Source organism: Dicentrarchus labrax, unplaced genomic scaffold (assembly GCF_905237075.1).
Source record: "Dicentrarchus labrax unplaced genomic scaffold, dlabrax2021, whole genome shotgun sequence".
Lineage (NCBI taxonomy): Eukaryota > Metazoa > Chordata > Actinopteri > Moronidae > Dicentrarchus > Dicentrarchus labrax.
The window spans coordinates 14928110-14982135 of NW_026136719.1; the positions used below are offsets into that span (position 1 = coordinate 14928110).

Genomic DNA, 54026 nt, shown 5'->3' on the forward strand with positions numbered 1-54026 from the left:
TTCCCTAAACAGGACATAATCTGCTCCAAATGTAATCCAAATCCTCATTTTACACAAACTTCTTGCAGTTATTGCATTCACTTTTTGCGTTCATTGCACAGTTTTGAATATAATATGAAATATCCATTAAAATATGCCACTGAGTCGGTTTACTAAACCACAGAAAAGTAAAAAGACTGGGACCCACTGTCCTAAACTGACCTTGTAGTATAAACACTTTGGCTCTAGGATCCTTTCTGTATGTTAACTGTGTCTGAATGTGAACATTGTAGAACATTTGGTTGATTATCTGTATTTTGATTAAACACAACAGAGAATAAGCTCCAGTGTCTCCCCTGGAGGCTGCTCCTTGATGTGGAAAAAGTTACTTCCTGATACATTTTGGATGGGGCGGGATCCTCTCTGTTTATTTCTTCCCCCTCTTCCAGGATCCTGATACGTGGCTGTTTTGGGAAAGCCGTGGATGACCGACAGTTACTCCAGTGCTTCAGCAGCTGGGAGTCAGGAGAAACTCAGCGGCGCCGGCCTCCCTTCATCAAGTCGGCCTGGATGGCAGGGACACACTGGTGCAAAGACTGTCGAAACCACAAGGTATTTTTATTTATTTATTATTTTTTTTAAAACATAAAACGCCAAAATTCGTGTTGCGATTTCGTTGCTGGGATGTTGGCGAACGTTAGCACCAACTTACACTAACTGACGTTCTAGTTGTAACGGTGCGACCGTTGACCGTTGATTTGCAGTGATTGCGTGCGTTCGAGCTAATCCGTTAGCAACGGGTGTCTGTGTGTGTGTGTGTGTGTGTGTGTGTGTGTGTGTGTGTGTGTGTGTGTGTGGCTAACGTTAGCTTGCTAACTTTTTAGTCAGCTCACTGCGTTGTTTGTAAGTAAACACACGGTTTATTTGTGCTAACGTTAATTCGCCGCGTTGTTTCTCGGTTTAGCACTATGGTGGTTTTATTGTCTGTGTATTTTTATTGTATTTTATTTTTTATTTTTTTTTGTCGCAGTGCAACTGTTGTGAGTTCCTGCTAACTCAGACAGGAAAGCAACGAGCAGCATGTGCTACTTAACTCATTAGCTTTCAAATGTTAATAAAAAATGTTGCAACCTGTTAAAGATGAATTACTCCGTTGCATGAAGGTTAACGCTGCTCATAAATATCCAGAGGCAGCAGCTCAAAGGGAGGAAAACTCTGCAGACCCCCCCTGGCTCAACCTAACTTATAACACAACAGTAGCAACAGTTTGCACCTGGTTTCATCATCTAATGAACTATTTTGTTTTTATTTTATGGTTGTTGAGTAATGTGGTAAAACAGCTGTATCAGTGTATTGGCCTATGTCAGTGGTGCCCAACCTTTTTCCTTAAGGGACCCCTTTTCTATCATTTAATGACTAAATTATGTAAATTTATATAAAAAACTGTGCCATGAACCCAAATAGTGAACATAACTGCAAAAAGTTTGTGTAAAACAAGGGATTTGGATGAATTTTGAGCACATTATTTCCTGTTTAGGGAACAATTCTGTCTATATTCTGTTTTTTTAATAATTTTTAACAATTATACATACTTAATGGGCTACTTTTTTGACAAATTCAGAGTGTTCTTGTCTCTGGCGCTGACAGTTTCCTTACTAATTTACTTAAAATGTACTTTTCTTCATGGAAGTGAACCAAATGCTTTAAAAATAAACATATTTAAAGTTTTCTTCGTCTAAAAGTCTAAAAATAACAAAATAACAACAACAAGAAGGCCTCGCAAACCCCCATGAAAGTATGGAAATCCCTACTGGACAATACGATGGCAATTGCAAGGCAGCACAATATGGTACACATATCATGGTGTTGTGAAATTTTTGGGGGTCTGTACCAGACAATCATGATTTGTTAAATCTGGAGAACAAGATTTGTAGACCAGGGAATCTCTACAAGCACTACAACGCTTCAATATAATGCTGTTTTGTCAGTACACAATGTCAAGACAGTAACAATTCTCATCATTATCATGTGTTTATGTAAAATAATAAATAAATAAATATCAGCAAATTTTAACAAAACGTTAATTGTTTCCAACCTACAGTTGCAAGAATGTGCAGCTTTATTTTATCTTACGTGTTAGAAACTGAATATGTTCTGGTCTTGGACTGTCAGTCAGACAAGATCACTATGGGCTCACAGTTTCCTGACATTTAGTTTACCAAATAACAGACCAGATTCATCGATAATAAAAATACTCATTACCCGCAGAAATTGAAAAGGTACACGAAAGGCCTGTTTGTCTTAATGTGTGCTCTTCTTGCAGAATTATTGGTTGCAAGTGCATTTTGGACCGTGGGACGGATGAAAGGTGGAAGCTGTGTGAAGCCCAGCTGGGCTGTAGCTGCTCTATTTATCCCAGTTACCCTGCTGATGCTGACCTCCAGGGGGGCATCAAGCAGCCAGAAGATGTCACAAGCCTCTATGGCTCATGCAACAGCCACGGCTGCAGGAACAGGACCCAGCCTGACAGATGACCTCCCAGGCCTCCGGGCAGTAGCAGACTTCTTAGCCAGTGAACATGCTCATGTTTGGCTCTTGTCCCTGGTGAGCTCTGTTGCTGTGGGCCTCAGTGGGATTTTCCCCCTGCTTGTCATTCCCATCGAGGCTGGAGCAGCCCTCAAAACAGAAGGTAAAAGAGAAATGTAACCTAAACATGCTGGTGAATTACGAATGAACGATAATGATGACACATAGACAATTCTGTCATTTGCAATATTTTTCAAGAGAGTCATGAATGATACATCACGGTATCTGTGTACTTGAAGAGAAAAGATGACCTCTAAATGGTAATATATATTTTTTAGAAAAGTTCTGCATCTCTGTAATGCATTACAAAGAACTAGTCATCAAAGAAATATATTACTATACTATTTTTACTTCTGTATTTAAAAAAAAAAAAGGTCTACTTTTCCTAACACATACATGCCAGCATGAACACAAATGGCTCCATCTAAATGTGAGACAGCTATAAACTGACAGTAAGTGTTAAAAGCAGCCTCATTAACCCGACAGAATGTATCGTGTTCTTGGTTCATTCCTAATGCGTTGCATGAACTACAGACAGCCCATCAATCTGTCCTGGCATCCACAATTCTCGCACTTCTCACAACCATACACATACAATTCCATCTCTTTAGTGACTTGGTAATAAATCTCAGCTCTTCACACCCCATGACAAGAGAAAACAACCTCAGTGGGATCAGCAAGTAGTTCTGCTGACCCTTTGTCAGCTCGACTGGCTGAAAACAGCTAAACACAGCTGCAACTTCTTCATGGTTTTAAAATGTTAGATTACGGAAAACTTTTAACGATTCAATGAAATGGGCATTTGAACTTCCTGGAAAACTTCAGCTTGCAGGATAGCAGAACATCTTCAGGGGTGAGCTCATGAGCTCCATTGCAGGTTTTTCTGTTTTTAAAGTATAAATGAGACTGAAGAATTGGAAAGCAGGCTGCCCACTAAGTGATGTAATTTCACGTTCCACACCAAAATAAATTGAATGGAAGAATATACAGTGGGGGGAAAAAGGCTTATTGCTGTAAATTAAAGACACTACATGGATGTTGTATGCAACCATGCTAGCAGCTCTGTAAGGCTGTACAGAGGCACAGTGGTGCTTTGAGTGTAGGATAGAATGAAATCTTGACATGATAATGGTGGTAGATGAAAAGTTAAGTTATAACAATTCATCCTGATGGGAACATGAGTGTGTGAACCAGTTTGATGGAAGTCTGAGACACTTCCCTCAAAACTACAAAATGCTGCTAGGGAAGTGATCATTAGGAGCAATCATTGGGATAGGTTGTCTGTTAGGGAACCCTGAGTGTTTGTACAGATGTTTGTGCCAACCCATGTGGTAGATGTTGAAATACCACTGAATACGTGAAAATTTAAAAATGAGAGCTGGTCGATGAGAAGCCAGGCGGCCACATAAGTTGGTAGGATTCTTCCTTTTGGAAACCATGAATGTACAAGATTTCCTGGCTGTCTGTCCAATAGTTGATGTTATTATAGTCTGCACTAAAGTGGTGGTCAGACAGACCGTGCCATTCATAGAGCCACGCTGCTAGCTAATACTGTAGCAGACAGTAATGTGCACTTTCATAGCAGTTTCATTTGGTTGATGTTTGTTCCTTAACTTATGTTTGAACACATAAATTGCTTTTCAATCCACCTGTTTTTTATGTGCATTTTCAGTTTGCACATAAGAGAAAACCCTCGGAAACGCTTCAATAACCACGCCTGAGTTACTGTGGGTCAGCCTGAGGCCTCTTGAGTGACCCCACCCTCAGGAACGTGGCAATCCAGATGTATTTTAGGCCGTGGGTTTTCAAGTGCCGTCCTGACTGGAGCGTTAGTCATTACTGAGGGAACTCCTAAAGCATGACATTTTTTTTGTGGAACACAAGAGTAATCGCTGTGTATATTAGCAGCCTGAGCCAGAGACACTTCTGTGGATTTGTGGGTGTGTGTGTCATGTTTTACTTGTCATAAATATATGAATTAATCATTAGAAAAGGAGGAGGAGTGATCTTAAGTCAAAATGAAAGAAGATCACATAAATCAACAAACAGTTCTTTAGTAAACAAACTATACAGTAAATGCTACCTTGTTTTTCTTCACTCTTTCTCCGTCTTTTCTCAGCTGGATGCCAGAAGCTGAAGCAACTCTTGAGTTTTGCTATTGGTGGTCTCCTTGGCGACGTATTCCTGCATCTACTTCCTGAGGCGTGGGCTGTCTCTGACTCTCCAGGTGGGTTTCCTTTCCACCAAGACCTCCTTTGTATTTGAAATATTTATTTATTTCTTCGACCTATTCTTCCCTGTCAAGATAGTTCTACTAGAATTTAGCCAATGATGTTTACTACTATAATGTAAAACTATTTATTATTACTGGGCCATTGCCTTGCCGTACTAATAGTCTGCTTAATACCTGAAAGCAGGCCAGTGTAATGTCAGTAAACCTCATTTGGGAACAGTAAATCACATATATTTTCAAAATATATTAATTATGCTTTACATTGCTTTCAAAATGTAAATATTATTTTTCACAGATTTGTATTTATCTGTTATAGTTATTAGAAACATTGTTGACTGCACTACTACTACTACTCACCCATGTTTTAGCACAGTTGTCACTGCATATGCTCAGTGAATCTCTTTGCTTACACCTTAGCTGGTAGACATAACCACTACATGACCCAGGGCCTGTGGGTAATCGTTGGCCTGTTGGCCTTCCTCCTCCTGGAGAAGATGTTTCCAGACCCAGACAGTCAAGAGGAGCCCACTTCAGACTCAGACCTGAATTCTAACTCTGCTGTGAGTATTTCGGCCGAAATAGTATATTTTTAGAAGAATCTGCTCATTTGCTGCTCATCGGAGTCTCACTGCACTCAGACATGTCAATACAAGCCTTTACATATTTTCATGGGTATGCTTAGTACAGACTCCTGTTTGTGCTTCGTCTGCATATTTCTGTCAGTGGTATCAGTGTTTTTGTGACTGTAGCATCAGATGACCCACTGTACAACCGGTCTAACGGGGTCGAGTTTAAAAGAATAGTTTGACATTTTGGAAAATGCACGTATTTTCTATCTCGATGAAAGAAGATCAATACTACTCTAACATATTGTCATCACAGTGGGGACTCTGGGATGTTACTGCTCCTGGCCAATAAACAGTCCGGCACATTACCCTCCATTTAACCACAATGTGTCACTTATTATAGTTGGGTTTGTGGTATATCACGTTGTTTTTTCCATGATGGAGCATTTGTGTAGGTTTACAGTGGCTTATTCTACTGTCAGGAGTACATAGAATATACAAATATTTTAAATGCCATCATGTGTATATACTGAAGACTTTGGTAACTTTAAGATTTTTTTTTACCCCACAAAATGATAAAATGTATGAAGGAATCAGAATGCATGAAACAGCTGCAGGATGTCAACAATTTGTATTGTGCAAACTGCAACAAAGTAAAAACAAACCTTAAAAAAAGAAGATATGCCAACAACTTGAACATTGCTTCCTTTTCAAAGCAAAATATTTTTAAATAGTTGTATAAACACTATAAACTGACATAAAATACAAAGTATTCAAAGAGATATTTCTCAAATGTTTACAAGAAACAAACTGCAGTTGTTTCAGCTTTGCGCCGTTATGGTGGCATATGAGAAATTCATATTGTATGGGAAATTAAAACCGGTATACTGGTATCATCTTGTATATATTATCCAGCATTACATACAGATGAAGTAGTAATATCTTAGTCTTCTCATCTAACTGTCTGCATAAAGCAGATAAGTGTTTTCCTAAAATATCAAACTGTTAATTTAAGATCCTCTCGCTATAAATGATTATGAAATGGATGTTTATCAATTAGCAAACTAAACTATATGAGATATTGTGTCTACACTGTACTGGTTTGCAACAGCTGTTCATATTTATTATTTAATTAGTGTTAACAAGTGTTAAAATGAGATGCTTGCTGTATCAGCGTCAAAGTTGAAGTTTATTGTTTAGAAATTATATCATAAATAACACCGGGTGTTGACTGCAGGATAAACAGAGACAACTTTTTAACGCATCACTTCTTTGTAGACAACGAACGGCTGGTTCCAGTATGTTTGTAGAGGCCGTCTCATCCTCCCTCCTGTCTTTGTTGTGCCAGTGAGGGAGAAGATTGGAATCCACGGCTCAGCTCCTCCACTAGTGTCTATTTATAGTGCCGGGGTGAAGCAGCTGCTTTAGCCATTTTAGCGTCCACAGGAGAGCACTCAGCTTTTAGACAGAGGCAACAATAGACAGGGACAGAGTGTAACAGTGTGTTTTAGAAACCGAGAGAGAGGTTATTCGTATTATGTTCTTTTAAAATACTGTGAGTTTAGGCTAATCTTACCTGTAACAAGCTTCTTTTTACTTGAATTGGATAGTGTTTTTGATGGATACATCATATGTGATGAGAGATTTCACCACTTTTCCTATTTTAGGTCATTTTAAAATTCCTCATTAAACAATACTCATGAGGTGTTTTGCAAAGACGATTTAACTCCAATCTATTTTTACAGCAGGAGGAGATTGATAGCCATGAAAATTCATCACACTTTATTACTTCCTCATGCTTCAATCATAGACATGGAGCAAACATTTCTTTGCCGCGGCCTGAAGACAGCAGGCTATTTCCCTCTCACTTAATTTGACTATCAGTCTAAATGGCAACGTAAGTGGTTTCTGATTGAGGGAACAAGGAAGTTGACTATTCTCGGAAAACAGAGGCTATAGCCTCTCTTTCCTGAGATGAATCGGTCTCTTCTTTTATATTTAAAATATAAACATGCTGAAGAGTGTTGGAATTTATGGGTCATCTGTTATGTCTGGAAAATAAGCAGAAGTACAGATTTTTTTCAGCTTATTGCTGAATATGTAGGAAGTTGGAAAAATAATGAGGGACTTTTTTAACAGCTGTTCTGCTGGCGGTGGGTGAACCCTTTGACACACAGTGGGAGCAACAATAAAATGGCTGTTTATTGTACTGTGGAAATCAGGCTACCATTAACTCACTGTTTTTAGCAAGACTGGTGTTAGTGGGCAGGTGGTGTCCTTACGGGACACAAGTTAACTCAAAAACTCTTTCGTCCCCCTGGCCATTAGACTGTACAACAGCTCTCAGTAAAGGCAGAGAGGACAATAGATAATAGACAATGGACAGTTTCTACCTGTATTTGCACATCCATTTGCACTGTTTTACTTCCATTTGCACTCCACTCCATTTGCACTGTTTACTGTTTGCACTGTTTACTGTAGCTACTGTTAATTTGATATATTTTATATACATAATACTTTATATAACTCTTAACTATTCTTAAGGTTAGGGTTTTTAATTTTAGTTCAATGTATGTTTTGTATTTTGTATGCTACTGGATACTTGAATTTCCCTCAGGATAAATAAAGTATCTATCTATCTATGGGAACATAACAATTATTCATATAAAACATTTACAAAGTTTTAGAAAAGAAAAAGCATGGGGTTATGGTGCATGTGAGGACAGCATGTTCACTTGTGCCTTGTTTTTCTTCCTTTTTTTCTCCACAGACACAGTCTAATTCAGTTTTCAGTGGAAAAGCAGTGGTATCACTCAGAAATGGGCTCCATGCTGAGTCATGGAAATCCTCCAAGCAACAGAGTCTGCAGGAAAGATCAGAGAAAATTAAGGTAATGCTGACAACCAAAACATCTTCCAGTTAACAGAAAAGAAAATGATTTAAAAAAAGAGAGACAAACTCTTTGATATGGGATGCTTACATAAGAGGCATTTTTTGCTTCTTCAAATCCTCTCAACTCATTAATGTGGTTTGTTAAACTATCAATTTAGTTGGCTCAATGAAACCAGAAAGCTGAACTTGACACAGTTTATTGGTCATTTTAAATTATATTCATCTTGCTCCTAAACATTTAATACAACACAACATTGTTTTTATTACTGAAGGGTCTTACTGTTAGACTGTGACCCCCTGTGACCTTGTCCAGCACTGCCTTCTATACTGCATATTTACACTTATGGCATATGTACATTTCACCTTTTTACTTATATTTAGCCTTTTTATCACCATTTTTAACATTTTATTTTTTTTCTTTATTTATAATCTTATTTTTTTACACAACCTCAGGGAACAATCCTTTATACTGGATTTGTCTCAATAAACATACATGCCACTTGGGGATTCATTTATGAAAAAGAAACACCAGCCACCAACAGAAAAATGTGTGTGTTATAAGTGACATCACAGATTATTAGGACATTTAATTCTGAGTCTGATAAGCCATCCCACAGCTTAGTCTTCAGAGACATAAAACCCAGCCAGTAAGAGAGCAGAGAGGGAGAAGAATAATGTGAAGATAGACATCGCACTTAAGTCCACTCAAGTAGCACATCTCAGTGTGGTTTTAGTACTTTTACATAATAATGGACTCAAAATGGCCAGTCAGGAAAGAGGAACTGATGAAATAATATTACCACTTACAGATCCACTGGAAGGTTTTATTTATTTAAATAAAAACTTTCCAAAATCTAAAAGTAAAATAAGTGGTTAATAAGAAAAATAAAGGAACGTTTTAGTGGTGTGTGTGTGTATATATAACATGCAGTTAACACTAAATTTGACAGTCAAGTCTACCCAGGTAACAATCATGAATCAACTTCTAGATTACCAGACAAAAGGGAATAAATGCGTCATTTGAGATCAGCAGGATCAACTGCACACCATAATGCCAGACAGCCTACTAAAACTCCCCGCACAATTCAATGGTGTATTAAGGGGACTTCAACAACAAAATTCCAAGGAATTCATGGCACATCACCAGCAGCTGCTTTTTTTTTTTTTTTTTTTTTTTTACTGTTTTTCAGTTTCTTTGTGTTCTTACACTGGATTGAGGTTCCAGGTTTCCTCAGAGGAATGGATCATTTACAGTCTTATTTTAATGGGGTCAGACTACAAAACTGGTAGTAACTTTAGCTGGCATCACAAGACATATTTAGGAAATTCAATCTATAAAAGCTTACATACTGGATATTGAAGTGCAACTGATGCCATTTAACCAGAATTATATCTTTTTAAAAGAGATGATGTTGTGACTGATAGCTGATTACATTCCAGTTGACCATACTCCTTGTAGTTGATCAATTGTAATGTGAGTAACAGTGTGTTTCATTGTTTGATTTGTCACAGACAAGTGGATACCTAAACCTACTGGCCAACTGCATTGACAACTTCACTCATGGACTGGCCGTTGCAGGGAGTTTCCTGGTTAGCAAAAAGGTAAGAAGCTGTGATACAGTAACTTCAACAAAGTCTAAAAAGACTAAAAATATATGTACACATAACAGATATGAATGAGAATACCTACATTTCTTCACCCTGTGTTACTTTTTAGAGTAAAATGCAAGATATACGTGGATTATACACATTTACAGTCTAGAGTTTGAGATTTCTGGCCTATAGTAGGTCAAAATATACACCAGTCAGTGAATATTAAAATAACATTTTGACAATTTCTGAATGCAGGATAACTAATTCATGTTTTAGTTATTTCATGCATTCAGTCCTTGAAGCAGAAGTTCTAACAGTACATTTCACAGTGAAGAAAATGTCTTTAAAGTACTGCCTGCATTTAAAAACAAAACCACCAGTAAGGAAATTGTGTTTTGCACTTATGGATCTGGGGCTTCAATTATCAACTATGTGCTGAAAAGGTCTGTAACTCCACTGGTTTAGCAAATTGCTTGTGTGAGAATATGATTACTTAGTTAGTCCTCAGCATGCATATTTATACATGAACTCCGGGTTTTCATGAAGTATGATTTCAGGTGAAATGGCTGCAGACCAAATTAGCACACAATCATGAACTGACCATCATTTATAATAAATTCAGTGCATAAACTGACACTAGAGGCCTTTCTCATTTCCCAGTTTGTACTTCTTCGATTCCTCTCCTCGCACTAGAGATGCGAGCGGAGGAGGCGAGGCAAAGCAACAGGCATTTAACAGAATGAGATGTCGTTGCTTCAGAGTGAACAGCTGCCCGTTGTTTTCTTATAGAGCATCGCTATTTTATTATCTCTGTCAGATAAACACAGTTCAGAACAATTATTATATATTTTCTTTTAATTCAGTTGACAACAGATGTCACATATATATATATATATATATATATATATATATATAATTTCTTTTTTTATTATTATTTTTATTGTGACTAATAATGCTGCTCTTTCACTATAAATCTTCGTTTATTGCTCTATTGTATATAAAAATATTTGTTCTGTACTTTCAGGGAATATATTGGGCCAAACACCCTTTAAGATATATGACATTTTAACAATGCTTTATGTCTCCTTAACTCTAGAAACACAAGATAAAGTGTGCCATATGTCCACAGTCTTCTCGTCAATTCTGCATATATATAATCCATCCGTTGTAAGTGAGAGAAGAATGAGAGGCTTTAATAATTATTTTTTCTCACAAAAATAAGTGCTGACTGGTGGATTAAATATATGCCGAATTAAACACTGACTCATAACGCTGTTAATTCACCGTCTACAATTATGTGTGTGTCGGTAATTTAAGGAGTATATTTTGCTGTTACCATAGTAACTGCCTGTATGAAGGTGAAATGTCATTAAGGAATGTGGTTCACGAGGCGCTACACAAACAGCGAAGGTTAGAAAGTTTGATCATCTTCAGTAACTAATGCAACTTCTCAATACATCTGTAGAGTGCTCTCGCCATGGTTTGAATATTCCAGCTCTTCCTCGTTTCTTTTATACGTCACAGGTGCCAAAAACATTAAAAAGACTTCCATAAAGGATACATCTGTGAATCCTCACTCAGCTCCTCCACCGAGCATCCTCTCTCCTCCCTCCTTTCTTCTCCCATGTACAATTTAGGAATTGAAATGTCCTTCAAGATTCAACATGTAGAACAATTAAGACAGTTTAGATATACAACAAGTAGCCGTTACTGGCATAACCGATTGACTCCATAATTATTATGTCTTATTCACCACCACCAGACAAAAACTTCACTCAATTCACTTGAACATGTAGTTCAGATATGTGAACCCACAAGATACAAATAATTGATTTGGGGGAACTGAAATGCTGATCCCAAAGAGACTAATAAGAGGGCAGTGTCAGACTGGATAAAAGACTTGTTGTTAAATGTCCATTCAGTGTAAATGTTAGGTTACATCTGCTTTATTACTAGTTCAGATATAGTTGCTTCCATTTAAAAGGTCGAGTTTAGGCAGGAGAGCTACGAAATGACCAAAGAGGAGTGCTATAATACTTAATGAAGATAAAAGACTAAAATGTATCTGGGGAATTTGGACTTATACCGCCTTCCCTGTGAGTACAGTGTTTGGCACCGTATACAGGCTCACTGGCAGAGCAATAGACCTGTTGTAACATTCCCACAGTCTGAAAGTGGACCGCTCAGTTGACATTCATTACATGATACGGCAACCTTTTTCAGTTTGAAACTTATCGTGTTATCTTTCAGGCTTGTTGAAAAAGCTGCACTTTAAACTGCAGTAACATGTATTTGTGTCGCTTCAGTAGGTTACTGTATATTTGTGGCTGTGGGAAGGAGAGAGTCCAGCTGGAGAGACATAAGGCTAGCAGCATGAACTATGGATCAGTGTGCCAGAGAGGAAGTTCAATAGATGTCTCAAACATACACATACAAGAAATCTCACCGGTGTTTTCTGTTCTCTCTGATGCATATTTATCACGATGTGATTTTGCCACAAAAAAAACGCTGCATCAACACAACGTTGATTAAACATGAATAAGTTATGGTTCACAGTATTTCGTTCTGAATGGCTGATAAATATACTTAGGTCTTTTATTAGTGAATAGCACTTAAGGGATATCAGGGTATTGTAAAATTGTGAATTCAGTTTAATTAAGTCTTATCTTAAAGGGAGCTGGTCATTGTCAGTATGATATTATCCATATGTGGCTTAAACCACATCACCTCATTCAGTTACACTGTTTTTTTTACTGTTATGTTTTAAAAAAAATGTTTTTAGCTTTTTACATGCTTCTTGGACAGGTTGATTTTATCATTACTTCATTAGGCTACATTATGCACTTGGTCTTTTCAACTTAATTTGATTTTTAAATGCTTTTTTAGCTTTAAAGAAAATAACTTTCAAGAAAATTGTAAGGAAACTATTTGGAAAAAAACAATTAAGCTAAATTATGTCTCATATAAAACATATGAGAATGTATATAGCTCTAGCTATAATTGTTATTCATTAATATAATCACCTTAAATATAACCAGTTTGATCTTTGAGTTGGCTTTTGGCTTGTTAGACCTTCTCCTTTGATTCTGTTAACTTTATTCTGACAACACATGCCAATATCCAATAGCATTTGCATGTGCATAACTACACTCCTAAATTCATTATAATTTACATAAGTCTCATCATGTTCTGCATGTAGGAGGATAAAAACCTAAAGAATTAAAGTGTTACAGCTCTTTAAGCAGCTTTAAAGTTTCTACTTTGTCAAGCTGAACAACTGGAGCTTAGCAATCAACTTAGGTGCTCCAAAGTCCCTAATAAGGATGCATTTGTCATCCATTGTCCCTTGGATACTACACAGCACATTTCTTTACCAAGTAAGACGAAGCAGTGTTAATGAGACTTGTCTTCCAGGTTGGGTTCCTCACCACCTTCGCCATCCTGCTCCATGAAATCCCCCATGAGGTGAGATTACAGGATTCTTGGATAAATTGTACAGTATAATTTCTAAATTTATAAGCTTTACTGGAAGTTTTCATGTTTACATAGCCGAGAGTACATAGGAAGAATCCCACTGCTACAGCACTTGTAAACTTGCTGAATGTTTAGCCTTTTCTCTGCTGTGTCATCGTCTGCAGGTGGGAGACTTTGCCATTCTGCTGAGGGCTGGGTTTGACCGGTGGAGTGCTGCTCGCATGCAGCTGTCCACAGCACTGGTCGGGGTCCTGGGAGCTTGCTTCGCTCTGTGCGCTCAGTCACCACAAGGCACAGGTAAGATGGGACCGATTCTCAGTATACGTACAATCGTACATTATTGTTAACTGGAGATCATTTGGCAGGTGCCAGAATCAGTCTTTCCTACCATTTCTAGAAAATGCCACTGCCTGGATATTGCCTTTCACCTCTGGAGGCTTCCTCTACATAGCCTTGGTGAATGTGGTGCCTGACCTGCTGGAGGAGTCCAGTTTAAGGTATCTTGGATGTTTTTAAATGCTCATGCTCTTAATGGTGCCCTGTTAAGTGTTTTTATGTTTACATTTGGTGTCACAGTGCTCGTTAAAAGACATTATGTGTCAAAATAGTTCAAATATGTTAAACCCAACATTGTTTACATCCATGTTTACTAGCTTGTGATCTTCTTCTTCACTGCCTTTGTTGGTGCGTTACTAGTACGTGTTGTACCGCCACCAACTGGATCATTTGAATAGCGTGAAACGAACGGCAGGATTTGAATCACACCACCTACATTATTGCACATGTGCATACTTCTGCATGTTTGCTTTACAAACTAAACAGGGACCCAATTGTAAAAACATGGCTCCATAGCACTACTAGTGGGCAAAAAACTCCATAGGTTACCTTTAACCCGTTTTTTTTTTTTTTTTGGAGCTGAAGCACTGTGACAGTGTAAGAAGGCCATTTACTGTAAAACAAAACTTTGGCATATCTTGTGTGAAATGAGTTCCATGATAACAAAATGTCCTTGAATCTGTCTGTAACTGTAACCTTCTGGGTTTTTGTTTTATTTATTTATTTTCAGGCAGTCCCTACTGCAGATCCTGCTCATTTTCTGTGGTGTGGCCGTCATGGCTCTGCTCTCTGCCATTGTTGACTGAACATGGAGGAAACTCCCCTCGTCTCGCCTTACCAAAACACTAAAACGCAGCACTGGAGAGAAATCCTGTTCTCCACCCCCCCCATATCTGGTACCTCTCATTCATGGAAAGTTCATCTTGGTCTTGTTACACTAACAAATATCTGACAGAAGAACAGCACTTTATGGATGGATAACTGAAAGGAAGACCTTCTTGATCTGCTGACTGGACATTTGTGTGGACACTTATTATGTGCCAGGTTTAAAATATTGAGGGAATTCAGAGGGTTTATATAGATATCTGTCGCCAAATTGTCTTAAATTGTTGATCAGACAATCACGTTTTTTTTGCACATACATTTACACAGGTACACCTGATGCACCTGCTCAACAACAACAGGTATTATTGGACCTCTACAAGGACCTTCCTTCTTTAAAATGTATTCAACCATAAATAGTTTAGACATTGTATGTATTGTTACTGTTGTTGCATCTTCTTCTTTCTGATGTAGCTGCTTAATATTTATTGAAAATGAGACGAGCAACATACAGCTTTATTAGATGTGCGTCACCACGCCATCATTTTGTCTTGTTAAGAAATAAGTGCCAAGAAATCAGGATGGTCTGTTACAATAGTGTCTAGTCTAAACCAAATTTGTTCCTCTGTTTGTGTCTTCCTCAACACACTACGGTCTGCACCTTTTTTTTTTTTTGGCACGAGTTGGTGCTTACACAAAACTCTGCCTGAGTAAATAATTGTGAAATTTTCTTAAATGAATTGAAGAAAAAGATGTTTGTTAATGTTCAGTTATGACTTAAACTTCTGGCCAAGACTACAGGGATAAAACTCTGAGAACGTTAACCATGCAGGATTATTCTTATCACTATGTTGTTGATGCACCTCTTGGTGAAAGTTTCCACCCCTGAAGAAATAAATATATATCTATATAAAAAATAAAAAAAAAACACGACTGGCGTTTATTTTCAGCTTCATGACACATAGACCCCACATGCTAGCAGATAAAAAGAAGTTATACGGGCATTATAATGATCTCAGTGGGATTAGGATATCCTGATATTGATCAGTAGACGTGTGTTAAGGTGCTGAGGCGGCGCAGTGTGTTGTACTGACCTTGCCGCACAAAAACCTGTACAACACGAGCATATTTTTACTGCAAAGGGCCTATGCCTAAAATGTCATATGGGAGTGTAGGGAGGAGGGGTATTGATTGTATGTTCACACTTGTCCAATTTCAACACAGTCTGTTTGGCAAGCTTCTGTTGCCATAACGACTCCGCCGCGGGTTGCCTTCCTTAGTCATCAGCCTGTGAGCAGCCTATTGTCTGTGGGAGTCTTCCTCAGTCACAGCACAGAAGGACAACAAACAACCACTATGTACATTGTGGTGGAAGACATTCAGCGGAAAAAGCTGCAAACACACGAGTGACAAATCTTTCATTGATACTCAGAGTTACCATAACTTCATAGTATTTGATTCCTGGAGTCTGATTGATCTTGTGTAGGGCAAATACAACCGTTTGCTGAGGATCGGAATGTCCTCTCAGTTGTTTGTGAGACAACCTTCAATTAAAATGTAGTGAGAAGTTAACTTTTATCAGTGGCCATTCTTAGAGTGAACTTTACTGACTTACTACTCACAAAACCCTGACATTTTTTATCAGCTTTCTAATTTCATGCCTGTGCTGAAGTCGTAGCAAGATGTCATACATGCACCAAAAGTCAAAAGTTATCTCCAACATAAACTCAGACTTTACAATGAAAAAAAAAAAATCATTCATATCCGTGTGCTGATATATGCTGTATGCTGCAACGTGATCATGTGCTATGGAGGAATCGGTTCCAATAAGCTTGCTAACAGATGGTCTTATCATTTCCAGTGGCTGAGTCTCATAAGTGTGAATCCAGTAGAAATGAGGAATTAAAAGTGCACTTGCTTCTGTGCTTCATTAAAACATATTTAATTCTATTTAAATTTGCTTTATTGACATGATTATAAGGTTTACAATCTTGTTATAGCAACTCAGAATATAATAAGATAAAACATATACATAATTATATGTTACACAATATGAATATAGTGTATAGATAAAGCCTACTGTACACAACTATATATCGCCTACACGTTATAAGGCAAAAGAAACTTAGTTACTTTTACTGCCCCTTACTGTTGTATTCAAATGTATTTACTGTTTTATGTCCTTATTTTATTTTTACCATTCTCCTCCTTTAGCTATAGTTTTGTGTTTATAGTTTTATGTTTGTTTTTCACTCTCTATAGCACTTTTTCTTTTACTGACCCATAGGGTCCTCTTGCTAAAGAGGGTGAACTGCTCTCATTGGACCACCGTGTGTAAATTGTAGTGCTAAGAAAGGGTAAATATGTGAGTTTTAATAATCACATGTCATTTTTTCTTAATTCCTACAATAATATTTGATTTTCATTCAGTGAAATGAAATCTGACATTTTACAAATAGGTAATAAGCTGGTGCTCATCTCATATCCATTTGGTGAGCTGGCTAAGTCATCAAATCCACAATAAAAATCACCAGTAATATTAGAAGCACCCTTTTTTCGTTCTGCAGCTGTTCAATAACTCACCTCTCTAGGCAGAACAAATAAATGATTATTGATTTAAAAGATTAACACGAGCACATGATTCAATCCTCCCTCCTCTGCACCTGTGTTTTTACATGTTTACCAAATCCAAAAAGGTGACCATTCAAGCATTACAAATGACCACTCCCCCCCCGCCACCCACAAACACACACTCCTGTCCTCCCCATCCCGCTGCAAACCTGGAGGAGAGAGAGCGCAACTACATCACTGCCCCTGCCTCCCTCCTCACAGCGTTGGTCGCCATCCATCCCCTCTCCTCCTCCTGTACCATAACAGATGGTGGGAACAACATTGCATCCACCGGGTACCACAACAATAGACCGCAGCATCCAGTCCAGACGACGCTGGCCTTGCACCATCATGCTCCTTGTGCAGGACTGCGTGAGGCTTTGAGTGCCGTCGTGATTCATTTCACGCGGTACCGCCACCACCAACCACGGCCACGGAGGAACCTTCTTGCGACTGTTTGGGCTCTCCATCGAGCGGGGGAAGATGGCCGCTATGAAAATATTAACAGGCACGGGGCTCTTCTTGGCGTTTTGTGCGCTGGGGCTGCTCGCCATGGCGATTTGCACCGATTATTGGTACGAGACCGACGCGAGGAGACATCGAGAGAGGTGTAAAAACTATGCCAACAAGCGGAACGACCCGGGGTACATTTACATTTCAAACCACAACCTCCCCCTCCAGATGCCTCCAAAGAGCCTGGAGAGGAAAGGTAACAACGGCCCAGATGCTGCTGCTCTCATCAGGGGGAAGCGGCACTTTCTGGCCGCAGCGTCCGCCATGGAGTCTCATTGCAGTCGGCAGTTTAACTCCACCATCTCCGGGCTTTGGAGGAAGTGTCACCGGGAAGGCTTCGACCTGGAGACCGAGGACCTTATTTACAAAGGTAAACAGTCTGGAGGCTGCCTTTTTCCCGTGTGCACTAAGCCGTGAGGCTCAGCGATGAGCTCACACCTAGCCCCGACACAAACACAGGATGGTACCGAGGCCCACACTCCTCCTCATCCTCCTCCTCCTCATATTCATGTGTGTCTGCGTTTTGTTACATTTTAATGTTATAAAACTAGATATTTATTGGGTTGTTCGGTAGAAGCTCTCGTTTCTTTAATGGTGAATTTCGCTGTCCATGGTGCTGAGTGAACCCTCCTCTGGTTGAGTCCCTCTCTGAGAGATAATGGCCGGTCTCCTGCATCTATAAGAGATTAAATAACGTCTTGTAAAGGTTAATGTCATTTAAAAAAAGAAGAAGAAGGGTTTCATGCTGCAAAAGAAGCTGGATCATTGGTTAAATTGTTAGAATTTTGAGCCACAGCCGAGAAACACATTGTATAGATCTCCTCATTGAACAACAATGAGAAGCTGTATTTCAGGCCTCACTCATTTATGCATTAGCCTACCCAGTCCAGAACAAGGTCCTAAACCTGATCAGATCCACAAAGAGGGGAACCTCCCTGTGTAGAAAACATGGGGGGTCACAAGTTCTTGAGATTAAATCAGTGAAAGTAGATGAGCCTTCATACATCAGTATACCTAAAAACAGCCCAAATTATACAATATTGACCATTTTATCCTCCAAGCATTGACTCTGAAAAACTACAACATGATTTGAAATCCAACTATGTCAGACCTGCACCCCTTAATCTACTTAGAAATAATAAATAATGCTGCATTTTTGGTGAAATCTGCAATTTATGGTTCATTTAAAACATTAAATAAAATGAATAACATGAGATAGGGCTCCGGGTTAAAATCATCTACACTATAACACTTTAAGTTCTGCTTTTTAATGTGTATAAAATCAGATTATAACCACACACACAGTGTATGCAATGGCAACACAGTAATGTTTTTGTTTAACTGACTGTACCTCTCGGTCCTACAGGGTTAGATTTGGCATGGACACATTACTCTGATGCAATACCTCTGCAACACATACTACCTTTATGAAGGCTGTTATCTTTTTGTTGTGTTTGTTGACATTGTCTGGGAAGGGTGTTGATTTACTCATTTGGTCATTTTGAAGCTGTGATGTTATTTAACTGGATTGCATACAGACTAAAACATAAAAATATATTACAGGCTTCATGAGTGTCATATCTGTTGAGTAATACAGTATTTGATATTATGTCCACACCTTATACTCAATATGTTCATGTTGAACTACTCAAAAATAATTGTGGTCACATGACTACGATTTCTTAAACTTGCTACTACTAGTTCCTGCACCTCTGGTTTATTCAACATACTGAGCTCCAAGCAGCCAGAATGGAGGTACAGGTTAAGATCTGGCTCAAACTCAAGGAAATGGATCTATTTTCTGGTAGCCACTGAAGTAAAGACTGTATCTAATCTCCTGAACACATGATATTTATCAATTTAAGATCATATGTATTCCTTTTCAATAATTATGTTTAGGGATAATATTGGCGTTGATATGTTTACAATTTGATATCATATATTAACACTGTTATCACATATTATTTATAATCTGCCACAGGGGTTAAAGGGCACAACACATAACTAATAAATGTGTTGTAGAAGTTTAAGACAAACAAAAAAAAACAGCTTTCCTCTGTCATAGAAGATACATTTGCATAACACACGAACTGGTACACCTGTTAAAACACACATAAATTGAACAACATAATATTTTTTTCTGATAAAAATAGCTCCAGAACTATAATGATGCATCCTAGTTGTAATCATGCTCATCAGTTTGAAAGGTGAAGGGTGAAGTTTTAACACGTAAGAGAGATTTCAGATGTCAACAACCAGGCAGTTTTTGTGGGATTCGTTACTTTTCACAGGCAAAATAATAGTTAGTACACATCCTTACAAAACTGTGTTCAGAAAGTAACCTAATTACTGCTAATTGTGAACTTTGATAGTGCACAGATATAAAGGTTTCTGAAGCTCGATGATCACAGTGTTGTGACAGCAGCGATGTCAGGAAAATAATCGTTTCTGTGTTGAACAAATTTTGCTTGTGTATACTCAAGCTCATATATCGTGTTAAATTAACACTCTGAACTATACACAAATGTGTGTGAGTGTTGATCTTTGATTGTTCATAATGCTGGTGAAGTTTGGACTTTAATTCTAGCAGTCAGTTTAACACTTAAAGGCCTTTCACGCCCACACAGGTGTTTTCAATCATCTTGGCTAATAAGACTGCCACTCTGTATAAAGGTGAACGCTGGGAATTACATGAAGTCACCAAACTCAATGTACCAATAAGAATTATAAAGCTGTAGGAACAACACATCTGTGCTTGATTGACATCTCCCTGACTCTCCAGGCAGATGTCAATCAAGCACAGTTCTGAGAAGATATCTAATCAGGCAAAATAATCAAATTCTCCTGTGTGGATTCGGTGTGCAGGACATTTAAAGTTTTACTAGGTAGCCACAATTTTGTCAGTTAAAACACAGTTTCTTATGAAAGTGGAAGTTATGTTTTCCTTCACGTGAGATGTAAAGTTGTGCTTCTTTCTGCTTGCCTTGCATCTTGGTATCGGAAGCTAAAGTCTTAATAAAAACAGTGATGCTTTTTAGATGTGATATACTGATGCCGTGTTAACAGTAAAAGTTATGTTTCACACATCTGTGTAATGTGTGAGTTTTAGATGTACAACAAAATACTACAAATGCCTTAACCAGGTAGCAAGCTGTGATTTGGTTTATACATACCACATCTTTCCATCTGGAAAACATTAGATATTTGGACTAAAATGCCACTTTGATATAGGGACATCTTTCTTCAAAAGGTGCCTCTATAAAGAACATTCAAATCAAGAAGATCACTAACTCTGATTCTCAAAAGGAAAGAGTCAAAATCATTTTAACCAAGTTTGACAAAAGTTATGGGAATTGTGTATAATTGTATTGAACTCCCATTACGAAAAGAAGGCTGTGTTTCTAACCTGTGCAAAGTACGCATATGCAAAGTGCTGTAGAAATAACCTTGTTCTTCCATAAGATGTGACATTAAGGGATGATTTGTTGCTGTATGTCTTTACATATCAAGTAGGAGCTGGACTCCATTATTTGTTGTGTTTCAAACGTCTTAAAGTTCAGAATTCACCGGACTGTGAATGCTTATTTTGAATGCAATTTATTGCACTGACCATCAAGTCAATGTGAAGAGATTCACTTAAAATGGGAGCAATTAAGGTTCTTTATGCAGCCGTCAGTAGAATTATACCATATTCCATATTGTTTCCTATTCCCCCTTAATAACAATGTAGGAGTGGTTGGGAACACAAGGTTAATAAGACCATCTCAGTAAATTAAAACTCAGTGAGGGTATAAAATAAATATGAGGCTTTTCTATCATGTATATTATTTCATAATCCCACAAGTGGGGCAGTGGTTCAGAATGAGATTTTTACTTCATTTTCTTTTTTGTCACCTCTCTCTACTTGTGTTAAAGATATTTGTGCTCCAGTTTTAATTGTCTCCATCATTTTCTTTTTGCCAGGAATGATTCAAAGATGTACCCCGGTCAAGTATCACTACTCTTCGTCCATCCTACCACGAAATTTACCCATCAACATCACAAAGACCATACGACAGGATGAGTGGCATGCACTCCGTAAGTCTAAACGTGTTTGTCTGTCTTTGTGGAGTTGTTCGGACTTGATGGGCGTGCCTCAAAGCACAATTCTGGGCCCTGTCTTATTTTCATTGTACATGTTTCTCCTAGGTCACATTTCTTGCTCTACCACAGAGATTCTGAGATATTTTGGAAAGTTTAGGATAAGTCAAAGCAGTTTTTCTGTCTTGATTTGACCATTTCAAAGATATTTATAAAATGCAGTCTTCACAGCCCGGACTAGTGAAGTAAACTCATGTCATTATGTCCCTGCGCTGTCATTCTCTTTAAACCGTTACAAATCTGTCTTTCATCTACAGTTGCAGCAGTCACGTTTTAATCCTAATCTAGCACAAGAGTTAATTTTACCATAATGCTAACCGCTTACTTACTTGTTAAATTCTGAATTGTTATAAGATTTTACTCATCATTTTCAAGGCACAGCTGCCCCTCAGTCCTGAATATATTTCTGACCTTATAAGCCCTATAAGTCTCATGACCAGAGGTTATCAGGCCATCACTATTAGGGAGCCACTGGTTGTAGACTGGCTTATCTGAGGACATTAGGTCAGACAGATCTGTGTCTTCTTTTAAATCTCTCCTTAAAACAGTTGTATTTCTTACATGATATCCTTGTTCAAAGAGAGAGAGCGAGAAGGAGCTGTTTGACCTTTGATTGCATCAGTATTGCTTTGAACATGATATACCAAACCATTATCTAAACTATTAGATTATGTATTATTATATTAGATGTTCTTATTCTTATTTATACATACCTATACTTTATACTCTAGATATCTCTATACTTATTACTGGTCATATAATTAGCATCCATTAGTGTATCCTCTATTGTAGCTTGTCGAGGTGAAGCTTTTAATTACAGGGCTTTTATTTTATTTTATTTTTTTTCCTATGAACTGTTATTTGATACTAACTATAGGCTGAATAGAAACAACTAGTACACTTCTGATTAATTCATTTAATGGTTATCATAATATAGACAGTCTTTTAATAAGTGACCAGTAGGTCAGCTGAATATGCAAACATTTCAGCATTCTAATAAAAAAAAAAAAAGAGATTGAATATTAACTTGGGTTTAACTAGAGATTTTCTTTCAAAGTTGCTCCTATTTCCTCGTATTTTCACTTACCAGTTACAGTATGGACACGTCATGAAATTAGAATAATATTTATTACTTTTTGGTTATTTGTTGATTTGTTGGATCACACTTTTTCTGATTGACAATACAGTTAAAATAATAATACAATCATTTTCAAATTACCTAGTTGATCGAAAACATTGATTGTTGTCAATTGAATGATTGCCTTTATTTAAAGTAAAGTAAAGACAGTATTTTTTATTTTCCTCTAAGTGTTTTAAGCATACTGTGATCATTAATTACCAGTTTAAACAACAGTCTTCATTTTCACTGTTAACTTGGTGACGTTTTCACCTCTGTTTGCAGATTTAAGGAGAATGACGGCTGGCTTTGTGGGCATGGCCGTGTCCATCATCCTTTTTGGCTGGATCATCGGAGTGCTGGGATGCTGCCAGCAGCATGACCTCATGCAATATGTAGCTGGGCTACTCTTTCTCATGGGAGGTACTGTGAGAGCACATATGTCCCCATCCACACACTTACAACAAAATCCAATTTTATTCCATTTCCATATTTATTTGGTGACAGCTGAAAGCATATTTGGGTTAACATGTGATAGTAGATCAATGTCCTGCAGTAACACGATTCCTGTCCTGCAGTAAGATGCACAGCACATGTAGGAATTTCATGATCAAACTGGAACCATTTTAAATCACTGCTTGTCTCTTCTGCTCACACAGGAACATGCTGCATCATCTCTTTGTGCACATGTGTGGCAGGAATCAACTTTGAGTTATCCCGCTACCCCCGCTACATGTACGGCCTCCCTGAGGACATTAGCCATGGCTATGGCTGGTCCATGTTTTGTGCCTGGGGGGGCCTCGGTCTCACATTGCTGGCTGGTTTCCTCTGCACCTTGGCCCCCTCCCTGAGCACACCCGCTCGCACAACAACCCACAAGCCGAGGCAGGAGAATGGAACCGTGTGACAGAGGCGTCGTGAAGCGACTGACCCAGTGGATGCACAAACCACACCCTTCCTTGATGTTTAACTCTGAAAAAGTTTTTGTCTAATCACCATCACACACCACCCTCGACATCTCCATCCCCTTTCAGTGTTCAGTGTGCCTGAGAAGGAGCAAAGTAATGACAAACTTCACACACCTAATCTCGAAAATCCCTGAGGGACCTCCAGGAACACCAAGAGTAAACCCACAGTATGTCTGGGGCATGGCTCTCATAGCACAAATAAGACATTTTTTTTGGTTCAGATGTTTGACATGCTGACTTTATGGCGATTTTTGGTGACTGTTTTCTCTGAAGAGAATTTGTCTTAAAATGGTGCTCTCCTAAATACATAAAGCCACAAAACACTCCCACACAGCACAGACACACACACCAGCACATGCTTTCCCACACACGCTCGATTACTCCGGATGAATCATGGGAGAAATCCTCCAAAAGGAGCAAACATCAAGTCAGAGCATCACGTCAGCATTCCTCTTTCAGTCGAGTGATGTGTGCTGTGTTATTGTTCGTAATGAAAAAAAAAAAAATATCTGGCGTTGACTGCCCATTGCTTATCTTTAGTGTAGCACACTAACTGATATCAAACATGAGCCCCGGGGTAACGTCTGCAGCCTCTGCAGAGCACAAAATGCATCTAGCAGTGTGGTCAGTACGATAAAATACACAGAAGTAAATTTGCATCGAAAAAGCAAATTGTTTGATGCTTCTTTAAAGATTCTGTATGTACAAATGCGTCTCTATGTAGATCCAAATCATTGTTTGTGTAAAGTAGATTTTGAATAAGAATGTTTGTTTTCTGTTTGTTTAGAGGTAATGGTGGCTGACAGTATGGAGTGGATAAAGATTTACAGGATGGTGCTGGGAGCATAAATCCATTACTGGATTCAGCAACATATAAAGGTATTTTGTGGTACCAAACTGACAGACCCAACCCGGTTGTCATAACCTAACAAGAAACCAAACTGTGGAGGAAGTATTTGATTGCTTCATTGTTTACCCTCAATATCGGTCAGCCTTTTTGCGTAATTTTTGCGCAAGCAAATTAAGCAATTTAAGCAAAACAAATTTCAGTGAGCCTGCTGAACACAAAAGCACAAGCTGCCTTCCAAATCTTCACCTAATACAGTAACATAGTGACATTACACATTGTTAGAGGGCAATCATGTCTTGACTAAAATCTGGCTCCTTAACAGCTGAAACAATGAAATACGCAGAATATGGATGATAATTTACGTAAAGGACATCATAGTCCCACAATGCAGTTCACAATGGAAATGGAGGAGCTGTTCTCCCTGATAATTATTCCTAAAATATATGAACATGGGTGCAGTGGCAAAACAAAGCCAAAAATAAAAACTAAACAAATGTAGTAATAAATGCATAACACATGATTGATTTTAAAGTTTCAGATTGAAAGTTACATTGTGGAACACATCTTGTATCGATAAATAAAATACTAATTTGTTGTTTTCTGACTTACAAAATGGTACATCGTATATTATGTAGTATGCAATAGCAACGTGGGAATGATTCCATTTTTCATTAGTCACCTTTGTGATTTAATCATTGGATTAAAAAAAAACTCTGGTGTTGAAAAAAGCACAAATAGTAATTTATAAAGGCTCTAGACTGCAGAGATGTATGTTAAAAGCCGTATTCCAAATACACGCTGTACGCTCATATTGTGTTTTAATCTTGATGCATTCACACATGGAAAATTACAAAATGAAATATACTCCATACTACAGTACTTACATTAAAATGCATTGCATTAAAACAAAAAAAAAGAAAAAAAGAAAACTGAAGAAGAAATAAAGTAATAAATTATTTGAATAATGTTTTTGATTTAACATTGGCGTGATAGTTCAAATCAAGGAATGGGAATAGTTGGATTTATGTGACACCTTGAATTGTGTCATTAGTACAAATCAGTAAAATACCATTTCTTTGTACTAAAGTTGTACACATTATACATCAGTATGTAGTATGGGATGGTGCCACGTGAAAGGTTTTGAAAACAGTGTGTTGCAGGTAGGACTTAAGCTTGTTCAATGGAAAAGGAGAAACAATTTTCTTGGTGACACTGATAATAACACAGCAGCCAGTTTTCCGTTACACAAATATAATTGCTTTCCCCAGTCATTACAACTAATTTATTTTAAAATTTCAGCTTACTACAACGTCATGATACGAGAATATAACAGCCATGTGTGATGAAGTTTTTATAAATGTTGATTGGAGGAGATGAGTCATGAGATATTCAGCTATGTCAAATAACTTTCTTAGAAAAAAAAGGTGTTATAATGTGTATTGATAACACTGTGTGTGATGTTCAGTCCTTTCACCATCACCATTAACCTCCTCATGAGGCTACCACTTTTCAGAAGTTGAGGAAATTAACTGAGGCATGATTGAAAACTGTATCTTCAGTGTCTTGTTGAATCTTTGCACTTTGCTGGGTCTCATAAAAGTCTGTGAACCTGAAGTCTGAACAGGTGGAGTTATACATTATATGTTTGCAAGGCCACATATGGGAGCAAAAGATGATCAGAGCATGTAATAAGCACCCTGTTGTGTCTTACAAAGAGTTTGGGTTTATACCATGTTGTGTGTTTAGGGTCTGTCAGTCTAGGCTCTTATTGTGAAAATATTTATGCCAGAAACAAACAAGGACATGCCATAAATATAAAAACATTTATATCTATGGTCATTACACTGAAAATGAGTCAGTGTATTCTCTGATGTCCTGCGACTCACAGAATGCTGTTTGGTGTTTTGGTTTTATAAAGTTTTAATTTCACACCCAAACTGATACGCAGTAATGTAAGTATTACTGTAAGCAGTAATGTATAAGTACATGGTGCAAGTATAATGTGTTGTTAGGACTGAAGCACAATTGCACACGACTCTTACAAGTTTTTTGTGTATTATAGGTGGGAAAATCTGACTTTTCCAGTGCTGATGTGCCACCACTGCACATCTGCAGGACTGTCAAAACAGTATTACAAGCAAAAACTTTAAAGCACATATTTACCCCCCGACATCTCAAACAGTAAATTCCAAGCACGCCAACACATAACAACGTCTGTCTTTCAAAGCTAAGATTTTGTCATTGATTGGATTGAGTTTCAATACAGAAGAACAGTAGCACACAGTAGCAAGATTTACAAAACATTAAGAACAATGTACTTTACAGAACGAATGAGGTCAGCAGAGTGTAACAATGAATTTGAAATTGTTGTAAAAACCCTCTCAAGTGGCAACTTCCTGTGTTTCATGAGGAACTTAGAAATGTACTCTGTGCAATGAGGGATGCCCTGTGAAAACGCCACCGTTTAGAGTGGCACTTGTTTTAGTAGCACAGCTATTATTTTCTACAAGTCATTTTTACTGGTTCAATCCACTGCAGATGTTATGTGGGGACTAAAAAGACATTACAGTCTTGCATGATCTCATTACAGTTAGTTTCTTTCAATATATTAAAACTTGTGTCCATTTTTAATTAATTTATTTTACTGAAATAAAATATGTAATTACTAATGTCTGGTGACCTTCAGTGTTTGTGTTTGTGTCTGAATTCTACAGTTTTGCTCTCCAAAGTTGCTCAGTTGTCTGAGAATCTTTCCCATTAATGTTTTTTTGATTCGAAACATTGAATAAGTGACTATCCGGATCCTGCTGACGAGGCAGCAATGTGTTTTGCACTGTTGTATCTGTAGGCATGAGGTAGTTTATGGAATTGAGACTGAAAAACAGATTTCCAGTCCAACTAAGAGATGAATGTCCAAGAGAGGCGAGACACGATCTTAACAGCAGTGTTGACAGCACCCTCCTCCAACAAGCATGGAGGCGAGGCTTGGCCTTTTGTCACTTAGGACATGGTGCCATCTAGAGGGGGGACTTGATGTTTTGTGTCTTTGCCTTTTTAAGGCTGAGGTGATAAAATCACTGCCACAGGCAAATAATGTAAAAGTAAATGAGAAACAAGAAATAATCCTGTTTTGCATTCATTGTGTGATACAGAATACTAAATAAATGATCAATTATGATATATACTCTTAAAACAGGAGCTGTAATTTAGGCAGCATGTGCAAGATTTTCTCTTAATCCAAACAGCATTTTTGAAACAAGTTTATTCTAAACAGAAAAGTTTTGTCCAGTAAAATAAGAAAAATAACTCCATACATTAAAAGTCAGTATGCGTAAATCTTTAAAACTACTACTCAAACTGCTGCTAGAACATCCAAAATACAAAAGCTTAAACATACATATTTAAACTATAGTGCCGTGATATTATATATAAACACGTAGCTGTATGTTTACTAACTAAACTACAACAGTACACATGTATGACTATAATGACATTACTGCAAACAGTACTACAAAACCTAAGGATATTTGATGATCAAGATGATTATATGAAAGTTATGATATAACATTAGATAACAAGTAGTGCTGCAACTAACAATCATTGTCATTGTTTATTATTCTGCAGATTATTCAACAATCTAAAAGCCAAAGATATTCATTTGACTATCATGTATGACAAAGAAAAGCAGCAGATCCTCAAATTGAAGGAGCTGGAACCAGCGAATGTTTGGCATTTGTTCTTGGGAAGTGAGGATTAATTCATAATTAATTTTATGCTAATTTACTAATGATTGCAAACATACAGTCATGTGGCTTCACTGACAACATGTGACAGTTGGTTGATTCATACACAACAATCAGCTAACAAAACGGTTGGGAATAAAAAAAAAAGGTGAATTTCCTTTTAAACTTGAGGTAAAAGGGATTTGAGCTATATGTTATATCATTTACCTTGTACAGTTTGGTCTGATTAAGTGAAATGTTCAACGCTGCTGCCCAGAGTCAGAAGCAAAAGTGAGCAGTTTGAGAGTCTACTTCTTGCCACGGTAATGGGCACCGACCACCATGTAGCTGTCAGATGAGATGTTCAAACTGGGCGGCTTCGCTTTGTCCCTACAGACCCTGACCTCAGATCTGCTGACCGGTCCTCCTCCTCTGCAGGGGTCGTGTTTCTGCAGGTAACTTATAAAGGTCTCCCAACCTCCGCCTACGCGCACCATCACATGGCGCTCATTCAGCATCTGCAAAGGTGACACAAGACAGCACCAGTCAAGGAGGGAATGCTGGGAAATGAACAGTGCATATATTTTCCGGCTGATATATTGCCAGGATGTTTATGAATTCTCAATTATATGAAAAGCAGTCCCACCCTCTCCCCTCCACACACACACGCGCACACACACACACACCAATCTAATATTTACAAGCTTCTTATGCATGTGTAGCTCTGGCTATGAAAGGGAAATGATCTCTCGGATAGCTTTGTCAAAATCTCATTAAACCAAATGAAACAACACCTCGTGGCACCAGCTGAGCACACATGCAGGACTAATCCACATATGAACATGCATACACACGCACATGCAGTGACGCACAAAGGCACACCCACACAGATCTGCTACACAGAACCACCTAATAAACAGTATTTTACATAAAAAAGATGACTGTATAGCCAGTCTATCTGTTAGCAGTAGTTGCAGAGAGGTCAGCTGTATCTGAATCGACACATCCTTTACAGACAGCCGTCCTTACAGCTGAAAACCAACTGCTGCCATGGCAACGGCAGCCACAATATAAAGCCTGGGAATTAAAAAAAAATGAAAGGAGGAATTGAGATGAGTTGAGCGCAGACCCTCAACTCCCAGTAGACATTAACATTCCCAGGAGGCCTTGCAAAGCCATCCGTTGTCCTGTCAGCAACGGCCCACCCCCTCTTGCCTTATCGCCAATAAACCCTTCATTATGGAGCCATTAAGAATGTGATAATACAAGCAGATCCACTCTTCTTATGTGGGGAGGTGTGTGTGTGTCACGTGTATGGGATGGAAAAAAAATCAATGGTACAAGCACAGACACACGCGCACAGGCAGGCGACACAGACGGCGATAGAGGAAAGCCCAGACGTGGTCCGTCTCAGCTGTCAATCTGCAGATTAAAATGTTGAGGTTGACAGGGGTCAAGTCTGACATCCTGAATAAACCACTCTCCTGCCAGACATGGAGGGAATGTAATTCTGACTGATCTTCATTCTCAAAAAATCTGTCATCATCCAAAGTTGATTTTCAGTCAGTTTTTTATACAAGCTAGAACTTTGTACAAGCTTTTATATGATGTTTTCCTGTTGTTTTTTTTTATCAATCCTGTGTCACTTGATTGCTGGTTATATGGCTTTAAATGTGCTGTGTTTTGCATGCTCAGTTACTTGAATACATAGAGTTACAACATTAACTCATATATGTCTTTTAAATGCACATTTATACTTCCGAACTAACTAAAGCAAGGATGTGTTGTCATTAGCATACCAAACTAATCGTTCAATGAAAAACAGAGTCAGCATCTTTCTGTACTGTAATATTCAACACAAGCCCTCTTTGTCAGACAGACTCCTTTATTTCTGTCTCTACAACTACCCCCTCCCCCCTTCAGGTCTCCGTACAAAGTGTGCTACGTCTGCAGCCCATAACCCACCGGCTGGATTCCCCTGTGTCCTCCCTGGCAGCTACATTGATTCTCTCTCTCTTTCCGTTCCTGCTGAAAGATGCATGAGTGTACTCAGGGAAGAGGAGTCATTTAAACACCCGCCAGTAGGAGGCAGGCTTTAGCCACATCTGCTGCTTTTGATGCTGTTTTTGAGTACAGTCCTTGTAAAAATTTACAGTTAAGAGAAAACACTACAATATACGAGCTGATGGAGGCACATGTGTGTCTGTGTTGAAAAAAAAAGACGATTTTTGAGACTAAATACGACTCCCTGATTAAATTAAAGTAATGCATAACTTAGACTGCTTACACCAAACTAAGATGGTCAAAACGGGAGACATTATGCCTGCTTAGCATCAACATTTTAGCATCATCACTGCCTCCATTAGCATTTTGCTCAGAGCACCACTGTACAGCCTCACATATCTTAGTTTTGTTTATTAACATCACACAGTGTTTCATTTTGACGATTCAAATAACATAGCTTCCTCTATGTTCAACTTACTTACAAACTGATGACATTTGGGAATGATCTTTTCTACTTCTGTATGGTCAAAGGTCAGGGTCACCTAGAGAACAAAGACCCTGGAGCTTCTATGGAGTCAATGTCTCAAGGACACTTGAGAAAGGAGAAAGCTGAAAGGGCTGTCTGCCAAATGCTCTCTTTGGTCCTGATTTTGCTCAGGTAAAACTAGTGTTCAAAACAAAATGGTTTGTGTCTTATGTAGATAGCATGATAAGCAAAGAATTAATGTGGCATGATATTGTGTGGTGTTTGAATGTCTTTTCCTTCCATTGACACAGTCAGACAGTGTCCCTGCTACAAAGCTGAAGGAGAGCCTAATTGGGCACAGAGAAGAAAGAAAAGCCTTCCTCTTTTTTAACACCAAAGAATGGCGGAGCACTCCAGGGCCAGCATGACTGAATAGCCTCCAGAGGGAATAGAGAGGAGAGAGAGGAGAGAGAGGAGGGAGAGGGGGGGGTAGAAAGTTTACATGTGAGGAGGGGCGGTCATGCTCAGCCGCTCATTAACAAGCTGTCTGATTAAACCCCTCACTAATGACTGTGTCTCGGTAATCAATAGTATCTGCTCTTTAAAAAGGTCTGTACACATTGAATGGCACGCTCTCCTAGGAGCTGAACAGGGGTTATCATGGTATATGGTAATTGAGGATTATGGTGCGTTTCCCTGCACACATGTAGGCAGCTGTGAGCTTCAAGGTAATGGATGGAGTCAGGGTTGATGGGCTGCAGCGCTCTATTCACACAGCTGAGGTGTGTTTGCTTGTCAGCGCCAAGGAGAAAAGGAAAGGGAGCAGTGCAAGTAGCGTCTACAAACTAGCAATTATAGGTTGAAACTGACAGATGGACACGGAGTTATGGTGAAACGTTGTATCTGCAAAGCTGTATAGAGAAGGTGAGCACAAAAAGTCAACAGTCGAGATAGTGTAGAAAAACAGATCCTATATCCGATATTTCAATATAAAACAGATTAAAGGTGATTTTTCTCTTTACTTTACATTTAATTTTCTTTACAGAAACACATTCTGCTGACCTGGCCATAAACGAATAACATGCTTTAGTTATCACATCTTTATAGCCTCTCTTTGAAGTGCTGTTCAAACACATCCTCTTGTGTTATTGACAGGTCTGTTGTGAAGAAACAGGTGTTCTCTGTGACTTGAAAGGTAGCATTATTTTCTAAATGGGCAGTAAAAATATGTTGTCTGTCAACCAGTCAAAATGTAGCTGTAACTCTGTTTTAAGCAAACTGTCGCTGGCAGCATTGATTACCAGTTTTCAGAGTGTTGGGTCAATACAATTACCAGAGCCTTAAATGGGTTTCAACTAGTGACCAATTAGCCACCAAAGCTGTGATACACCTCTGTGTTTAATGTAGAAGATAACGCTGCAAGATCAGATCCTGTCTGTCTGTCTGTTTGAAGAACAATTTCAGGAAACCATTTTAGCTCTAATCCTTAAGATATTCCCAATGATATGGTGTTGGAAAATTGATTTTAAATTTACAGCATGTACAATTCATGGATTCATGAATAATGCATTCCTTAGACAATATACTTCAGGCAGTGGGCACTGAACATACACTGAAGCTGTTGTTCTATTTGTATGGATTCATGGCTGTATAGAGATAGTGAAGTGAAACCTTCATCTTATATTCAAAACCCTCTCCACATATGTGGACTTGAACTCCCCAGTGGGCTGCCATTTGAACCGCACACCACGGTCATATCTTTCTCAAAATCATCCTGAAAGAGACGTGTTTGTTTTTCCTTCGGGTTTGAACTCTTTGCTGAAGGTCTATGTGCTGAATAAAATCATTGTCAGCCTAGTCTTATCCTGACCATTGGTTGCCAAGCAACCCTGCCTCCCAGAAGGCCATTCCTCGAGCCTTTGTACAGGCGCATATGGGTGGTGCACGACTCCAGGAGGCTGAAAGGCACCTACGTCTCCATCCCAAATGATTGCAAATCAGTTGTTCTGACACGCTGCACTTGTTGCTGACTCAGCTGTTGATTAATAACCTGAAAGCCTTCGCACCTCACATCTTATTATGTGCTGTAGCATTTATGACTCATCTTTATTGGGTGAGCCATTAGATTTGGCTCATAATTTACACTTTATGGTATCAAAGTATCAAGTTATAATTAAACCGATAAGCTTTATTTTATAAAACCCACATATGAGAAATATTATCATCATACTAGTGGAGGAAAAATACATTTATACACTCATTTATTTTGCCTGACATGTTTTGTTGTGAAACATTGTTGCTGCCTGGATTATGTTCAGGGTATATTTATTATTTACATGGATTTACATATATTTTTGCATACAGGGTGGATGGTGGACATACAAAATGCAGGACTTTGACACAGGAGAATGTGGTTCACACCCTGAGTCTTGGTCAAATTTAGGAAAGGATTGTGGGGTTTTCTTTGTAAATTTCAATGAAATAAACACTTCCTGTCTCAGTTTCCCTTATTCTAAGGAAATGAAAACACAACAATTCATACATTCAGATGATTATACACTAATGAAAACATACCTATAAATATTATATTTTAGGTTACACACTGGACCTTTAAATATGTTGTCAGTGAACATTTTGCAGATACACCCCGAATTGAGATCTTGTGACTTGGGAGTTATGTTCATTAAGCTTTCCTTATTATGTTGATTAAAATGTACGCAATGGTCGGAACATGCTTACCCTTATATACAGAACTTTATCCCCAACGCGGTAGCAGCCTTTAGGTTGTTTCTCGACGAGGAACCTGGTGGGGCAGCTGCAGGGGGGATTTTCAATAATGTTTCTCACCTGGAACAAGTTAGACAGAGAGAGGGCAAAGTAAATACAAACAGTTTACACCTTTAACATGTGTAAGCTGAAATAAGATTCATTTAACTGGAAATAAAATACTCACAATATCATCCAAAATGTCGGTGGTGCCTCTGCTCCTCCGGCTTGTGGATTTGCTAGAGGAACGAGGAGTCGAGGCTACAGGTGGGGAGGTGATGGGAGGTGTAGCTGTGGGAGTGTGGTTGTTTATTGTGGTACATGAGACTCTGGCAGGGGATACCAGGGTTCGGCCTGGTGAGGGTGCCGACAGTGGAGTTGAGGCAGATGTGTTAGTGGTGCAGGATGAAGAGAACAAAGGTGTTTGTGTTGAGGCTGTGGTTGTACAAGGGTTAGAGGCTGAGAGGGACGACTGAGGAGGGGATAAACATGTAGGTACTGGGTTTGTTGTGGCTGATGGAAGATCAGAGGCGAGGGAGGCGGCAAGGGTTTCAGACAGACAGGTTGTGCTTGGAGTGAGGGGCACGGGTGGAGGAGGAGGAGAAGGAGGAGGAGAGGGGGCTGGGGGCAGGGAAGATTGTGATGGCGAATACAATGATGTAGGAGGAAAAAAGGAGAGACAGGATGATGGAGATAAGCACCCTGCCTCCTCCCTCTCTATCTCTCTCTCTAACTTCACCAGCCCTGGAGGCTCCACTCCATACCTGAAAGAGAGGTTCAACAAAATATATCAGCAACCGTACAGGATGAATCAACACTAAATCACACAGTAAAGGATAGTGATTCACAAGCAGGGGTATTTGAACCTCAGGGGATACTTCTGCAGTTACCAGGGGACAAGATTTTGAAATAGCTCAACTAATTTGAAAAATCAACAATTAGGGCCTTCTATTTATACTATTATTTTATTACTGTTTACATGTTGAGTCATTTATAACGTGACACCAAGTATAGTTCATATAGTTAATTAAAAGTAGCCTAATAAATACATGATTGAAGTAGATAGATAAACAGTTGAAATAGATAGCTAGATAGATAATGCATAGACTGAAATAGCTGAAAGTAACTGATACATTTAAAATAGTAAGCTAATGGTAATTGCTAAATGCTTGAAACATTCAGAAGCAACATGACCAAATAACGTAAACATTGACTGTTCATTGTATAAAAAAATACTGTAACAAAAAACTTTTATGTAATTAACAGTGAGTGGTGTCAATGAAAGGTTGCTTTTCCACTGCTCTTAAGAAAATCATCAAGAGTTTTCAGCTCAGTGTGATTCAATTGTGATTATCGTTTCAGGAGCTGTACCAGGGGTGGGGCAGTTGTATTTGTTTCTAGTTACCTGGCTGCAATCCGTCCCAGCTCCATCAGACACAGGCACACCTCCCGAGGTTGCTTGTGCAGGACTTCACACAGCACACGCACAAGGGGACAAACAAAGACGGCGGAGGGGTGGAAATGAAAAAAAAAAAGAAAGTCAATCATCTGAAAGGAAAGATGTTTCCGGAGATAAACTTTTGTCTGTGTCAAAAGAAAACCGGAGATTTCAGGAGGTACTCTGTTTCTATTGTGCATCTCTATCTTTGAAGCAGGAATTCCTGTGGGCTCTGGATGTGCAGCTGGGGGCATAAGGGCATGAAATCTTCATGAAAAAGTCAGCCTCTTCCTTCCAGTACACAGTCTATACGTTAAATAAAGGGGCTCTGTGCACTCAGTATGGACCAGAAGTTAGTTCATTTGCTAAGATAACAATTGGTTGAGCATGCACAACTTCATGTACAACTACAGAACAAAAAAGAAAAATGTAATGAGCAGAGAGAAAAGTCACTGTCAATAATGGTATTTTATTTTCATTCACCTGTATTTGAGATCCACCATTACATCATGGCTGCAGCAAGAAAAGGAGATGAGAGAAAAGAAAAAGAATAATCATCTGTGCCTTCATGTCACTGAGGCAGTAAACTGAAGTCTGTCAAAGTATAAGTTCACTCTCCCCATCACTCAATTAGTCAAGTGAAGTAGGTTAGTCTGCCTGCAGGGGGGGGCTTATTGTTGGTGGGGATTAACCTGCACATTATCATTTGCACGCATCTGCCTGCCTTGCATAGACATGCCCGAGTAAGAAGTGCATAGAGAAGAGTATGTTTAATGATACAGAACCATTTTAGTATGTTGACTGCAAGCTGTCTTCTCCTCTGGCACACAGAGCACCATACATGCAGAAGGTGTAAGTGAGAAATTATACATTGATTCAGTCACATTCAGCGTGATCGTTATGACTCATCTTGAAATCTTAATTTTCTGTATTCCCATTTTCTTCTGGCTGGTTTATTTTAATGATTATTGCTTTCAGTTAAAGAATAACATTTTAATTTTCATTAACACCACATTTAAATTTTAGATTGAAGTAAAATTGTCCAGGAATGATACCGCACATCTCATACCCAAGTTAAATTCCCCCTGCTCTAAATTCTTCATTTGCTTCTCTTTTTAAAAGCATTGAGTTATTTAAGTATTACAGGTTAAGACATTGTAAATCACCAAAAATATCTATTAAACAGAAAGTAAAACAACAGCACAGAAATAATATAATTTAAAACTAATTGCAAGTAAATGTGTTATTTTATTTTTTATAAATAAGATAGTAGATGTAGTAGATGTAATGTATTTGGATAAATGAGACATGTTATGAGTGTATCATATATATATAGACCTAGAGATTGAGGAGAAATGGAAAGACTGAAGTAGAAGTTCTATAACTATGTGTTGTTGTAGCACAACAAATAGACTGATGCCAGATACACACAAATACAAAAGTCTAGAAAGAGTTGTTTTTTTATTATGTCTGAAATGTCTCAATGAGGTCAAAGTCTAAATATTTTAGTTTAATCACCGACATACCACAAGTGAAGCGTGACATGATTCACTTGAGGCCTTTATTGGTAAACGGAAAGAAAAACTCCATGATGTTGGGCTAAATCTCTGATTTAACTCACCCAAATCCTCTGACTCAAACAGGTAAGCCTCATCAACGCCAATCTTTCGACACCAGTAGAGGAAGTTGGCAGTGTTGTCTCGGGCGAAAAATGATCCAGATGTTGCATCAGCTCGCCAGTGGATCACTCTTCTCGTGAACGGCTGTAATTGTTTTCAACACACATACACAAACACACAAATATATGTGCACAGACACACACAGAGGAAATGAGTTTGCATTAGAAACATGTTTTCTGCAAAAACACAATAATTGATTAATATTGGGTCATGCATTACAGTCTTTACAGTGCTTTAATGACAAACAATTATGCACATGCCATCTTTAATATTGCAGCTTGTTTAAATATGAATACAGTGAAAGCTACAGGTGAGGAGACAGAGGAGGCTTCCTCTTGCTCAGCCCTTCTACCAAATATGTGTCTATATGTGTCTATGAAGGAAAGATCAGGAACACCATCTTGTGCAAGGTGATGCTGAGTAATAGTTAACATGAACAGACATGGACGACTATTGTCTCTGTGTCCATCCACAGGCTTAAACATAACTGTAACAGCATATAACTGAGCCGAAAAAGGTGTTTTTAAAACCCTATAAGTCTAAAAAACTGACATCCTCATCATGACTTGAACTACTTTGTAGAGTCGTAAGTTCACCATTTCTTTTGGTGGAATAAAAGTATGTGCGTGGTGCGGTTTTCTGTTTTTCTGATTGCATCTTTGTGTGTGTGAAAGTGCACATGACTTGCAGCACCTTGCCATTGTTGGTGTGGATCATTTTCTCCTGCAGCAGCTGTGCCAGCTGACAGAGGATAACGCCATTATCCAACCTCTCCATCAGACCATCTGCTGTGAGGTCCACACCTGAGGATCCACACACAAACATTGAATTATTTACAGTAATAATTCATAGTTTCTACTCAAGGCTCAATGTTTTTCTTGTTGCCAATTGTCACAGAAAGACAAGACTTTATATAACTTGAGTGCACACTACCTAAAATATGTAATATTTATATGTGTATATATATATATGTATTTAAATACATATCAGCGCAAATGCATCAAAAATATGTTGTACTTCTTTCAGAAAGATAAAACACTGTCCACTACAGTTTTTAGTAGGCGGGATCTTCTAAACTTGAGGAAAGACAGAAGAAATATAAAACAAAAAGTAGGTGAAAATGCAAATGAGCTGAAAAATAATTAGCCTTATTACTGTATTTATTTGTCCAATGGCAACACCTTGGTTGATGAACTGGTAAACCCTCCTAAATACACATATAATCTACAGGCATATTGCAGTGTTCACAAATATGTTACAATATAATCCTGTTGTATAGGAAAGTTTAATATCACGAGAAAGACAATTGTTTACTGTTTAAATTTTGTCCTGGTTTATGGATTTACAAAATACCAAAAGTATGACTTTAACATATCAGTCCAAACACATTTTCATTTTTTGTAGCAGCAGCAGTCAGAAACTCATCCTGTTGAAGTCTTGTCATCTTCCAGACACCCTCCAACAGGTTGTGACATGTGCAGACCCTTTATGTTTTCCCCCACAATGCAGTAAAGTGGGATGAAACATCCCTTTCCCTGGAGTCCCAGCCACAGCTCCCCTCTCTAAGTAGGTTAATGCCTTTGTGTTTAATGTGACTGCAGCCTTTTTACCTTTTCTTCAAAGTAAAAGCCCCAATTCCAAACTCACGGGTCATTCATCAGATCTTGTTAATATTCATTAAATTAAGTTTTGAACTGACATTATCTCTTTTAATTCAGCCCAAAACACCAGTGGGTGTTTGTGAAAGAAAAATCATGTTTCCATTTCAGTTTTACAGACTTTTACAATAAAGTAACTTCCTGAATTTGTAGTGTAGTTAACATGAGTGTGGCATGAGGATCAATGGAGGAAAATTGTCTCACCCAAGAGTGTGTTGAGCCAGAAGGCCAGGTCTTCTTTCATGGGCAGCAGGCTGGCATCATGGCGGTAAGGCAGCCACTGGTTGTACTCCTGAGGACTGGTGAGGCCAGGCCCAGAGTGTCTGTTCTTTTGTCCAAAAAGACAGTTCATCCCCAAACCAGTTAGGTGTCTCGGGCTCAGGGGACTGTCAAGGCTGGTGTTCATCGTTCCCACTTCACTGTCCATGCTTCAGCTCCAATCGGTCTTTGACTGACCCTGGTGGACCAAGTAACAGGTAAGGTTTTGATTTTGACATCTTATATTAGTCTGAGCCTTGTTCAGGACTGTCTCATCCACTGTGTGGGAGACAGTTCCAGATGGCTCCATAGAAAAGCTAATTGAAGCACCAGAGGTACATTTGCCAAAACAAATAATTAGTCTTCACGTTGAAGTCTTTTTCTAGTAAAACTGAAAAGAAAAGACTGAAAATACTTCAGATAAAGTACGATGCCACACTAAAAAAACTTAAACAAGCGACACAAAGGCTTATCACATGTATTTCTATTCAAGCATGAACACTAACTGGTTGGTTTGACAAATGTATAACTGGTTAACCACCAACATACTGTGTTACTGAGGATCAGTGCTAATCAGTGTTACTGATGTGTAAACCAATGTTAGAGAAATGTAATCCTACAGCAGTAGTAGCTATTTTCCAAAGTAATTTTAGTGCAAAATTCCCTCTTTCTGTTTCAGACATGTTGCTTTGTTGAGATGTAATGGAGGATTATCATAATTCCGCACTAAAAACACTCAACAGTCTGACTGTTGAAGCTTCATACTATTTGGCAAAATGTTTGGGCGTGCCAGTGTTGTTAGACTTGAAAAAATGTGAAGCTATCCTTTAAGAAAGCAATAAATAATTAAAACATAATTGGTTTCTTAGAATAATAATGGTGAGTTCTGCAAACACAGAGCTGTCCTGCACATGTACAAAAGCAACAGTACAAGTTGAAACCACACTGGCTTCCATGCATAGACCTTATACACACAACCAAACAATATAATCATTAATCAAAGGGATTAAACAGACTGACTGGAGGTTTAATAAGATGTACAGCTACAGCCCTGAGCCAGTCTCTTGGTTCCGCTACATGGCTCATTTGCCTTGTTCCCAGAGCAGCCTCCATCATAAAGCTCAGCCCCATGCAGAGACATGCTCTGACTGCCAGTAATACTCACTGCTAATCAGCTCGAATTAAGACAACAACGCATGGAGTGGGTCACTGGGTCTGCTGGGTAATATACAGTAGAGACAGAGGCTTGGTTTGTGCCAGATGACTGACTTTAAAGTTTAATTGTAAAGTAACAAGAGTAAGCGGGCATTCAGACAGAGAACAGTCCTGCTTAAAAACAATGCAAGGGCCTGCGTTGGCGATGGCGTGTTGTTTAAGGTACCGGTGAGACATGAAATACAATCTAGGAAGACCAGTCTGAATAACAGTCTCCTTGTATTCAGATGCACAGAATACTAGGGGAAGTTATCAATGGCGACAATATATCGTATCCTTTGTTGCGACAACATAGCATGCTTATGTCTAGAGAGTATATTGTTGTTCAGCATCTTAGTTTAGTATATAAGCATTCTAACATTTACTAATTAGCACTGAACGATATGTACAGCTGATGAGAATGTAATTAGTTTTGTGGTCAAAACCAAAGTATAGGACAAATTCACATTTTGACCTCATGATGGCGCTAGATGAAGAGATCACCAAAACTACTATAATTCATGCTGAGGGGAACAAGAGTCAAATTTAAGGAAATCAGAAGTTGTTAAGATATTTCTGTCTGGACCAAAGTGGTGGACCAAATCACAGACACACAGACTCTACTATGGCTAATAAAAACCTCATCTCATCTAACAAAGACTTTATCTTTAGTAGAATAGTCAACAAGCACATCACATCTGGAGGGCAGATGTTTGGGTCCCAGACAGGCAGCATCGCAGCCGTTCATTTCTAGTTGTATACCACCTGTGTTTCTGCACTAAAGTACCTGTGGCTCGGTGTTGCAGCTCATCATTAGTGTAGTTTGTCGTGAAGTTGCCTTACGTCAGCAAAAACTTCAGAAAAAAAGATGACAAATCCCTCGCACAAGATTACAGAGGATGTAGGGCAAAGCCTTACACACAGTGTGCATGTCAGTGAATTCTGGGCTTAGGCTGTGTGAGACAAATGTGAAGATGTTATAGACATACGTTTCTGACTAGATATAGTGAAAAGGGTCTTTTGTGAACACATCATGTGGACGTGGGACAGCCTGCCAAGTTTGAGGCTGGTTTACAGGTTGACCAGCAGGGCATGAGAGCCTCTGTCTCTATAACAAAACATCCAGGTGCAATATTCACACCTCTGCTACAGGATGGCTCTGCTGGGAAGGGAAGGCAAAGGTCACCTATACTGGCCTAGCTCTCAGACACTAGCAGCCTTTATACTCCTGCACAGCTGAGGGTCCATGTCTGTAAACACACCTCACTCTCTCTCTCGACACACACACACACACATACATACACACACAGGTCCATGCATGTATCAGTGTTTCTATTCCACCTCATTAACTCTGCACAACCTTTAATGTTTCCAAAGTAAGTTCTGCTTCAGTGGTATTTCACAGCCTTTAATTGTGTTCTTCTCAATAAAAGCAAACATCCTCACTGTCTAACCGGCTGTTAGGGGGAAACAGCTAAAATTACACACCAGCCACCCTGAAAAATGTGTGTAAAATGACGGATCTGAGCTGACGCATTGGCTTAAATACCTGTACCTGCACTGTATGTACGTAAGATGACAGAGTGATTGATGATTTAGTGTTGGCCTAACACTGGTGTCTCCAGAGAATGAAACCAAAGCGCCTGTCTGGTAAACAACTAACTTCACAACTAGTTAACAAAATCCTGTTTCCTTACATGACAGGCGCTGCTCTTGTGTTTACTTTGGGGGGGGTTGAAGCAACAAATCTGTCACTGAAAGAATCGTGTCGGGAACATGTGTTTCATGAATTTCAGTATTTGCTGTTTGCTGTTACTCTATAACCTGCAGGCTTGTGCATTGTCCTTTGAATCTTATCAGCATCCACTCTGTTTGAAAAAACTATTCATAAAATATCAAGATTAATAACTTCAAGTGGATGTCCAACAGCACTGCTGGCAGCAGTAGCATCGAGTCAATGATCTGCTGTCTCAGGTCTCAGTGTCAGTAATGTAAAACTAGTGAATGGATATCAGGTATTGAATGAATACAACTGCATAGTTGAGGTATAGGCTTCAGCTATATAGTGGTCTTCTCACCCCATGGCTTTCCTTCAGCTGCTCCTAGACTAAATAAACCTCATATCAACACAGGATGGAAAGGTCCGCTGCCTGCTGCTGTTTACGCACCCTGAACAGTGGAGACTCAGTGTGCTCCAGTGAAGCACAATAAAATACAATTTTGGCACCAAGATTTAAAAAATAATCTCCCATTGATTGTTTTAGTGTTAATGAAATAAAATAAACAACGTTCACATGAACAGTCTGTTCACTGACTGAGTTCTGACTCAACTTTTAGCAAGTGAGGCCTTGAAGTGTCAGACACTATGAACATGTTGGAGGATTCACTTCTGCAGGGATGTAGCCTACTGAGCGCTCATGTTTCAAAACTCACATTCAAACAAGGGGCAGATCTAAAGACATATCTGGTGGCAAGAGGGTGGAATGAAGACAGAAATATATACTGATTTAATCGCAAACAATCACGTATGTCAATATTTGCTTGGAAAAGCCCCAAATAAAGACATTTTAACTCAAAAACATGAGATTATTGAGGCACATTAGTAAAGCATTGAATAGAAATATCTAAAGGTGACATCAGAAAGTCATAATACAAATTTTACTTGCAGCACCTTGCCAAATACATCCATTCATTTAACTTAAGCCTTAGTCTAAAATATGGCCATAAAAGATCATTACATTATGTGCTGATTTCTGTTTTTTAATGTGTTTTCTTTTTATTATTCAATTAAATTTAAATGACAGCAACACTGGGGTAGAGAGGCAATTTTTACCACCCCTCTAGGTACCCCCCGATTCAAACACATTTATTTTTCTGACTACCTGCATGGCAAAGTTTCTTTCTGTTTTAAGAACAGCTTATTCTAGAAAAAATATATATTATACATTTTCACTGTACACACAAACAAACATTTTGAGACCTTTAAATTGTACAATTGGAGAAAAACACAACACATTGAACAAACAAACAATTGTACAATTACATAAAAACACAACTCATTGATGAGAGTTAAATCCCAAAGCAAAATTCGTTATAATAAGTTATTATCCCCGTTTTAAAGAAAAAGGATAATAATATTCTACATTATAACAAACACGTTAAGTGTTTTTTTTTCAAACAACATAACTTTAACTTTGGTAGAAACAGTGAAGTAACCCACATTAATGAAGGAGATTGTAATGATGAATAATCCATGTAATTGCAATTATAACATCACATTCCTAACTGTTACATATAATAAAATCCATAGCAGCTGTATACTTACAAACAGGAACAGGAACGGCAGGATTCTTCAAAAGATTTTCTGTTTCATAAAAGTTTCTTCACGGTATCTTCTCGTCTATATTTCTCCTCTCACACACGCGCACATATCTCTTACAGCCAGATGTTTCCTTCAGGTTCTCCACATGTTGTATAAGGACACAACGATGTAACAAGTGGAGGCTGCCGTCGCTTTTCAAACTAACTCTCCTCTACACGCCTGCAGGTTTGTGGTGTCACCTTACAATGTAGCTGACTGAGGACAAGAAAAAAAACATCTTAGCGGTTGTTGTAGTTTTTTTTTTTCTTTTGATAAAGTTCTGCTTGAAAACTTTATCCAACATATAATAAGAAAACTACGAGTAATAAAACCATTCAAATCCGGCCTAAGTCGAAGTTTACTGATGTGTTTCTTTTTGTAGTTAAATGCTGTGGACAGCAAACACGAAGTAAACTTGGTTTCCGAAGCAAGTGAAACAGTATAAAAACTGCTCATTAATACACTGAATTTACTGTATTCATAAATTACAGTGCAGACTACTCTTGTGCACTGTAATTTATGACTGGATGTGTTTGATGTTGTTTTTGTTGATAATTGTTCAATTAAAATACCATGGTTGATATTATATCAAGTTCTCAGTTATCTGACATTTTATTACTCAAGTTATTTTTCAAATGGGGATGAGGTGCACCTTTAAATTCTAAAAAAAGGGCTTAGAAAGAAGGTAAATTACATTACAAGGATTTTTTATTACTTTTCCATGTAGATTTTATGAAGTCTTGGAATATGTCCACAATATTTACCAGGTTAAAAGAATAAAATAGGAGCATATCAAGCACATTAATTCATTAATTTCAGGGATTATAGAGAGGTGAAGTTCCTCTTCCGGTGTCCCCTATGGGATCTTATTTTGGAAAATATATGTACGGTGGTCAACAGCAAGAGACAATTTTTATCCTATTTGGATTGTGCCATGAATTACACACTACGTTCATCAATTTAAAAGATACTATTGCAATTTACTAGAGCCGCAGTTTGTCGCAGGTTTGACCAACACCAACATGGCTGTCCCTTGTGACTTTATCTTAACTGATGTGTTTTATTCAGCAACTACTGGTCTTTTTATCAGCCAGGAAGTTTGACTGCATGCTGAAACACAGGCATTGTAGCTTCAGCGTGGGAGAGAAAGTCACGATATCGCTAATGTGACTTTTGGGTGTCTTTCAAATTACGAATTTTCAGGTCAACATTTTGACTTTCTCACTTTCTTGACTTGCAAAGTCATCTTTTACATTTACAAACATCGTATCTGTAATTCATGGCACAATCCAAATGAGATCTCATCTTGTTAAGTACCGTACATTATTTTTACACAAAAAGCTCCTTTTCTGGTCCACCTGAAGGGGGCGGACTTTGCTGGCATGCATTGTTGTCTGCTACAGTGTCATTACTATCACTACCACTGGATGGTACCAAAGTGAGACATATAATCATACTGTACATAGTGCTTTTAAAGTCCGAATGAGTAGGATTTCCCTAAACAACAATATATAGACTCTTAATAATAATTCTCTCTGCTCCTCTCAAGCATCACTTATGACCCACTAGAAGTGTCTGTATCTGCAGAGAGATCCTGCCCTCTGTCTGTATTTTCTTATTTAGCTGTATTCAAGCATTTCTGGGTGTCAACCTTTGGGCAGTGGGTGTCTAGTCCTTCAGCCCAAACAGCTCAAAAGGTGTGAGGTTGGAACTCTATGAAGACGTGGGAAGCAGGTGCCAGATCGAAGATCCAAGAGAAGCCGCTGAACCGGGGAGGAGGGGCCAACTCTGAATATTATGTTTCCAAACCGCAACCAACAAATCCTACTCATTCTGCCTTTAACTTAGAGACTGCAGAGTATGATTTTTATAGTTACTATGCCAGTTACACAAGTGAATTATATAATCGTTGCATCACAAGCCTCAGTGGCATTCTTACTAATAACCTTAATTAAGCGTACCACTTGTGCACAGGAGGTTGCATATATGCAGAGCAGATGATATACTGCTTTATGCATATTTATACAACTGCTTATGTTACAGTTTTCTTTCAGCTGGATAAAAATGTTGAACTTCATCTGGTGACTCTATGCTCTCTATTAGGAACTCTGTAGAGGTCTTGACTTACCCAGTAATAAGGCTGTTTGTGCAGATTCTTGTCCCCACGTCTTATCTGCTTACCAGCAAACACACACTGTTGTTGTGAAGAGCAAGTCCAGAGGAGGAGCTGACTGAAGAGGAGCAGGAAGTAGGAGGAGGCTGGTTTGAGCTTGTAGGATTGAGTGAGTGCCCTTTGCACTACCTGCAGCAGACCGCAGGCTCTCCACTGGCAGCACTTGTTTATCTGAGTGTAAATATGAGTTTCTTTGTTATTAGTACATTTATGTTTGCAGTATCAGCAGAAGGGCTACACCTTGGACAGATCACCAGTTCATCACAGGGCTGAAACAAAGAGACAAAAACAGCTATTCACGCTCACATTCACACCTAGCAATTTAGAGTCACCAGTTGACCTAACCTGCATGTATTTGGACTGCGGGAAGAAGCCGGAGCACCTGAAGAGAACCCATGCAGTTACGGGGGGTGACATGCAAAAGAAATGCCCCAGACTCTATATTTTGATTACTACTGCCAGGAAGATGTGGGTGTTAATTACACTTTCTCAAAAGTTTTTTTTCCTTTGTTAATAGTAGCAGAAAGCAGCTTCAGGGCCTCTATCAATCAGGCCACAAGCTAACTCAAATATTGCCTCCTGTGTGTGTGTGTGTGTGTGTGTGTGTGTGTGTGTGTGTGTGTGGTGTAGTCCCAGGTGTGGCTGCTGGTTCATTTGCAGCCCTCTCCCAGGGGACGAGTCCCTCATGTCACTGCGTCTATCAGACACTCCCCTCTTCCTCCTTCAGTACACTTCCCTGCTGCCCTCCTGCTCATTTGCACTGGTTAGCATTCATCTGACCTACGCTATTGTGAATATTAATGAGTGTGTGTGTGTGTGTGTGTTGGTGTATTAGTCTCACTTCATGCAACATGCATATAAGATTAGATGTCATCAAAACATTTTCTAATTTCTGAATTCCCCACTGAAATACAAAATGAGCCACTTGAGTGACTTGCTTATTCAGAGAAGCTTCTGAGACCGTGAGTGCTAAACTGAGTGTGAATCACATCCTGTCTCTGTTATAGAGGCAATGTGCCTTTGAGCAGGTATGGTATAGCGGACATGCTGATGATGTTTTAAAGACCTGTTAAACCAATTTAATAATGACTCAGAAGCACCCACAGAGATAATAAATAGTCCCTCAGTGTTTGGAACGCAGCCTGGATTGTAAAAGGAAGCCAGACAACACAGTCAGGTACACTTTTATATCCTTTTCACAAGGCACAACTTAAAGGATAAAAAGACTGGTGATGTTATATATTTTTCTCAATGTCAACAAATCCAAAAGCAACAATGAGTTTAACCTACCAACAACTATTTTCTGTATAGCCTGATATAGCTTATTCCTTTGTGCAATAGACCTCCATTGTTGTCTAAAACCTATGTAAAACACATAAGTGAATCACACTGTTGCACTAGGTTTGTCTTTATTGAGAATATAGGCACTGTAGTTTTGCTGGAAGTGGTCGCTACTGCGGATCTGTGAAAACTGTCCCAAACAAATTTGCTATTTACTCATGTATGAGTAATGTTTGCTAAAAACTACAGTGACCAGCTGTTTTATGAAATTATTTAGCCTTTCTTAAAAAGAAACTTAATATTTCTTACCCATATTTAACGATATACCTCTTTAGTAGGCTGAGATCCACATGTGGGGTGGGGAATTCAAAATGTACTAAGATTGATTGAGAGCTAATTCATTGTTTTTTTTTTAATTTTATTTTGGTATTTTCATTAGATGTCTTTGCAATATAACAGCATTCTGATCCATTAAAGGAACAATTTGGCATTTTGCAATATCTTTTTATTTTCGGGCAGAAAGGTAGATGAGCAGACTGATACAACTCTCAAATCTGTATATTAAAAATTCAGCCAGCAGCTGGTGAGCTTAGCTTAGCACAAAGACTGGAAATGGGAGGAAACGGACAGTCTGGCTCTGTCTAAAGGTAACAAAATCTGTTATTATTACTCCTAAAGCTCATTAATTAACACGTTATATCTTGTTTATTCAATCTATGAAAAACCAAAGTGTGAAAACAGCTTTTGTCAGACAACCAGTAAAGATCACAGGAACAAAATTGTAATTTTTACACTTTAGTTTTTGCTCATTTGTGATTTCTTTATGATAAGAAAATCTAACTGGCTGCAGGATTCAACTACAGTCTCTGGGTTGTGTGTTTATAACTCTCCACCCTTCTTGTTAAATACATGCTGACAAGAGTTCTTAACAGGCGGTCTGTCTGGCGGTGAGAAAATGATTGAATTAAAACAATGTCTAAGCTACACGATGTGGATCAGCACACACGACAGATGGCATCTCAGGTTGCCAAGACAACTGAACCCTAATCCACCTCCCTTTTATCCCCACTGCAATGGCGGTGGTGGTGATGGTGGGGGGGGGTCGATAACTCAGCACAGGGCACCATGTGCTGTGTACCACTCAAATTGGTCCCCTGGGTTAAGAGGACCTGAGGCCCATCAGATGGGGACACACTTATTAGGGACTCACAAGTGTTTTATCATTCTGTCAGATTAAAGCAGATCTCATTTTGAGGTGGAATGAGCTGCGTTGATGAACGTGAATATTTTCTGTGTTTGCTGCTTTTAGCCAGATATGTGCATGTGTCTGTTTTCTGTCCAGCTTTCAAACACTTTCTAGTTATCTCTTATAAGAATGTGAAAACTGGGACACACCTCCACACAGTACATTAACATCCCTTCATGTTGACTTTACATTCAGTTCAGATGTGAATGTTTTAGTACGAAGCTGGATTTTGACTCACCCGCATGCACATCATACATTTTTACTTGACAATACTTGTTTTATGTATACATTTAAAGAGTGATTCCACCAAGTTTACACAAACAGATCAGGTTACTCATCATGAAGAGCTACTCAGCCAGTGAAAGAGTTGTATAAAGTCTTCTGTGGCTGTGAGGGATTTTTCACCAGAGTCAAGAGACAACACATTTATTACACAATGCCTGTATTACAAAGAAAAGGTATGAAGTTTAAAGGGACATTGTGTAGTGTTTTAAGTATTTTATTAGCTAAAATCAATGTCTTCATTCTTAAATGTGTCCTCATTGGTGTAAAATTACCTCTGCCAATGATCTGACTTATCCTCGTAAGCGAAGAATTTCTTATCTGTATATACATTGGAGTCCATGGAGGCTTCCATGTCGTTCCGCCATTTTGAAAAACTATAATCGCCGAGAGGGACATAAAGCCCTAGCCTACCTGTCTCGCTAATCCACAATGCGTTTTCGTTCAGAGCCAGCGTCACGTGACTGAAACCAGCTATAACGGAGAAGGAGATCAGTGAGAGGCGCTTGTTACTGCCCCGGCACATTTGAAAGTCTGCACTGCACTTTAGTTAATAATGGAGGATCATACTTATGCCGAGCCCCAGGAGAAGGAATCCTCGTCGCCAAAAAAGCGAAAAGGGAATTAAAAAGGCAACGTGACCGGCGAATTAAAAAAAAGAGGGTAAACATCTGGGTAGCTTTTCCCAGGTGGAAAGAGCTAATGAAGGAGAAAAGGGACGCTGAAGTTGCCTGCTTTCTCCTCGACAGGTAGGCTTCTTGGTACATAACGGCTACCGTAGTTGCAATACGCATTTGAAAACGCGAGGCACTAGAGAGCACTATTCGTTTGAATGCAAAATACAATTTCACCACTAGATGGGAGAAATTCCTACACAATGTCCCTTTAAAAGACGTGGGTACCAGGCAGGGAGGGTGTAACAAAAAGATGCTGATGGTTCGATTAGGAAATGTATGATCCAATATTGTTGACGCTTGGTTAATACCAGGGACTAAAATCCAAGATATCTTGGCTTTTGCTGCATCAAGATTCACCATTTCTATGTTAGTGTAGACACATGGTGATTCAACATGGCGGCCTCCATGAAGGAGGACCTGCTACCTCCTGTAGATAGAAACAGCTCATTCTAAGGTAACAAAAACACAATGATTCCTATATTTGGGTGATTATACACTAAAGAAAACATACTGATGAATATTATATTCAATTTCTGACAATAGATCCTCCTTAATGTTACACACTGGAACTTTCAATGTGTCTCTTTTGAGTCCCCCAAAGTGCAATACTAAAGTTTTTATATTATCCTGATAATCAGACTGGATTGCAACTTCATTAGACTTTTATTTCAATGGTTGAACAAATCCGAGATGTTGGTGTCAATTCAGAAGTATGTAACCAGTCTTTTTTTGGGCACAAAAAATTCCTAAATTCCTAAAAATCTCCTGAACTCACATTGGTTTTCAAATCACATGTGACTTTTTTTATACAAATCCATAAAATGTGATTTAAAAACAGAAACATTTGTAGGCTACCTTGTATCTCATAAAATGTGCCACCATCATCATATCACGTATTGTGAGGAAACACTCCCCTCTGCTCATCTCAGAGAAATTTATTGTGATTTCAATCATGTCATTGCATCGTTTTAATTACCACTGATTATTCCTACAAAGTATTAAACCTGTCGAACTGTCGCAGTCTGTCGGCGGCTGTGTGGCTCTGAGACGCTCATATAAATGACTAATAAATAATATGTCAGCCAGTCCTGCACATGACAAATGAACACTGGTTACCTTGGCTCAGGCTGGCGGACCAAGGGGGTCAGTAGCTGCAGGGCAGACCTTTACTTTAATTAAACTACCTGTCACACTGAGCGTCTGAATGAGGAGCCAGTGTGGAATTATGGCCAGGAAATTACTGTACTTTACCTTTGAGTCTACAGCAGCAATGAAGAAATAAAAACACCTAAAAACAGATTTATTTACATAAACGTTCTGTACAGTTTTACAGTTATCTACAGTATATAAAGCAAACCAAGATGCAATATCCTGAGAGAGCAAAATGATTTCCATGGAGTATTAAGAAATGGCCACCAGAGGGCAGCATAGTAACTTAATCACCAGCCCTTGATGCTACACTAAAAAGGAAAAAGAGGAGCCATCTTTACTTTTAATGGAGTGGGTTGCAGCTATTGTGTAGTGATTTCATGCGTTCTGCTTTTGAGTAAAATGCAAAAAAAAAAAAAAGAAATACATTGTGCAGGTCCTTCACTTCATCCTGAAACTGCAAACAGCAAATGGACAGATTTTTTTATAGGAACCAAAAGGGAATACCATTTAAAAGTGCATTTCAGTACCTGTGTGCCTATGCAGCTCCATGGTAACCTGACAAAAGCTTAATGCACTTCAAAACATTCAGTCAGTCTAGAAAGGGCTCGGCTCTACGGGCGGCTGCCTTGCTGTCATTTGTCTTTCTGTCACTGTGATTCCAATCACTGGGATTTTAATAAGATTACCGGGAGCGAGTGGAAGCAATGGAGTACCAGTGTAATGTAATTATCAAGTGATGGAGTGCCTGAAACAGCTGTATTATCACTGGCCAGTCGCTTAACCCATGTCAACACGTAAAGGATAGCATCCTCACTCCCTGTGTGATGAGGAACAAAGGTTCATCAACATTTATGAGTATTTGTGGGTGAATGTTTTTGTAAACTGATAAACTGTCTTTATGTCTATATTTTTTGGGGGTTTGTGTGAAGTTTTAAAAATGATTAAAATAAAAATATTAATGCACTTCATTGTGGAGAAAACCTGAATATAAAAGTCCACACACACCCATACACTGAGGCTCGCTCTTTCAGCCTCAACCTCATGGTCCTAGAGTGTCCCCTGACAACCACATTTCTCTCTTTTGCCACCTTTTTACACAAGTATTCCAGTCTCCATAGCAACTCTTCTCAGTTTTGGAAACATGGACAAAAGACACAGAGAAAAAAAGAAAAATGGGCAAGGACATACACAAGTAATACATGTAGACATTAATCAATAGAACATGCACACGTACACTGGCAGACACACACAGATGTGCATAAGTAGCAATGCAGAGGCACACAAATATCACCTTCATCCACCTCCTCCTTTCACCATTGAGAAAGGAATCATTTTATTTTATTAATTTTATTTCCTTAGTCACAGAGGGATTTAATATCAACATTTGTTTGTCATAATCACATCACTTAAGTGCCTTGATACAATGACATTGTTCCACATCTCTCTTTGTTCATTTCTGTGAATGTTTCCAAGTCGAGTCTCATATTTCAGATAAACTTTTACTGAGTCATTTCTCTACGGTACGGAGCCACATGATCAGACATCATGCATGTGAACAAACTATCAACTTCTAAGATATCTTTCACCTTCAGTCTGTGCCTTTATTCACAAAACAGCAAGGAATATTGGGTTCACTTGCAGACAGTGGTGGAAAAAGTATTGAGGTCATTTACTCCAAAGATTTTATTCCTATTAGGTGTTGAACTATTAGCCTCCATTTATTTTATTATTTATTCATATTATTTAGGAGTAATAGTTGATACACACTTACTGTGTATCTGCTTACAGCAATATGTATACAACAAGTGTGTTCTAAACCATTTATTAAATGTACTGCTTGTAAATGTTAAAGTGTTGCTCTTTAATGTTGTATATTGAATTTTAACTATTGGGTGGTTAAATCTAGAAGAATGCATCATATTTTATAAATTGATCCTATGGTTTAATCTTAATCTGAAAAGTTACTGTCATTAGATAAATACAGTAGAATAAAAAGTACAATATTTCCCTCTGAAATGTGGTGGAGAAGAAGTTTAAAGTAGCATAAAATGGAAATCCTTAATTGAAGTGCCTAAAAATTGTGCAGTGCTAGAGAAAATGTACTATGTTTCCACCACTGCTTGCAGGGAGTTGTTGGGCTTGACTGACTTGTCAAAGCCCCTGAAACAAAGACTTTGCATGTGTTTGTCTGTGTGTCAGGGCAGACAGTAGGGTGTGTAAGTGGTTTAAAACTTAAATACCAAGTCGAGGAACTCAGTCTCCGTCTGAGCAGAGGGGAGAAAGACTGACAGATGGACAGAGAAAACAAGGAAATGAAGAAAAACCTTGCCCCTCTGTGTAGCAGTGGATTGACAGATTTTCTGTGTGTGTGTGTGTGTGTGTGTGTGTGTGTGTGTGTGTGTGTGTGTGTGTGTATACGTTTGTTGTGTAGCAGCGGTCAGGGCGGTGTGATGGGAACACCATTAAAATCAGCTTGTTTGTTAAGTCAGGAGCGTAGGTGCAGAGGAGTGAAATAAGCTGTGTTTGATACGTCAATCATGGCAGCTCACTGTCTGTAGAGCCAAATCTGCCAGAGTTTGAGTGGATACGAGTGTGTACGGTCTTTCAGAGCCTGTCTTGCCAATGTGTGCTTGTGCAGTGTTCGTGTTGGAAAAAAAAACTTTCCACAGATGGACAGTGTCCGATCGGTGACTCATCCGATATATCATTCAGATGTAGCATCTCTGCAGTGTCTGAGTCACCATGCAGCAGTGACAGAGTGAGGAAGAGCACCAGGGAGGGAGAGCAAGGGCGGGGGGGGGGGAGCAGATAACAAAGCAAGCTGATATGATGAAAGAAAGATCATGACATTATCTTATCCTTTTCATGTGACTCTTTTCTGCAGCCTTCACTTAGCTTACTTTAGTCTGTCAGCACTGTTATCGTCATAGGATTGATATTGTGTCAGTCTGGAGCTGACTGGAGCATGTGGATGTTTTAAGTTTTATCAGAATGGCCAACACCTGGTTTAAATAATACTATACGTTTGTGGAGAATATGAGACAAATGGATAATGCAGTAAACGATTAAATATTACTATAGTATAATGCCAATAATGTTTTTCTTTTGCTCATGAGTATTTCACAAGTTTATATGACTTACAATAATTTTCTGGTGGTCTCCACTCATAACTCTATCACTCAAACTCTCAATATAATAATAAATTAGATAAAAAAAAACAATAAAATAACAATAAAATGTAACCAGTCTTGATGTTGTTTTAACCAGTTATGATGTAAAACTAATGGGAGTTGTAGCTTTAGCACATATAAAAAATCAAGCTGCTCATTTTTCCATCATCTTTCCAAAGCAAATGTCAGAGGCAATGTCTCTTGTGTGTTTATCCTATTTGTTTATTGTCTGTCCCTTCCTTCCCACACACTCGTCCCAAGGTGTCGCCTCTCACAGGCTCCACTCTTAAAGGCACCGTGCATCAATATTTTATCACTGCCATGACACAATAACAAAATCCATTAGCTGAATGCAAATATGTGCTGTTAAGTTCTCGTTAAAAAAATGGATGCAGGAAGTCAATAACTGAAGTGAATGAATGAAGTGAGCGACTGCTTGGATTCAGCAATTGTTTTCAACTGAGGAGCTTTAGTGTGTGGTTGCTGATGTGGATGGGGAGTAATTGCCTGCAATTGCAAAGCAATTGCTGACCCTAATGGGTAAATTGCAGGGTATAAAAGGGGGCTTGGTGTTGTGTCATTCTTACTGGCAATTACAACAATAGGTTTAACATGAGATGATTTTTAAGATTAAGATGGTTTAACATGTGTTTTTGTCAGGGTTGTTATGGGTGAATGTTGCAGAGAATTGATTCATCATGGTCAGCCCTGGCGGTGTGCACTGAGCTGTCTCTCTAAGCCCGGAACAAAAGGGCAGACGCTGATAGTGTCGTCCTTGTGTTACCCGTCCGCCTCGAGAACTCTCTATCAGATGTGTCTT

General features: G+C 38.7%; 3 protein-coding genes across 5 annotated transcripts; 2 read left to right on the top strand and 1 right to left on the bottom strand.

Moving 5' to 3' along the window:
- Window positions 1-369: 369 nt before the first annotated feature.
- Window positions 370-15409, top strand: slc39a13 (solute carrier family 39 member 13). Of its 2 annotated transcripts, XM_051379137.1 has the most exons (10): window positions 375-591; window positions 2303-2668; window positions 4685-4792; window positions 5216-5358; window positions 8135-8254; window positions 9769-9858; window positions 13264-13314; window positions 13488-13620; window positions 13721-13820; window positions 14390-15409. In XM_051379137.1, the coding sequence occupies exons 2-10, from the start codon at window positions 2341-2343 to the stop codon at window positions 14463-14465; spliced, it is 1149 nt and encodes a 382-aa protein (XP_051235097.1). In that variant the 5' UTR covers window positions 375-591; window positions 2303-2340; the 3' UTR covers window positions 14466-15409. The 2 variants fall into 2 exon arrangements, with proteins under 2 accessions (XP_051235098.1, XP_051235097.1); XM_051379138.1 differs by lacking the exon at window positions 14390-15409 and having other exon boundaries at window positions 370-591; window positions 13689-13821.
- A 1850-nt stretch (window positions 15410-17259) lies between these two features.
- On the top strand, window positions 17260-27348 carry tmem276b (transmembrane protein 276b). The gene is made up of 4 exons (XM_051379139.1): window positions 17260-17974; window positions 21568-21681; window positions 23147-23284; window positions 23521-27348. Exons 1-4 carry the CDS (start codon window positions 17575-17577, stop codon window positions 23766-23768), a joined length of 900 nt encoding a protein of 299 aa, XP_051235099.1. The 5' UTR covers window positions 17260-17574; the 3' UTR covers window positions 23769-27348.
- Window positions 27349-27922: 574 nt separating this feature from the next.
- gas2b (growth arrest-specific 2b) lies at window positions 27923-45444 on the bottom strand. 2 transcript variants are annotated; one of them, XM_051379135.1, is made up of 9 exons: window positions 45354-45444; window positions 43190-43441; window positions 38617-38869; window positions 37448-37557; window positions 36697-36838; window positions 35043-35106; window positions 33825-34401; window positions 33611-33718; window positions 27923-28919 (listed from the first exon to the last, which is right to left on the bottom strand). In XM_051379135.1, the coding sequence occupies exons 3-9, from the start codon at window positions 38837-38839 to the stop codon at window positions 28710-28712; spliced, it is 1434 nt and encodes a 477-aa protein (XP_051235095.1). In that variant the 5' UTR covers window positions 38840-38869; window positions 43190-43441; window positions 45354-45444; the 3' UTR covers window positions 27923-28709. The 2 variants fall into 2 exon arrangements, with proteins under 2 accessions (XP_051235095.1, XP_051235096.1); XM_051379136.1 differs by lacking the exon at window positions 43190-43441 and having other exon boundaries at window positions 45354-45429.
- Window positions 45445-54026: the final 8582 nt, after the last annotated feature.

Bases quoted from the DNA above. Each gene is read 5' to 3' on its own strand.
- slc39a13 (XM_051379137.1), top strand. From the start codon at position 2,341: ATGAAAGGTGGAAGCTGTGTGAAGCCCAGCTGGGCTGTAGCTGCTCTA. The intron at 2,669-4,684 runs GTAAAAGAGAAA...GTCTTTTCTCAG, and splicing joins AGCAGCCCTCAAAACAGAAG to CTGGATGCCAGAAGCTGAAG. The intron at 8,255-9,768 runs GTAATGCTGACA...GATTTGTCACAG, and splicing joins AAAGATCAGAGAAAATTAAG to ACAAGTGGATACCTAAACCT.
- tmem276b (XM_051379139.1), top strand. From the start codon at position 17,575: ATGGCCGCTATGAAAATATTAACAGGCACGGGGCTCTTCTTGGCGTTT. The intron at 21,682-23,146 runs GTAAGTCTAAAC...CTCTGTTTGCAG, and splicing joins GGATGAGTGGCATGCACTCC to ATTTAAGGAGAATGACGGCT. The intron at 23,285-23,520 runs GTACTGTGAGAG...CTGCTCACACAG, and splicing joins GCTACTCTTTCTCATGGGAG to GAACATGCTGCATCATCTCT.
- gas2b (XM_051379135.1), bottom strand. From the start codon at position 38,839: ATGGACAGTGAAGTGGGAACGATGAACACCAGCCTTGACAGTCCCCTG. The intron at 35,107-36,696 runs GTGAGTTAAATC...TGCTGTGTGAAG, and splicing joins GTTTGAGTCAGAGGATTTGG to TCCTGCACAAGCAACCTCGG. The intron at 34,402-35,042 runs GTAACTAGAAAC...CCTCTCTTTCAG, and splicing joins CTGGGACGGATTGCAGCCAG to GTATGGAGTGGAGCCTCCAG.